Source organism: Heterocephalus glaber, unplaced genomic scaffold (assembly GCF_053883595.1).
Source record: "Heterocephalus glaber isolate CG9 unplaced genomic scaffold, H.glaber_assembly_v1.0 deba00001058, whole genome shotgun sequence".
Taxonomy (NCBI): Eukaryota; Metazoa; Chordata; class Mammalia; order Rodentia; family Bathyergidae; genus Heterocephalus; species Heterocephalus glaber.
In genome coordinates this window covers 1723451-1795539 of record NW_028258184.1, presented here as the reverse complement: position 1 = coordinate 1795539, position 72089 = coordinate 1723451, and the positions used below count along the sequence as shown (strand labels likewise).

The 72089-nt window shown below is 33.7% G+C and overlaps 1 long non-coding RNA gene across 1 annotated transcript; it reads right to left on the bottom strand.

The window, feature by feature from the left end:
- Positions 1–16745: 16745 nt before the first annotated feature.
- LOC101710226 (uncharacterized) lies at positions 16746–43938 on the bottom strand. The gene is made up of 3 exons (XR_206374.3): positions 43820–43938; positions 33268–33382; positions 16746–23486 (listed from the first exon to the last, which is right to left on the bottom strand). It is a non-coding gene; the product is annotated as an uncharacterized LOC101710226 (long non-coding RNA).
- Between the last annotated feature and the right edge of the window lie 28151 nt (positions 43939–72089).

The following is a 72089-nucleotide window of genomic DNA, read 5'->3' as shown; positions in this document are numbered from 1 at the left end:
TATTTTATATAGAAAAATTGAGTCTTTAAGTAAATTTCCCATTTAGTTTACCTTTTCATTGTTCAGCTTAATGTATGACTTTTCATTTTCAGATTGGAAAGTAAAGTAGGAATTATTCAAGAGCTACATGATCATAGGTGATTTATATTAGCAATTGTCATGTCACATTATATACAAAAAGATATAACTCTATACAAGGAAAGGTGTACAAATATATCTCCAGTGAAAATGTAATTTTTTGTCACATTTTGAAGGAATATTGATTATTTAGAACTGTTTTTGCTTTTGATGATTTACTGATAGATACTTCTTACCACCAAATAAATATATATGCATATAATACATAATACTTCATGAATGCTTCTGCTCACAAACAATTTGGTTCTCAAACAAAAACGTTTGAAAAAATGTTTCTTCCATTCACAAACTCCACATGGAGTGAGAAACACTTCCATGGTCATCTTCCTCAAAATCATAAAACAAATTAAGTTTGTGAACTGAGGCACCACTGGATATACTCTGTGTGTGTGTGTGTGTGTGTGTGTGTGTGTGTGTGTGTCTGTGTGTATAACATATATATATATTCCATTCTTTGCCAAATAATGTTGTGTGTGCAAGAACTGTATAAGGGAAAAAGCAAAAATCCTTTCCTTTAAAAAACTTTACATACAAATGGATCAGCGATCAGTGAAGGTAGGTTTTAACAATAAATTTAATTAATAATTTCTACTGTGCTGTAAAATGATAAGAACTATGGAAAATGAAGGGCAGGAAAGAGTTGACATACAGTGAGAGGAGAAATACTGTGGGTAAGGGGTGAGAATGAATTTCAAGTTATAATGTTCTAGAAGGTGTCAGTGAAGATGGGCTTTGAACAACCACTTGAAACAGGTTAGTAGAAATTAGTCAGATAAATTTTTTCAAAATATTTGGCCCGATATAGTTGTAAAAGGTATCTCTAAAGATGTTTAAATACCTTTCTCTAGTTCGTTGATTTTTATATGCAATTCCCCCACCAGTAAAGCTCTCTAAACTACAGGTATGTTTTGCCCCAAATTGTTATGGAACCACTCTAGGTATAAATGGAAAGGCTTTTGAAGCCTGTACTATGAGTAAGTGATTGGCAAGTACTGGCTGTTCTTATCCTCTCACACAGTTTCTACAAATAAAAATTTGCATTTAGCAGGTAGGAATTATGTTCTTCCCAAGAGTATATTCATTGCAACTAAAACATCATTTCATATAATTATCTTTTGCTGCCTTGGGAGATTTCCAGGGAGATTTTTTGTTTCCTTTAACTTTGTTGTGGAATTTTGCATGTTACAATTTATCTTTGGTACTTTTCTTTAAAGTTTTATGTTCATGAACCTTTTCCCAAATTGATTGTTTCTTGAAGAAGTGACTGTGCTATGTCATGTATTAACTTGTAGGAAACAAAGTGTTCACAAAGTATTTATGGAGAAATGTTTTATGACTGACTGAAAAACAAATGACTAGATGAAAATAAACTAAGATGTTAAAGTTACTACACAATAGAATATCTGAGACAAGATACTAACAAAAACTATGCTTTGAACCTTTTTCTATGATGTAGATGCAAGTATATTTTTCTTAAATAATCCAACCCAAATAATACAAAGCAATTAAACAATAAAGAGGTTTTTAATTTTTTGTTTTCTTAAAATGTCTTCTATATTTATGAGTCTAAGTGTATAAGTCACTTTATTAAAGTCAACAGACATTCCATTAAAAATTTCTAGTACCTATCACAATTGGAAGGTTTAAAAAATCTATTCTAAGAAAATATTTCTTTTAGAAAGTGCCTCTCGCATGAACCACTATTTTTACTATGTACCTAACTCTTTTTGGAGAAAGATGCTAAAAGAAATTTTAAAATGCCTTTATCACATTAAAGGAAATAAATCGTTCCTATTGGAAAACTCATATACTTTATATAATAACACAACAATATACTACAAAATTATGTTGCACTCTGACCAGGATTATAATACACTCTAGTATATTCAAATATAATGTAATGTTTATTTATTAATTTCTAATGCAGAATAGTTTCTGGTACAAAAGAATGGTTGTTTTAATTATAGCATATATATATCTTTGGCTAATGGTAAATTTTGCTTTTATTTTTCCAACATTTAGGATAGTAATTTATAAGCCCATGAATAAAAATGTAATGAGAAGAAAGAATCAACAGTAAAGGAACTGTTTGTAATACTTTTTTCAGCTCAATTTTTCCTAAGAAACAATGCTCCCAGTGTGACTTGAGAAATGGACAACTGTGTTAATCAAAATGGCTTGTGTTACCTCTTAAAGTAGTCATGAAGTGAGATTTCTCTGACATCTCATAAAATAGAAGTTGATAGATAAGTGTCAATATTCTACTGATCTGTGTCTCCTTATATTGTTCTCAAATAAATGGATTACTCTTCCCTATCAAAGTGCCATGAATCACATTTTTAAAATAATACAAGTGAAATCCATATAAGCACTCTACCTCAGTTTATAAAAATCTGATTTAAAAGCTAGCTACTTCAAACTGAGATATATCAACTATTTATTTAACTTTCATTTAAGTAGACAGTTTTCCATTCTTTTTTTTCCTTTGTTTTTCCTTTATTAGTACATGCTTGCAGTACATGATTACATTCACTTAGGGGATTGATATATGCACATAACACATTTCAGTTCCCTGCTTTTCCTCCTCTCCATCCAACCCCCTTTTATTTTTCCAGCATCAGATTTATTTATTCATCTTACAAACACTTTTAAAATAAATTATCATAAATACAGATTGAGAACAACCTATTAGTTAAATACAAAACATGTAAGACAATTGTACTAAGTCAAGGTACACTTTAGGCGATTTTCTACTTCAACATCCAAATTAAAGCTCATTTTCTCCACTTTTCCAACCACCTTAGTCATTCTTCATGTAATTATGCAGGAATGTAATGAGTTTTTCAAACAACATAGATTCTAGCATTTAATATAAAACTTATATCACTTCAGAAAAAGAAAAGCTGTTTGTCTGTATTCTGTGAAAAAAAGAAGCCTTATTTACACATGTGTGCCCTATTTATTTCACTTAAGAGTATGGCCTCAATATGCATCCATTTAGCTATAAATGACTCTAGTTTTTTGTTCTTTGGGTTTTTTTGGGGGGTTTTTTGTTTTTTTTGGTTTTTTTTGGTACTGGGGATCGAACTTGGGTCCTTGCGCTTGCGCAGCAGGCAGCAAAACCACTGAGCTAAATCCCCGGGGCCTAGTTTTTCATTCTTTATGGCTGAGTAGCACTCCACTTTATTAAAAAAACCCCACATTTTCTTTATCCAGTTTCCAGTTGATGGGCATTTGGGCTGCTTCGAAGCTTTAGCTATTACAAACTGTGCCACTATGAACATGGGTGCACATATATCACTATGGTATGATTCTTTGAGTTCTTTTGGGAAGATACCCAGTAGGGGAATAGCTGGGTCAAATGGGACCTCTAGTCCTGGTTCTTTGAGGTATCTCCATACTGACTTCCACAGTGGTTGCACCAGTCTGCACTCCCACCAGCAATGGAGAAGGGTTCCTTCCCCCCCGCCCCCCGCCAGCATTTGTTATTGGTTGATTCCTTGATAGCAGCCATCGAGGCCATACTCTTAAGTGAAATAAATTGGAAATGTGTAAATGTCACATGCGTGAATGCCAAATAGTTTCTCTAGTGTGAGAAACTGATAGTGTAAACAAGGGTTAAAATGATTAAAATGAATAATTGATAATTTGAAATAGGAAAAAAGGTCCAAAGATGAAGGAGAAAAGGGAGGGGAAGGGGAAAGGAAAAGAGGGAAAGGAAAAACTATGAGAAAAGAAAAAAAAAGGAAATGAAATCTATGTAAATAGGGAAGGGCGGAGGGGGTGAACAGCGCACAGGTAATGGGGAAAAAATAAGAACCAAGATACATCATGTACAGGTACAAACACTCAATGATAAATGTAAACAAATTGTAAACCTAAAATGTATCAATAAAAGAACTTAAAAAAAAACGAAGTTATTGAAACACTGCTTAAAAAGGTATTAGAGGGACTAAAAAAAAATTTGGAGCACAGGAATTCCAGAGAGAGAATATATTCTGTTGAGAGCCATTCTATTCAATTTTGGAGACAAACCATTTTGTAATTAATTTATGGTTTGAGCTGTCTGAGGCCCAGTCTTCTTGCCCACAAGCAGGCTATGGTATGCAGAAATACAACTCTGTACCTCCGGTCACACGCTGAGGCTTCAAAGGTCCTGTGACATTGTGACGCTCAAGGGCAAGGTTACGTCCGCTGAGGACATCCTGGTTGCGTGAGAACTGAGTAGTAATAAAGAAAGAGAAAGGTTTCACCTGGGGGCAGGCTCACCTACTATTGTAAGTATACTTCGCTCTCTGCTGTCCTCACCACCTTCAGATTACTGCCACCCTCTGAGTCACCTAAGTCATCCGATACTCCCTCCAATTATTGCGTGCACCTAATAAATGATGGCTAGCTTGGAGTGTCTTTGCCTTTGACAACTCTGAGGCACTGACTTCCCAGCACCCCATGTATTTTGAAATTATGTGTCTATTTTTTTAGCCCTTGCCACCCCCTTTCTAGGCAGGTTGGAGGATAGATTGGTCTCTAATGACTCACAGGTAGGGAAAAAAATCAAGATTTCAACACGAATTAATAAGAAAATTGGTAGATGGGGCAGATAAAAGAAATAAACAAATAAGTAGCAACAAAAATATACCAACAAAGATGCTAAGTTATATCAGAGATGCAGACCATCTGGATTAGGAATGATTGTATCCACTTTTTTATAAAGTGCTAATGTAATTTATCTTCCAAATTTTAATATCAATAAAATAATAAGTGAAATATTATGGAAGTACTTTAAAACTCCAGGGGATGTATCATTTTTCAAAGAAAATTATACTAGATATAAATGATGCTGAGCCTCACAGACTTTACTAAATAGCACTAATATGTTTAAGCAATAAAATCCTTAAGGAGAATCTGAAGCAACCAAAGGGATTTTGTGAAAAACTATAGAGAATCATCGGAGGGTTTGATATTGATGTTATTCCAGAGAGAATATTTGGGAGGTGAACATGAATAGTATTGCATTATGTGATAGAAAGATATCAAGAGAATGGTGACTATTCCGTTTCTGTTGGTATTACAGCCCTAATGCAATACAAATCTGAGGAAAAATAATCTCACTGTTATCTATGTAAGGATAGAAGGGATTGGAATTATATACTGAAAAGACCACATCAAGAGAAAGGAATGAGTTCTCTAGCAGTGTAAATGTGATTCGATCCTGTAGTTCTGAATGCAATCTTGGGAACCAAGCATGTTCCACAGTCTACAGTTAAAGGTGTTTTATGTGATCCATAGTTCTCCCAGATCTTAGCACAGAGTCTCTGTATGGGCAAATATTCGGGACCCCTGAAACTTACTGGAAACCTCTGCAGTAGGCTCCAGTCTCCTGCTCAGTGCATGATGCAGGGCTAAGGAAAAAACAAAAAAGTAAAGACAGAACTAAGAGAGCAAAAAGTGAGGCACCAGGATGGCCAATGCTGGTACAACTGACAAAGGTGCTGGCCAGGCCAAGCCACTGATTTTTATTAATAATCAACCAGGATAAAAGTGAGCTATGTGAAATGGCAGGACTACATGCAAGGATGTGCAGTCACGCAGTTTCTATGGAAATTAATGTAAACAAGGCTCATAAAGGACAAGACAAAGCATTCTCAAATTAGGGGCAAAATAGACAAAATATATGGTTGTAATTAGAACATTGTCCTTCTAGTTAACAAGGTTTTAGTTGTGGGAACGGAATTTGGGTGTGAGTTACTCTGACCTAGGCATGTAGGCTTCGGCCAGACTCACTTCTATAAAGAAGCCAACTGTGGGGTTAATTCTTTACAACTTGTACTGCTTACAGCCTGCTTTGGGGCATAATCAATATTGCAGTCTCCCGCAGGCAATATTAAAAGATTTGGGGGTTAAATCCATGTGTTACACTTTTGTGTCAGTTCTGCAAATAATAGATATAGAAAATATGTCAGGTCTGAAGATTTGGCACTGAAAGAATGTTCACTGAAATCTAATGAAACAATACCCTGTGTGTATCCAAACATAAACTAAGGACTTCATGAGCACACATATAAGAAAACACATGTAGGGAAAATTAGAAAGCAAAAGTTAATAGATGTTAATTGATATAAAATGTTTGCACATTGAGAATTTCAGGGTAAGAAAGCCAGTGTGCCTGTATTCTGTAAGTAAAAAGAAGCTTTACTGAAGTACTGACTGCTTTAAAAGGTACTAGAGGAACTATTAAAAATAATCGGAGCACAGGAATTTCCAGAAAGAGAATATATTCAATAACCCATAGGTAGGAAAAATTAAGATTTCAACATGGATTCATAGGAAAATTGGTGGGGCAGATAAAGGAAATGAATACCAAAGAGAGGTCAACCTAGATATATAGTGCAATTATATCAGAAGACACATCTGCATTTCTTTAGTATCTTTTAATTAGCCAACTATGTGTGATTGTTATGAGGATGCTGGTGATAAGTAAATGATGTATTGATGGAATTTGCAATAAATCTGAGATTGAGAATTCGCATGTACTTGAAATCTAAGCCACTATTAATCTGGAAAGTTAGAAAAGCTGAGAGGAGGCCACTGTATTACAAGATCTCTAGTGATAATCATGATTCTTTTCTATTATCTATTTTCTATTAAATCACTTTATTTGCAGCTGCTAATGCAAGTCAGTACTATTTAAATTAGATTTTAAGAATATATTATCTTCATATTTATAAACATTTCTTAATTCTAAACAAAATTGCTACCATGTGATAAACAAAATGTGCAGTTTCTGATGAATAGGAAATCAAAGTACAGTATGTACAAATGAAAATAAGAACTGCAATCTAAGAAGAAAGGCTTTTCACACAAATTGCTATAAGTGAGTGACTAATGAAGTATCTTAAATTTTTTACTGAAGTTCTAAAAAAATTGCATCTGGTTCTAAAATTGCTTTCTAGGGAGCAATTATTTTTATGGAATAAATGAGCTCAATACGAATAAATATTTCCATATATAAAAATAGGACAGTGTCAACTAAATAGCAAAGAAAATAATTTTGTATCAATAAGAAATGCATGGCAAAGTATATTTCTCAGAAGTTAATTTATTTTCTGAATATTTATAACAACAGGTAAGGAAAGAAATTAAAATACTGTTTGGAAGCAATACATTGTTTTTGACTAAAATATACTAACATATTATGTGCCTCAAAAATAAAGTGAGCTTAGTTGTATTGAAATTCTATTCTCAGCCAAACAAGGATATTTTATATTCCTTATAGAGATCCTGTCTGTATGTTTCTTTTTTTACCATAGGCTCTAAAATATGAACAAATATGAGTCACCAAGGTTGTATCTAGAATAGCATGTTAATAGTTTGACTAATTTTCTGCATATAACAGAGATATATCTTTGGGTGCTTTAGAAAGTAGTGTTTTATTTTAAGAAAGAAAGAAAAGGAAAAATTATGAGAAAAGAAAAAAATGGAAATGAAGTCTATGTAAATAGGGAAGGGTGGAGGGGGTGAAGGGCGCACAGGTAATGGGGAAAAAATAAGAACCAAGACACATCATGTACAGGTACAAGCACCCAAAGATAAAAGTAAATGTATTGTATACCTAAAATGTAACAATAAAAGAATTTAAGGGGAAAAAAAAGAAGATAAATGATATTAGGACATCTAGGAAGTGATTCTATTGTCATACTCTGTCTTCAACATTGCTAAGTAATTTAAAGATACCATAGAAACCATGAAAACCTAACTCCAACTTGAGAAATCTTAATATAATCTGAATTATCTCCCTTGTATTTTTCCTAATCACTGTGTTGATTGCTCCTTCCATGTTCTCCTTTCTCTCACACCCAGTCCTCTGTTCTGTATAGCTCTCACCATTTTCACTGTTTGTCCTTTGCAAGAAATTTAAGCTAAAGTACTTCTAGAGAAGCAAAATGCGTTAGTTAGCACTCCAAATAATAGAGTTTTGGATCAGGCAGAATTAAATTTACACCTAGTCAGCTGCGTTTGGAATATCAGCCTCCACTCTAAGCAGTTATGTCCAGGCGTGCATGGCCATAAAGTTCACAGTGTTAGAACTCTGTTGTCTGAGCAGGCATTCAAGCCTCGTGAATTGATCAAATAATAGTCATGAACATTTTTAAAAAGAAAATGAATATGGACTGAGGATTTAGCTCAGTGGCACTGCACCTGCCTTGCAAGTGGAAGGTCCTGAGTTCTATCCCCTGTACAGGAAAAAAAAAAAAAAAGAAGAAGAAAATGAATGTAAATGTCTCTGAGGTCGATGAAGAATAAGCAGCTGCCACTTCCGTTGAGTCCAATCACATTACCTGGTGGTACAGTAACACTATTTTCGTTGCCATTATCCATTAAAAATTAATTTTGCTAGATTAATAAGTGACTGGCTGCCAGCATCATTGGATTTCAACACTTTTACTCAGTGAACCACAGCAAGAACAAACAGAGAGATGAACAGAATAATGTTCAGAAAAGCACATCACGTTAAATAGGAATATCTCTATTGAAAAATATTGTCAACAAATTTTTAAAACTAAATTCTACTAAAATTAGTAAATATGAGTATTTATTAAAAGTATGTACACTTGGATATAGACTTAGAATATCCACTAGTATATCATTTATCAAAGTTCTATATACTGTACTCTGTTGTGGGCCTACTCACTTTTAATTCTGCTGATAATTGGAAACACTTTCAATCATATTCCAATTCATGTCAAAGCTACAATATGACTTCTAATTCTACAGTATGTCCAGCAGATGGACAAATATGCACAAGGGTCCCTTCCCAGTCTGAATGCTCATATATTTATTATGTGATCTTTTGCTTCCAGAGAGGAAATAGAATGTCAAATTTGAGCTTAAATTAACTTCCATCTTCCTTGGGGGGAAAGGCTATCATAAACAATGCCAGTTCTAGGAGTAAAAATATCAAAATATTTATACAAAACCACTGCAGATATAGTTTAAAATAAAATGCTAATTAATCACAGATTCCTTCTTTTGCCATCGTTATCTGGAATGAGATTTGGAAGTAAAAGTAAATTGCTTTTTCATTAAAATTTATGGTGAGGTAATTTTTTCATTATTCACACTAATTAGCAAGTTACAATCTTGAAACACATTTCCAAATATAAACTTTCTTGGATTCCTCTCTGCCAAATATATTCAACTTTCATTGCTGTCTTAATTCAAAAGACTTTTAAAAATTAGTCCTATTTATAAAGATAGCAAAGGTGCTGTTATAAAAATAATATTTAAAATCACAGAATATATGAATGTTGCTGAAATTGCATATTACATTTATTTTTAAAGCTCTGAGAATACCGTTATGTAACATAGCAAACTTGATTTTTCTGATGTGGTCTTCCATATATGTAGATCACTATTTTTGATTTTCATCCCAGGAGTCGGCGATGCTTCTGATTTTTCCTCTAGCAGCACACAGTATATGTTCTTGTCCAACCTGGGATTGGCCTCTGACTGCTCTCTTGGCTGTGTATCAATGACCCCTCTACCTCAGAAAGTCCTCTTGCCTAGGCTCCTTTTAGTTATTCAATGTACATCTAATGATAGCAATTCGGTGCCAGACATTGCTCTGGAAGCCAAGGTTTCACAGTGTGTAATACCTCACATTTTACCTCAGACGTGTAATGAACAAGTAAACCAAGACCTCAAGTAAACATAAGGCCTTGTCGCATAGTGATGACTGCTGTTGAGATGACGCTTACCTTTGTCTTTAATAAGACTATGAGATTTTGGGCTGCAGGTTGAATGTCATGCTGAGGAGCTGCAGTAGGCACGATTTTGTGCCTTTTTGGGTGGTAAATATTTGCTTTAAAACTTGAATATCAAAAAGGAACCAAGAATATGCAGAATAGGAGAGGGAGAGCACTTGTTGGTAAGAGACCACAGTTACAAAGGCCTGATGCAGGAGTGAACTTTGTGGATGTAATATTTTAAAACTGGCTTTGAGTTGGGGAAAAGCTTTAGAAATACTTAGCCAGGGATTTTCTGCTTGATCATATTTTCTGGGATTTTAGCAAGCTTGCTGGTACAATGGTGTTCAGGCAATGAATAGGCAGGTACTCCAGCCTCTTTCTCCTCTGCAGAAGGTCATCACAGGCACACAGATTCTGCTACTCTTCAAGATGTCACTCACTGGGTGGAAGATTTGCCAAGATGCAGCATAACACCAGAGTCTCCTTGATCGGCTCAGTTTCGCACTGTGCATTCTGTGAGGAACAGAGTGACCTCGAGTGGAACCCATTAGTTACATTATGTCCAGTTACAAAACTGACCCCGAAGAGGTGCTGCTCCTTGCTGATTTAGACTTCCACCAAGATGCTGATTGGGGCGGAAAGATGAAGTGCATTTAAAATTGTTGCACATTAAAAAGTAAAACTTCCTAAAGTCGCCATGAAAAGGTTAACCTGGGAAGGAGAGATGAATCATTTGCATAATGCAACATTAAGAATTTATTTTTTGAGTTCAAATAGATTATGCTACTTTTGACCCCAATTAACATTATTAATCAAAAGTGGACTGCCTTTTTATTGACATACTTAGTAAGTGACCATTGGTCATCAGTCACTGCCAATCATATTTCTTTGGCTTTCAACAGGTTTTGTACTTTTTTATATGATGAGCTTCAACTTAGAATTATGCTACTAAACACAGATAGTACTACAGTTGAGGGGGATTAGAGTTAAGAATATTGTTATATCCTGGAAATATGGTTGATTTAGAGACAGAGGGCATGAAACTTTACAAAATGTTATTTAACTTTTGATTTGATTTCCTTGTGAATCTATTTAAATTCAAGAGATTTATCTTGAATGGGAATTAAGTATGTAATTAAATGATACTGTACCATAACCTTTAAGGGAGTTCAATGAAATTAGCTTTAGAAAAGATTAACATATACAAATCAAAACGTTTCTTTGATATTTATATAGGCAAAATTAAAAAGATTTATTACCAAATACATTGTCTGCAGAGAAATCTTTATGGAGAAAACTAAAACTTTACTGAGAACTAAGAATGGGCAGAGACATATATAACGTCGGATATATTGAGTCAGTGGGAAATTCACAGGTTGTGCAATAAGCGATGCTTTTCCCCAGGCCAAGCCATCTTGGGTGGCTGAGGTCCAGGACTTATAGACAATCCTGACAGGCCGCGTGCGCTTCGGGAATTCAGGGGCATCACCGGGCCTGCGCAGTGACACAGTTTCCCCAAAGCCAACTCGGTTTCTTTGCTTTCTATTTTATTGTTGGTCCCCAATAAACAACATTCGGCACAGAAATGTGGCTCAACGTCTGCTTCCCCGAAAACTCAGTCTCCAACCTGCCTGTAAACCAGCCTTGTACTACATTAGCTGTATTTTCTTACTGTGAAGAAACATAAGTTACAAAAGACTCATGCAATTGGGAATGGCATGGCCTGTTAGTGACCCGACATAACTGTCTTTGGTCAGAAGCTAAATAACAAACTCTGGTGAAAAAGACTTAACACTTGAATTTTTTTCTCCTAAAAGTTTATTCTTTTGTTAACTCATTTTTGAAAGTGCCCTTGCTGTGCAAATCTGCTTTGAGAAAATAATTTTTGATTTGTGTATTTTACTCAAATCAAGAGTTTCTGTCAGAATAATTTGGATTAAGTAATATTCTGAATTTTTTTCTTGCCAGAATTAATTTAAAGAGAAAATGGATAAACAACCAAAAAGCCAATGATAGAGTAACTTATAGTATAGATATGATTTCTTGTTTCCTTTTTCCTTTTAGAAGGAAAATTGGTTCTATTGTTTGATCTGGAATAGGATTAAAATATGCTTGTTTATTTACAACCTACTTTTCTAATTTATAATCTTTTCCCATATACTCCTCCTCTATTTTAATAACAAGAAATGAAATTCAAAAGTTATTCAAGGGTACCCAAAATTCTGAAGGGTATTTTATTGGGTGTACTGACAACTCTCAGTAGGGAAATTCGAATAGACTTTTTCCAAATCTGGTTAACCCTATGAGTAAATATCAGGATAACCTGCCCACTCTAAGAATAATTCATGTGGTGAATAATATATGCATCCCATTCAAATTCTACTTTTTAAGAAGATAAGTATTATAAATTTCAAGACATTACTACTTTATAACATCAAGTTTCCCTATGCAACAGTCCTGGATTTGGAATTTGTCAATCAAAATCTGTATACTGACTCTGCTCCTTAGCAGACAGTGTGATCTTGGGTAACTCATAGAATCTATACTTTCTTTATTTAATTCATTCTGGTCTTAAAGAGTTGTTTCAATGGCTTACAAAAATATATACAGTAAAATAAGACAAGCAATACATTTTTAAAACATGCAGAATTTATATTTAAATTACTTTGGAAATTTTCAAGTCTTAAAATGACTCCATCAATACCTGTACTATAAAACTGGGAATTATATATAAAATACATTAAAAGTCTGTATAATAAGTGGTTTTTAGTAAAAGTTAGCTCTCATTAGTGTACATCCATGAGGGAAGGAAGCATGTTTCTTTCAAAGAATGTGCCCTTTTCTATTGTCAGTCCCTTCCAGTTACCTTCCAAGTCAGGGCTGAGACAAAATAAAAATAGAATAATTGAGATAAAAGGTAATTGAATACATTCAGACTAATTTAAGTCATTTCTACTTTGTGAATTAATATGAAAAATCTGTCATATAATCTTTCTGTGGAGTCTATAAAATTACATAGCTGGAGAGGATGATTCTTAAAATTTCTCTCAACACAATTTTGAATTTAAGCTCTCTGTCTAGGATAATGTGATAGAAATGAACAGATTACTAGTCTTAACATTTATAGAGCCAGGCATAGTGGTGCATGCCTGTAATCCCAGCACTCAGGAGGCTGAGACAGGAGGATCACCATGAATACAGGGCCAGTCTGGGCTACATAATGAGCTCAAGGTCAGCTTGAACTCCATAGCAAGACCCTGCCTCAAGAAAGAAACAAAACATACACATTTATAGAGCCAGGACAGGAAAGGTATTACATTTTTTCAATTAAAAATACCTCATTTTTGCCTTTATTATTTTTATTTAAAGTACAAATGAGCAAGCTATTGAAATAAAAGTAAGTGATCCATTTTATTTGCAATTTACTAGAAATCAAATTCCGTCTAGCTTAATAAGAATGAAATACATCACCCTCATAATTAGGAAAAATATGGATGACAACAGCAACAGAAATAACCTTTCACTCACTGGACAACTCACCTGGTCACTCATCTTTGCTTTCCCCTACCTGCTGGCTTCCTCATGGGATCAGAGCCATGAACAAGCTATACTGACATTCTGAGAACTCCCTGGCCAGATAATGAAGGGGCTTTGTTACTATCTGTTGCAGAAAGAAATGCATGACCATGGTCTTGATGCTCAGATGTCTGTTACTGGATGAAAGCTGAGGACCATCAGTCAGTGAAGGGACAGTGAGCAATCTCTGCTCTTAGATGTTCCTGGTGGTGGATCTCAATGCCTTACACAACCAGGGAGTTAGGGAGTAGCATGTTCATGTTCTGTATTATCTAAACCACAGTGCGGCTGAGAAAGATGTCCTTATCTGAGAATGAAATGGTGTGACAGGTATAAAACAGGACTGTGCCAGCTCAGCAGGAGTGGATGAGCACCATGTGTAGGACTGAAAGTGGCAGACATTTGGTGGTCGGGAACTAGAAAACAACAGATTCCACTGAAAGGGACACTAGTCTCAGTGCAGCAATGTGAACTGTTGTTAGATCCAAGTAATCAGCAAAAGCTGGGAACATGGAATTTACTTAAGTTTCTCATTTTCTATCATTACTCATAGACTGCATTTTTTGCTTAAATCTGTGTCATGCTGCCAGGTTTTCATTCAGCTTGTGAGCAAGCAGCTTGCTGCCCCATATTTTAATAAATCAGACAGAATTATTTGTACTCCTTTACTGCCTAAATGACTGGACTATTTAATACCCTGTCCATCTTGACCCTACATAAATTTTGACTTAAACCGTAATGTGAATACAAACCTAATTCACAGTTAGGGAGTCAGCTTGTTGTAATGCAACATAGAGGAAGAGAACATGGCTTCCAGTCAAGTGAGCAGCACATCTGCGTGTATACACTCAAACATGCACAGATACACGTGTGGTTCACCATGAAGGACAACCACTGAATCCTCAGTACAAAGACAGTGTGCACCTAATCTCGCACTCTGAAATCATCCATCTCTGAAGAAATCAAAAGTAGAGATGTTTTGGGACATTTTCATAAGAGTTGGGACCTCAAAATATGCACAGTCTTCTAGGAAATTTATTTTACTTTTGGAATCTCTTATATTGAATGTCCTTGGAAAAAGTATGTTGGTACAATATGGGTCCTGGAACAAACCATTTCACACATCATTGAACTCCCAATTTATCATTCCCAAATAATGTGTCTAACTGACATACTAGAAAATATTTTTGGAAGCAAAAAGCTAAAGACCTGCAGATGGATGACAGAAGGAATTGGAAGGCAGCTACACCATCCACATGCAGTCCATTTCATGAGGCTCACGAATAACTGCCCAGGGCCTGAAGACAAGCCTGAGAGTGAAAGACAGAGTGATGTCACTGAGAATGTGAAAAGAAAATGGGTTGAGCACATGAGGTGTGAAATCAGCTTTTAAGTTATGCCACTCCTATATTTTTTGAAATGTGTCTTTTTTGCATTCTTCAAACAAATGATGTTTGCAAATTACAGAGCTGCTGATAGTCATTTTCACTCATTCATAGCTTCCCTACCACAGGCCTGGCCCACAATGTAAACTTAATGTGGAAATAAGGAGACTACATGCAAATGAATTGAAAATAACTATGTATTTTACCTGCATGACTCACTGTTTTAAGATTGTTTATGAGTATATGTTTTACTAAGAAATAATATTTTTATTTTAAAATACTTTATTTTTTAGCTTTATACTATATTCACATTACATGTAAGTATCTAATACTTGCTCTCTATTCATTTGCTCATGGCCATATGCTCTTTATTTTTGTTAGCTTTTTAAACCTATATCTAATATTTAAATTTTAAATGGCCTTACATTCATGAATTAAAAAAATAGAGTTAAATTATACGTACATTTTTTATAAATTGTGTCTTGCTTAAGAAAGATTGTGGGTAAAACTAAACTGTATAGGCAGTCGAGGTTTTAATTAGTTTTCCTCTAATATTAAAGCAGAAGAAAGATAACATCTGGTGTTCACAGTGATGATGAAGATCTGGAGCCTGCGCTCTGGGCCTCAGGAAGCTTGCAGTTTGTCCTTTAGAAGCAGAAACAGCTGGACACCTAGCATTCAGAGTAATGAAGAACTTGGCCACCAGGCACCTCAGGGACTGCAGGAGAAGAGCGAACCAAGGGCACAAGGGTTCCTCTAATATCCTTGTTGTGATGCGAACTCCAAGAACCTTCTCACCATCATGGCCCTAGGTGATTAAAACCACAGAGGTGGAGATGGAGCGGAATCTAGGGTCAAAATTTGCTATGTAAAGAACGTGACTTCTGCCAAGATTGCATATTAAGCACCATGTCTACTACAATTTAGGTCCCTCAGGCCATCTTCAAAGTTGCTAACTTTTTTGAATATTTCTAACTTAACTTATAATAAAGTATGGATAACTTTTTCTTTCAAGAAGCATATTTCCAAGCAGAAGTATAGGCAATCTAAATGTTCTGAGCTTAAAATATAAATCATAGCTCAAGATGTTCACAAGAAATTTTAAACTTTCTCAGCAATTTTTAAAAATCTGGGTACTTCATATCTTTACTTAAGTTGTCGGTAGCCACTGTTGGGTAGGCCCAGAAACACGTTCCTGTGAAGAGCATTAGAACAGGGATGATCATTTTGGATTCCTCTTAGCATTCTCAAATTGCACTAATATCTTTCCAAAACTGGGTTTGTCCTTGTTCAGGTTCCTGACACACATTGATGTGGTCACATTCCTTCTTTTACATTGTATTTACAAAAATCATGAAAAGCTGAAGTAAGCTTTACTGCTAGACCAACAAATAATATAGAGGAATCCATTACCATTGATTTGAAGAGTCAGCCATATTATAATTAAATACTTAGATGTAATTGGTTTTAAATAATTTAAATGAAGGTTAAGAATGGCTGAATGGGCCAATTTAGGGGTTAATGGGGGAGAAAGAACAGCAAGAAAAAAAAGAGAGTCTGCAAAGTGGGAAAGAATATTTATTGCAAATGCTTACTTGACCTTCAAGAAATATTATCTAATATAGTTTAAGAATGTTCACTATTATCATTACACAGTCTTAGTATCATAAAGCAAGAAAAATATTAAAGATATAAAATATACATGGGACAAAGTACAAAGTTTCATTTTTCTTATTACCAAGTGACATTGAAAATTTATGAAATCAACAAATATAAAGCAAATAGAATAACTGAAATAAAGTTTCAGTATTAAAATTTATTGATATTAATTGTATTCCCATAAGGAATAAATAATTAAAATTAAAAATAATATTTATAATAGAACCAAAATACATATAACACAAGATGCCCAAACATTCCACACTGAAACTAGAAAACATTACTGAAAGACATTTAAATAGGAATTAATGAATTAAGCTATGCTGAGTTCCTGATTTAGAAAATTCAGTATTGTTCACTTGTCCAGTCTCCATGAAATAATAAAATTAATGTGAACTCAGTCAAAACTCCGCAAGGTCTACTTTAGAAATGGACAGAGTGATCCTAAATTTATGTGAAAATGCAAAGATTCTATGTAGAATAGTTAAATCAACCAGGAAAAAAGTAAAATTGAGGAAATAACAACATCCGATTTTAATACTTGTTGTAAGATTATGGTTCTCCAATCAGGGAAGTGTTGAATCTAGGACTGAAAAATACAGTAATGTAGCAAGTAGGGAATCCAAAAGTGGGCTCACCCAATTGTGTCAATTTGCACCTGACAAAGGAACCAAGAAAAGGCAAAGATAAATAATATTGGCATAATTAGATAAAATGTACAGAACAAAAAACTTTTGAAAATTCTACTTCAGTCCATACACAAAAATTATTTTGAGATGCATGATAGATCCAAATGTTAAATATGAACCACTAAAAGCTCTGGAAGAAAATACAGGAGACTATCTTCATGGGTTTCAGAGGAATGGAAACTATCCTAGACAATGGGAAATCTCTCTGAATATCAAAATTTAGGTTTGACACTATCAGATTAAAAGTTGCTCTTCAGAACATAGAATTGGAGAAATGCCTGTGTAGACGTGTATGTGTGTGTGAAAGTGTTTGTATCTAGAATATATAGTGAACTATACAATAAGGAAACAAAGCAATAAAATGAAAAAATGAATAAGCATTTGGCAAATGGCCGATAATACATGAAATTATGTTAAATATTATTAATCAATAGTGAAACACTAATATAAAGCACTTTAAAATGCCACTACTTGACTACCAAAATTTTCACAATTTAAAAACTGATTTTCCAATTACTTTCAGTGATACAAAGCAGAGGAAACAATAATACAAGTGCATGCACGAAGCATTGTAACCAATTCTGAAAGCAGCAAATAGCAGGTTTTTAAAGAAATATTGTGACCACTAAATCCCTCTCCTATATATTTAAGCAAGGGAAATAAAAACATATACCCACATGGATATATGAGAGAGGGTTAGCACAGTTTTAATAATAATTTTAATCATAATAACCAAAATCTAGAAGCATTCAAAATATCCAGTAAGGATGGACATCTTGTAATATACTCGTACAACAAAATACGATTAACAATGAAAAATAATGAAATTCTGATACAAGTAACATCATGAACAATTCTCAAAACATCATTTTGAGTGAAACAAAACACATAGAAGTGTGCACGCTTTTAGTGAAGGTATGAACTGAGATTGGGAAGTGGAGGAAGGAAATGTTTCAGAATTGGAAAGCCCATTTTGAAGATGCATGGATTAAAAAGGTGCATATTAAATCATTATACTGAGTACAAAGATGGCATTATGAAATTTTATTTTAATAACATTAAATAATAATGCATAAAAAGCATGATTCAATATTCATGATAATGGCCAATCAGACATATAGCACTAAGGAAAAATATGTTATTTTGTAGAATTTAATTCCTTAACATAATTTCTATAAAATAGTCTAGATTTGATTTTATAAGCCAAAGGCAAGATTATCAGAAACCTCTGTACATAATATTTCTTATCTGCTGCATCTACAACATCTAGACACCTTTGTGACGTATTCTTCAAAGAAAGAAATGGAAGTAAATATGTAAAACAAAACTTTACAATCATTTTCATAGTTAAAATTAACCATGTTGACATGTGAATAATTAAACATGGCTTAGTTCCTTTTAATTATTCCTTAGAATATCTGGATCTCAAAATATTAAATAAATTGGAGATTTTTAAAAATATATGAATAGAAATATTATTAAGATAGCATCTTATTTTCACAAGATTTCTCTATTACCCTTCTTAACAATACTGCTAAATTTTATTCAGATTTTTTGCTTTGATGGTTTTGCATTGTGTATTTAATATTCTTACATCAATTGCAAGATTATTTTAATTAGAAATTATCTATTAGCATCGTGTATGCAAGGGTTGTAAATGTAGAGACCACAGTCTCCAGGATGAACAGCTTCCTTGTATACTGGCTCCATGCATTTGTGCTGTACTTACCCCTAAAAATAACTATGGAAATAAATTTTAATAATTATACTAAAATATCACTTTCATTTCAAGCAGGATCTCTCTTGAATGAATGAGATATTTATTGAGGATAACAACTGAGCTAATGATTCATTTTTGTATCGATTATTTAAAAATTTTCTTTTCTTATGTATTCATTATTATTTATATTATTAATAGTTTGTATTTTTATTGGTACATGCTTGCAGTACCTAATGATTTTATTTCTTGTGAGATGTTAGCAAGTTCTGCAGGGAAAAAAAAGAAGACGTCTATATTTTACATTATTTGTGAGAATGTAGTATATCCACTATAGAAATCAGGATGGCGATTCCTCAAAAAACTAAAAATAGAAATTCCATTCTACCTAGCTATTCTCCTTCTGTATCTTTTTACATTTTCAAAGATTCATAATATGAAGTACCTATACTATAAATGTATTATGTAATTTCCTTACAAACATACTGTTTTTATTCTAGAGATTATTAGTATATATATTTACAGTTAAAGGATGATCATGCTCTTTATATGTTTCATTTTTATCTATAAACATAATAACAATGACAGGGCACAATGAAATGATGCTAGACTCACCTGGCTGACTGTGTGGGCAAATCTGATGCTCCTAACAGAGTTTTGTGTCAGTCTGTGTTCATTCCCTTCCCATTGCAGTCAATCAAGTCTTTTACTCCAATTTTTCAAATGATCAGCAAAACAATTGAGTTAGATTATGTTTTTTTCATATATGAATTATAAGCTTATGCATGTGCTTTTCAGTTGACATCCTACATTTTATCCCTATTCATTTTAAAAGTGCTTCTCTGAGTGCTTAAATATTTCTACAAAGAAAAACAAATGCTACTTTGTAGTGTCTCTCATGGCTCCTGTCAAGATTATTGTGCCCCATTGATTTTAGGAAACATTAGTGCAAGCAGCCAGACTATATAACTGAATTTGTGCCCGTAAGCATCAAGATGCCACAAAAAGATTAATCAGTGGGGTCTCAGATTGACCGATGAAACTAAGAGAAGTCTAAAGACCAATAGATTTCACTATTATTTCAAAGAGGAAGCATTCAAAAAGGTCAAAAAACATGGTGAAACTTTTATTTTTAACAGATGATTTCTTCCACTATACTCCAGGTCCACTTACTTTGGGAATAATGTGACACAGAGATATACATGTATGTATATACCACAAAAGACACATATATGTATATTTCTCACCTGTCATGTTAGTTATTGTTTCTCCTTCAGAATTTATACTCATCTAGTGAAGTTTTTACTAGTATTTCTCTAGAAAATTATGAAAAGTTAAGAAATACCAAGAGCTCCTTTCCAAAAGAGTTTATACTCATATGGGCATTCCTATTGAAAGTTTGCATCTTCACTAAGTGTGATAAAAAATACAGTGTTTTTCCAAAAAAAGAAAAAAAAATACAGTGTTTGCTACTATAAGTAAACATTATGGTAAAAGACACATTGCCAGTCGTCTCCCTCAAAATATTCCCTGTTGCTTGAACACACTTAGCTCATTGTTCTTACCCTCTTCAGAAGTAGTTCTGAAGTCCTTTTACAAGTGTCTTTAGCTGCCCTAGCATATCTGCTTGGTTCCCCTGAGCTGATTCAAAACATTTTGACTTTAGGGAAGAACTAAGAGTTGCCCAGTACAGATCTGGAGAATAAGGTGATGAGGACACACTGTCATGTTTTTATGAGCCTGCCCTTTTATTGCATGGCACTGGGCAATAGCATTTGCTTTATTTATTTTTTATCATACCTTGTAAAGACATGAAAGGAAGTCTTCTGTAGAACTGCTTCATGTCTTACAGCATGTTTCAATATATGTGTACTTCATGGAATGCCTAAATGAAGCGAATTAACAATCCATTGCCTTACATATTCATGTTTGTGGTAAAAATACCAAAAATTTACCCTCCTAGAAATTTCAATTATATAATACAAATGGGCAGAGCCAAGAGACAGATAACTTATGCAATGGGGGAAAATTTTTATGAAACCTACATTTGATAAGGATTAATATCCAAATACATATGATAGTCAAACAAGTCAATACGAACAAAAAGATCAATTTAAAAATTGGCAAATACAAATTCAGATATATGAACCAGTGTTCATCATCATTAATTGTATCAAGGAAATGCAAAGCAAAACCACAATGTGATATCATATCACATTTGTTAGAATAGTATTTATCAAAAAAGAACAAATGTAATTTTTTTTTCAAAAAATTTTTTCTGACACTCTTGCCATCATGGCCTTGAACTCACTGTGTAGCCCAGGCTGGCCTCAAACTCATGGCAATCCTCCTGCCTCAGCCTCCTGAGTGCTGTGATTACAGGAATGCACCACCAAGCTCAGAGAAATTTAGCAAATGTTCTTGAGGTGTAGAGAAAAAGCAGTATAAGTCATAGCAACTTTCATAGTGTTTTCCATAATGACTGTACTATGTTCCATTTCCACCAACAATTTCAAGAATTGCGTTTTCTCAGTAATGTATATAAGGTTAATGTGAAGAGGTACATAAGAAACATAAAGTTTAATACTCATTTTCATTTGGATTTTCCAATCATAAGTGTGCATGCTAGCATGAGAAAATGAAGTGCACATAGGTTGCTTAAAATCAGTACAGTAGCAGAAAATCTTCACAATGTGGAGAAGTGAGAGCCATGAATCTCCATCAACTGTGAACATGGCCGCAGACAGCTGCTTCGGGTCCCTGAAGAGTCCTCTTTTTCTACTTCAGGAGTTCCATAGACACAGTGAGATGAATGAGGCAGGACTCAGAATTTCCCATGTTTAGTGAGTCATTTTAAAAATTGTCTTTACAACATATTCATAAAGTATGATAAATGTGCTGGCGAGTCACTTTGCAGCAGAATTAGCTGCATTTTATCCGAGGTACACTTCAGGCTACCTTTGAATTCTCTGAGCGTTTGTATTTAAACGGTGAACAGTCATCATTTAGCCCATTCTTCAACTTTAATTAGAATCACATTGAAGTCAGGAAATTGAGAAGAAATCCTATATTCAATATTCAAAGAATAAGAGTCTATTGTTTTGAAAATATATTTCAGTTTACAGTAATCTATAAGCACTCTCACTGGTTTGTTTTTATTTCTGTGGACATCAAGCATTAGTTGTCAAGTATCAAAGGATGTATGTACTAACATATGATTTTCCCTGATGAACAACAGAAAAATACAAAAAACTAAAATCTTTATCCTAAAATGCTTTTGTAGAACATGAAAGCAAATGAAAATGTGATAACAAAAAATGATACATAATATTTTAATTATATAAACCAGAGAACAGTTTCAGTAGAATAGGTTACAAAATACCATCAACAATTTGAAACTGGGTGAGTACTACACAAAAGAGAAATCTGTAAACATGGAATCTGGATGAAGCAAGTGGTACGGGAGAGTAGGGGGAGTGAAACTCCAGGCAGGCTCCAAGCACTGACGAGCTGTCTGTCCTTGAAGATGTTTACATTCATTCATGGTGCACACACTTTTCCACTTGAGAAAACTTGTCACTGCAGTTTGTGAGGAACTGCAATGATATCATATGTACTAGATGGTATCTCAAAGCCTGAGACATCCTAAGATATCAACCAAAGTTACTTCCAGTTTTGTTCCTTTATTTCAATATTTTGCTAGGAACGTACCTAATATTTTGTACTCTAACAAGAGAGAAAAGTGGACTTAGTTACAACAAGAATAAATAATTATAAAACAGATGATCCCTATATTGTTAATTTGCAAGACGGTAGCCCATTTATTTTATGCATAAAAGGAGCTTTCTTTGAAACCTTAGCTGTGACATTGATGAAAAGGTTTTATAGCTCTGTAGAGCAAACCATAAAGAATATAAAAGTATGTATGTTGCAGAGATAATTGAGTGAATCAAATATGTATACACATATATGATGGAGCAAAAGGCTAGAACGTAGTAAGCAGACTGTGATACATTGGAATAGGTGCATTGTTGATTGTGGTAACATTGATGACAGTGTGGTTGATGACAATGATAAAGTCATCTTTCTATGTATTTAACTTTGGATAGAGCATATTACAAACTTATGCATTACCTAATGTATTTACTCTATGAGAGAAGACAAGTATTTGGTCATGTGTACAAACATTTATACTTTTGTTAAGGTATCTTTGTAGTTGTTCACTAGATTCTAGGTTTTTTATTTTAATGTGAATAAATATATCCAAATATATCAATCTTTATAGTTGGATAGTTGGTATAATCTGAATACTTAAACTTAGTGGTAAACTCAAAGTTACAATATTAAACAAAGAATAAAAATTGTGAATATCAGCACTAATTTTATACTGTTTTCAAAACTGCTTGTGTTTAATTTACTATTGGGAGAGAATGCCATTTATGCAATTCCGCTAATAATGAGCCCTCTGTGTTGCCCCTCTGAACGAAATCTGGCACCGCTTGACTTCTCTCCTCCTCTCAGGTACTTTTCATCATATCCGCAACACAGTCTCCATGGAAACACAATCATTTCCCTAAGAAGACAAAAAGTGAATGATTTCTGCTTAATCCTATCATTATTCATTTTATAACAGGTGAAAAAACTGCAACAGCAGCCAGTACTCTGCATTAAGGACAGGGCAGTTTAATCTTTGCACTAAGGCTGAGGCCACAGCAGTTATGAACTATTTTACTAACTTCCTGGAGGCTTTGTGGCTGATACACATGTAAGAGTGCCTCACAGTGCACTAATTTCGGGGTGGGAAGGATAGGGTCCATGACAGGTAGGACAGTTACGTGGGGAGGATATCATGCATTTGGTCTTCTCAGGCCACTCTCAACACAGTGACACTATCACATATTTGTTGACTGTAGGCTAACCATAATAATTCATATTTAATGTTGATTCTGGAAAAGAATAATGAAAATTCTGATAATGATGCGTAGTTTCTTGTTTCTTTGTGCATAAGCTTTGTGTATTGGGGGTTACCATTCTCCTAAAGTATGAGAATCTTTTGCAGATTTCTAATTTCAATGTACTTCAATCATAAATATATGTCTATATATAATGAGCTATATTTTTAATAAAAATGTTAACATGTTCAGAAAGAAAAAATAATTCAAATTAATTGGAAAAATGGTTTTATACCAAATGTAAAATTTAATAAAACCTAAGACAGCAGTTAAATTTTACAATAACTTGATGTTATTGTAAGATAACACATATAGATCTCTTTGAAAGTAATATGTATTAAATATTCAAATTTAAGTACAGTAAATATGAACAATATTTAATATGACTATTCTATAAGTAATCCTATGAAAATATATCTTAAATATGTGTTATATCCATTAGAATATTCTATGTTTTTTGAAAATAATAGTTTTGACATAAAATGGGGAGGTGTTTAAATATTTTATAAATCAATTCATAGCATATATAAAATTTAAAAACTGCTATTGAGGACTACTCAAGAAGCAAAAATTACCCAGAAGAGAATTCTGACTCTTTAAGATATTAGACACTGGGCCGGGTATTTAGCTCAGTGGGTCTGCCGCTTGCCTCACAAGGGCAAGGTCCCAAGTTCGATCCCTGGTACCAAAAAAAAAAGATATTAGACACTGAGAAATCATATCATGATTGCCTCTTACAGTAAGTACTTTAAAAATCTCAACTATTTTTAATAGGTGCTTTATAATTTTTAAACTGAAAGGTCATTTTTTGCAAATTCTTCTCACTGTTGGTACTATGATTTAATTTTTTTTTTTTTTGGCATAGTGCAGGAAAAACCTTACAGCAATTATACACAGATTTGAAATCTAAGGCCCTCTCATTAGTCTTATTTTGATCCATGCCCTTGACAAGAAAGAGCACCTATTCAGGAAAGAATAAAGGCTAGAGGCAATGTTCTGCACGTATTTATTGAATGAGTCATTTTAACGCACGTGTCAAGTCTCAACATTGAATTCAGCTTAATTTTATACAGCTAATTGCTCTCTCTTGAAATGGATTGCTCCCTTTTTACAGGGAAAATGAACAAAATATAGACAGTTATTATTTTGCATTAAATTAGAAATATATTTGGATGTATAGAAATGAAGACTTGTGATTATATTCTTAAATATAGACATAATATGCCTTATGTAAATTTGATCTCATCTATGCCAATCTTGGCAGTTACCTAATCACTTTCTTATTCAAGGTTTTGGGTTCAACAATTATCCTTCCTTTACATGATACATTTTTCTTTCCATATAAATAAAATGTTATTTACTCCACCTTAAAACATCTTAAAATTTTGTTGTGTTTATTAATTTATTGGTGCTCTTTACAGCAGTACTCCTCTGAAGAATTCTCTCCATTTATAGTTTCTGTTTCTGTCTTGTACTTTCTCTTATCAACCAGCCATAAAGGTGTTTACTCCTGCCACCCTGGTTAAACTATTCCAGAATTCTCTCATGACAATGGTTGATTTTCTGTAATTTATTTTGCTGTGTGCCTTATCTTGCAATAATTTCACTTGGGTTCCTGGACAGAAAACATCACTATATTTCCTCCTATTTGACTCACATGTATGTGTGTGTGTGTGTGTGTGTGTGTGTGTGTGCATGTGTGCATGTGTGCTTTCTGATTCTCTCTTCCCTAAGAGCTCACTGTTGGCAGGATCCAAGCTTCACATCACTGGTTCCTTTCTGTGCTCTAATAAAGTGTGTCTTCCGCTCACTTTAGTCCCCTGATAGTGTACATTTCTATGCCAAGTAATCCAACATCTTTAGTCCATACCATTTCTTATAGATCTAGTCTTCCATATTTAAGTGTTTATTTTATAAAAGTTTGGAACACAAGACACCTCGAGCCAAACACTCCAGACATCTCCCTGTGTTAACTCATTTCTACCAATCTTTGCCGACCTCAGGGTTGACAATCCCTTTCTATATATTACTCAGGCTAAAACCATAACCACATACTTGACTTTTTCCTTACACTCCAAGTCCATTTTGTCATGGAATCACATTATCTGCCCTTTAAACATACCTAAAATTCTATTATTTTTAAAAACCATGCCTATGTTACAGCCCCCACCATCCCTGACTTGAATTTGTTCAGTAGCTTCCTAGGTGGCCACTGTGTTTCCCAACCTGCCTCCCCCACCCAAGTCTTCAACCCCGCACTAAAGATCGATTCTGGTAAAAAGCGTACCAGGTGATCTCAGCCTTCTGCGTGAAGTCTCCAACATCTCGCCATGTTGCTTGCTGCAAGTGTCAAAGCTCTGCAAGGCCCTTATGAGCTCCTCTGTTGTCTTATCTCTTACTTCTCCCTCCCTTGTGCACTTTTCTCTAGTCCTGGTGGCCTTTTTCTTCTTTACATGAACCAGGACACCAAGTATCTTACCTTGCTGGACCTACCTCTACCTGGAACTCCTTTCCCAGTGAATCTGTGATTTGTTCTTTCACCATGTTGAAATCATGACTAAGACATCACCTTCTCACTGAGCCTTACCCTGGCCATGCTAGAGAATCATTACTCAGTACCCTTCCTTCTGCACTATTTCTGTCTGTGCTTGGTTTACCTTCTTTTGTTAATAGGCTTCTATGACCATACAGTGTACTTTATTTTGTTTACAGTTTAAAATCATTCAAACCTAGCTATAACATGCTACAGTATTTCCAAAAGAGAGTTGGAATAGATGTCCAATTTCTTCACCCATGAAATCTAAGTACCTAGAACAGCACCTACCACATAGCGAACTTATAATAAATATTTGCTTATATATTTGTAATCATATAACTCAAGATTTAATTTTAGAATGATTTTCTGCTCATATTTATTGAAGTGTGAAAAAATTATAAAACCTTTTAGTATATGTTATATTCCTACATTCTAAAAATATTGGTAAAAATATATGGTAATCACTTTTTATGGATGAAAATTTTGGTTACATTATACAATTGCCAGTTTACTGATTTTATGCCCTTATATCTTATATACATATTATAATTTCTTGTCTTTACATCTTTTCCTACTGTACAAGACTATGTATATGTTTTGTATTTGTTTATATATTTTTAACTTATACAATTTAGAAAACTTATGTATTCATAGTAAATATACCAGACTGTTCATTAATTGACAGGAATAAAACTAACCTAGCTTGATAAAATCATCAAGTGTTTTATCCTTACTTTTATATACTTTAATGAGTATGCTACAAATGAAATATATTAAAAGTAGAAAACTAATCAACTGGAAAAAATATTTTAGCATTATAGGATATTTAAAAAGTCGAAATACAAGAATGATGGAAAGAATGCATATTGTTACCAAATCTATTTGAAATTTAAAGATGGCTGTGGCCAGAAGTATGTTATAATACCTCTCTAAGCCTTGATTGATTTCTTCATGTACAAAATAGGAAAAATAATATTCACCTTTTATGTAATTTTATTTTTTAAAATAATATGTGCAAATTGTGATTTAAAATATATGTAAATAATTTATAGCAATGTACTAAAATATGATTAAAATAACATCTTAATAATGATCTAGCTCTCTATATCCATATTATTGTTTCTGTTTTATGTACAAAAAGAAATATTTTATATGATATATATTATGCATTATATAAATTATGTTATAGATTACATAGGATGTAAAAGTATAAATATAGGGAAGCATAGAGAAGCATACATGTGAAAACACACACCTACTCTTTCATTGCTTTCACGTATTTACACTGTTTGAGCAAAGATAAGTGATCATAAATTCTGAAACATCTCTAAATTATCCAAAATAGAATTTGGTGAATATCTATACCATGAATACTGCTTTGAAAATCAGTTTCATATACGTAAATTTGAACCATCTAACTTACCATAGACATTGAATTCTAAAAATATCTAAATTAATAGATAATGTGGTATCTTCTATTTTAGTTTAAAAGCATTTTCTCATTTGTAATTTTATTTTTAATAAAAAATTCCGTGTACAACATACTATAAGTATTGTTGTATGTAACTGGATAGGTTTAAGTTACAAAACAATTTTAAGCTGATATGTCAAATTTTTATTTGATAAAAACTTTGTATATTCAAGTACAGCATAATATTTTTTTGTGTGCATGTATATTGTGTAATGATTAAATCAAATTAGCATTTCTATAATTTCATATAATTATCATTTTCTTGTGTATGTGGTGAGAATATTTAAAAATATACCCTTTTAACATTTTCAATTAGTTTATTGCTAACTAACTTCACCACGCTACGTAATAGCTCTTCAGAACTTTCCTGTCCTGCATGGTTGAAATTTTGTAACCTTTAACCAACTACTCCAAATTCACTTCCATCTTCTGACCCAGCCTCTCCTCTCTTCCTTTGAGAGTTTGTTTTTGACCATTTTAGAGTCCACTGTAAGAAAGATTATGCGGTATTTTTCTTTCTTTGCCTAGACTTATTTTATTTAGCATAATAACCTCAAGTTTCACCCATATTACTGCAAATGACTGCATTTCTTGCTTTGTTCTCAGACTGTATTGTATTCTATAGTGTAAGTATATCACATTTTATTAACCCATTTATCTTTTGATAGGCACTTTGATTGAGTCCATAAGCAGCTACTGTGAATAGTGCTGCAATAAACACATTGCTTTTTCTTTCCTTTGGAGATATATATATATAGATAGATAGATATAGATATAGATACAGATATATATATATATCATAGGGTAGTTCAGTTGTATTTTGGGAAAAACTCTTGTATGGTTTGCATAATGGCAGTACTAATTTACATTCTCAGAGATACTGAGGGTTTTTCTTTTCTCCAAATATTCATCAGCTCTTGGTATGTTTTATCTGGTAGGAGTCATTCTAAGAATGATGTGATATACTACTTGACACTAAGCTTTTTTCACATACCTACTGATCATTTGTAGGTCTTTTGTTGAGAAACATCTATTCAGGTCTTTTTGCCCATTTTTAAACCAGGTTATTTGTTGTATGCTGTTGACTTCCTTATAGTTTGTAGATATTAATCCTTTATCTGATATAAGGATATTAATCTCATAAGGAATTTTGTTTGGGAATATTGTTTACTCCCATACCATTGACTATTCATTCTGTTGATTCTTCACAATTTCATGCAGAACCCTTTCAGTTCGATGGAATTTCATTTGTCTGTTTTTGTTTTGTTGACTAGGATTTGGGGGTCACATGCAAAAAAATCATTTAAACGCAGTGTAAAGAAATGTTTTCTTTATGTATCATTTAAAACCCACTTAATTTAAGAAATAAAATAAAATATGAAAAATATACCACCAAAAGAATTCCTATTAAAATTATTTTTAATAAATATTGGGTTTTTTAACTACTTTAGATAAAAAAGTTAAAAATCAAACAAAAGATGAGATCAGATCAATAATATAGCATGGATAATTTATTATTGTTTGGTAAATTCATAGTTGTATTTAATCAGATAAAAATAAAGATCATCATTTGGCATTTTATGCCAGAGGTCATTGCAGAAAACATTTGCCGCTGGTTTTACTGGTTGTTTACATATTGTTCTGAGAAAAATGATACAAGGTCCTTGAGAGACCTTTGGCCATTAAGTACATCCCATGGTTTCCAGTGCTGTTTATCCAATAAGACAGAGAACTGAGAGTAATATGTTTTAAAAAGCTTTCCTCTCTGAAATAAATATGCATTTTTAAAAGTTGAAATATTTCATTTGTATCATTTAATGTCCATTTAGCAAGCAAATGGCTAATCAAGATTTTACTGCAAAAGGAAGATTCTGAAATGCCGTAGCCATTTTAGTACCACCACGTCATGTAAATTTTAATATACGTATCAAGTTTATTTTACATTAAATATTATATGTACACTGCATTATATAGCTTTGGAATGAGAATTTATACTGGTCCTGACAATTTAAGTGTGCAAATAAAATTTGAAATACATGGAGTTAAGATAAATAAATGTGTACCTAAGGCAGTGATCTACATCATAGAAGAATATAAAAGGAACACAAGACACTATACCATCTATTATTACTATGTCTTTTTAAAGAAGGTCCTAGAAATTAGAAAAATAAGGGCAAAGTCATTCAAGTGAAAGTACAATGAAGCTATCTCTTGCTCAACATATTCCTAATCATCATTCTAAAAAATTTTTCACTTTTGCATATATTATTTACACCACTTCTATATCCCCTCCAAAAGTAAACTGATTACAATTATAAATGTTAAAAGAGGCAAAATTCAGAAATACGGAGATTTGATTTCTATAAATTTCAAGGAAGTAAAAACTAATGTCAGGATTTCTTTCTCTGATAAATGAAACCTCAAATAATTTATTCAAAATACATATAAAATTATGTTTATGTAACTTGGTTATAATTTACAAATGTTGTTCGCTCAGGAAGCTTACTGAATATAACATATAAAACCATAATAAAAATTACTTTTTTCTCTTTAACATGATCATACATGATTTTTCACTAATGTGAAGGCTATGATTTTAACCTTATAATCAAAGCATTGCAAACAATAATGGAAATAATTGAGGCGATCTTTGCAAATATTATTTGTAAAAAGATATCACAAGGAAATATTTTATGTGTAAACTGTAAGTCTTTATTCTTTTTACTCGTTGGGAGTTTGCTTAACTTTCTTATTTCTTATTCCCTTTAACTCACACTTTCTTCCTCTCCAAAGTCCTGTTAAAGATGCTGTAATCCTGGCTATATAGGAAAGTCTGTAGCTTGATTCTTGGTGCAGAACAGCAACTTTCCCCTCCCTCCCTCCCGTCCTTCCTTCCTTCTGTCCTACTCATGGCTACTTCCTTTGTAATGCTGGAGTAAAATCAGTGATTATAGATTTTGATAGAATTTTGAGATTAAGAAATTTTCTGATGTCAATAACTTATTTTTTGCCCTTTGTAATTTTGCTTCTTTTATTATATTCTTTCATTCACAAACACCGTATGCAAACATAGACAAACCAATTAAAATATTAAAGGTTAGTCTATATGGGTCAATGCTGGTGATATCAGCATTTGATTTACATTGTCAAATGATATATTAGAAAGTGATTTTTTCGAATCAGGGTCTCTGTCTATGTAGTTCAGGCTGGCCTTGAACTTACTTTGTAGCCCAGTTTTTGTAACCTCAAACTCAGGACAGACGGTGCTCCTGTCTCAGCCTCACAAGTGCTGGTTTGCATGCATGAGCCACTGCACCTGGTTAAATGATTTATTTTTTTAACTGATAAATATTGTTCTACTGTAATTAATTGATTTCACTCCATATATCCATACTAATCTGTCCTTTCTTTAAATTTAAAAATTAGGGTTCAAAAATATTCAAAGTGATTTTTTTGCCTTTTCTTATGCATCTAATAAAATGTCAAATTTTAAAAATCGAGTAAGTAAGGAATTATAATCAAATACATGGTTGTTTTAGTACTTTGGGATCAAAGCTCAAGAGAAGTGAAACAAAGGCCTGTTGTTAAGTCATGCAGGATATTAGTAAATAAATGTATTATTAATACATTAATAAATGTACAGCTAGTCCCTGAATTACAATGTTTCAATATGTGATATTTTTACTTTATCATGGTACAGTGTGATCATTGCCTAGTAGAAGCCACACGTATAATCGTGAACTTGTGTCCTCCCGGCTGGGAGAGCATGCACAATGCTCTCTCACAGGGCCCGCAGGGCAGTGGCTGGAATTCCCAGTCACCAGCTCCCCAGGAGGGGGTGCCACAGACGCCCCACGGCCCGTGGTGCTGGCAGGGGTTTGGACTTGTGTGCTGTGTGGCATCTCCGCGTGTCCACAAAACTCCTGTTTTACAGGTATTCTGTTTTACACGTTCAGTACAGTATTCAACAGATGACGGGACATGCAGCACACTTTTATAAAGTAGGCTTTGTGGTAGATGATTGCTCCCAGCTGTGTCTAATGTAAGCCATTCTGAGCATTTTTAAGCGGAGCTGAGCTAAGCCATGCGATTTTGTAGGTTAGGCATATTAAGGACATTTGTGATTTACAACACTCAACTTACACCAGATATTTTAAGACTTAACCCCATCAAAAGTGAAGGAGTATCTACACTTGTTAATTTTATTTTGCTACTGGAAATGTCATATTTAGTTCAATTGGAAGAATTTATTATGCTTCAGGTGGTATGGAAACAAACACTGTGATCAATAAGTAAATAAACAGATATGTTTTGTACAAAATTAAAATTGAGTATTTATACTTTGAGATATAATTTTATCAAATTACTAAACTAACAAACTACAAAGGAAGAAGTATGCAGCAAGTAATCTAAAAACTATCAAAATCATATTAAAAGTTTTTAAAGCGTATTCAATTTTATTTTAAAGTTTGTTAAAGGATTTTTTCTTTCTTCATTGCATGTATCTTTCCAGTTTCATTAAATCTCTATTTTTCCTTCTTAATAGCCACCTATTATTTCACTCCTGTTCATTCTTTTTTAACTTTAACAATCAACTCCACATTCCTTCAAACACTGAATTCTGTTGCTTCTGTACATACCCTTAGTAATAATTTGGATCCAATCGAGATAAAAGAAGTATAGGAAGAAAGCAAGTTTACTATGGAAGATTAAATCCCAGTTGTTGACATGAGCAATTCATGTGCCTCAGTAGAATAGGTATATTTAAGATTTTCAGCAAAACTTTTTTCCTGGTGGTTTCCCAGATGGCTATGTTACATATTATCCAATCACCTCACACTGCTTGCTCTGGAGTAAGTGACTGTGAATAAACTAATGACTGTCTCCCCTGGAATTTTTGAGTTTGTGACTGTAAGGGATTGCAGCCATCTGTCTCTAGTGCCTGAAGGATTTAATCTCAATGGATTTTGGAAGCCATATGTACTAGCAGTTATTTTATCAGAAAGCCAAAATAAGCACTAGTTTTCAGAACAAGCAAAAATAGGAAGTCAGTTGCTCAGAGATAGAGACTAATAAAACAGAAGGTTTCTCAAGGGCTGCACATATTCCTGAGGCCTGGAATCTCTTTTTAAATTTTGTTCAGATTTTCCGTGTTCTTATAATGATTCCTGTTCACATCTATGGATTTGTATTATGATTTGGGCAAATATATCATAAAAAGGAGTGCAAATATATCGTGGGCTGGCATGTCTGCCTGGGTTTGTCAGCTAAAATTTATAAGAAGCGCGTGTAATCAGATCGCCTCAGTCCACGGTGGCTTATTAGAAAGAGAGAGCAGATAACAAGGAAAGTCCTTCTCCATAGTCCTGGCCTCCAGCAAAGGTTCTCTACTCACCCATATTCTGCTTGGGATTGGGGAACTGCTTAGATCCACCGTGGTGATTCTTGATTCCAGACCCATTTCTTCTGCTTCTTCAGCAGCTGCTTCTTCCCATTTCTTTGGCAATGCCCTTTAATATAAAAATTAAAAACTAGCAATGTATCCATAGAATTTCAGTTCCTTGTAAATATAATGTGTGCCCAGCCTCATGTTAGATTAGAAAGAAGCTCCGGTACTGACACAGTTCTGTCGGTACACCAGGCGTTAGAGTATCACTAAAAATGAGTGTGAAATGGCAGGGAGGCAGTATTACATCTGTATGTACTCACAAAACCTGTTTAATGGTCTTCCTTTTTGTTCTTTTTTAACTGCTCTTTATGTGCTCTTGGTTTCTACCCTTGGTATGTGCTATTACTTGCCCTATCTAGATGTTCATAAGCAATCACATGCTTTACATTATCATCTTAGCAATTCTGAAATGGGTATCATCCAATCGGACTTTTGACAGAACTGCAAAATGTTGATGTAAAACTTCTTAGTGAATATTTATGCCCAGATAGTTCAGCATCTCAATTTAACATATTTAATATTGAATGTACTATTTTCAAATGAACCTCTCTCCTCAAACACTCCTACTCATAGAGTTACCCCAGCCTACAATTTGATGACAATACAGAAGTCTCTTTTTCTGTTATTTGCAACTAATTACTAGATCCTGTGAGTTGAATGCTTCTAGATTTCCAGACTCTTCATCCCATTGCTCATGTCATAAGTATTCCCCAAATCCCCCCTCATTTAGATTACTAAGGGCAGAGAATACAACTCAGGATGTTGAGATCTGAGGCCAGAATACAGTTTTCAACTTCTAGCTATCATACTTACTCTACAACTTTAATTTTTCTGTACTGTAATATACTATAATGGAAAACAGAAAAAAAAATCACAGTGCTTACATCACAAGTTCACTGTAAGGATTAAATATGAACCTATGTTTAAGTGCATAGACATAGTTTAGTAGTTGAGTAAAAGCTTCATTGATTTTGGTTTATATTGAACTTCAACACTCCAGTTTCTCCAGTTCTTCAGGGGTTTCCCCCCCGATTATCAATCCAAAACAAAAACTTGACCTCTCCTAAGCGCTCTAATTGACTTTAGTTACTTTCATCATAATATTCTGACTCAGTACGTGTCATGGTTTGATTCATGCCTGCTAATCCTGCATCATCTATCAGGAACTGAGGCTTTGGAACAATGACTTAATCAGGTTTTCCTGCATATACCTAGCTGGGTCTTATCTGAGGCTTTCCTTAACATGTGCTCTGCTTTCTTCCTGCCTCTCTGTTGAGTTTCCTCTTAATCTCTCTAAGAAATCAGACTGATTCATGCACTACTCTCAACTATTCTTTGTTCATTTCTTCCTCTGATTTTGTGATATCTCTTTCATGAATAGCATTCTGAAGAAATCCCGTATTTCAAGACTTCCTGCATTAATTGATTTTTGCATTGGCCCTTGATTTAGGGTTTGATATTAAGAGAGGATCTGCAAAGTAAGCAGTTTTGTGTTTTGCTATAATCACAGGGAAGTTATTGAGAGGTCTGAAGCAACACAGAATCAGCCTGAAATGGCACTTTAAATATATATCCAATTAGGGAGAATGGAATAGATTAAAAGAGGATCTCCAAATGGAAAATGGTTTTAGTTCAAGTCTCTATTTTTTTCATGGTTCTCTGTGGACAAAAACACCGAAGGATTCTGTTTATTAAGTAATTATGTCCAACCAGCGGAACAAAAGCAGTTCATATGGCCTCCAACAAATATCAGCATGTTTCCCTTGAAAATTTAAAACACCCTAAGGGCCAGTCCAGTGAGTTCATGTGGTATCCCAGTGCTCCTTGCTCATATTGCTTAACCATAAGACTGAAAGTACATAAATGGGAAGACTTGAGACAAAAGATCATGTGGAATAGGAGTAAACAAACTATAACCTTTGGCCTCAATCTATAAAACAAGTCTTATTTAAGTACTGCTATGCTCAACACTTTATATACTATCTTGAAGTTAGAATAGCAGAACTGGGTAGCTGGTACAGGGTCTATATGCACCATAAAGTTGAGAATGTTTACCATCTCATCTTTTACAGGAAACACTTTTAGCTTCTGATTTAGAAGGATGATTCAATTCAAAGTGTGATATGATAAGGGCGTGGACAATGACACAGGCCCCGAAATTCAGTGTCATTATATTGAATTAATAGACTTCTGAATATCTCCTATATGTCATGTGTTCTTGGGAAACTATAAGAGATTTGTCATGATGTTCAAATGTTATGGATTAAATTTGAAATCATGGCTGCTTGATGTGTATAATTTTTTCCTAAGATCTCTTATTAAAATGTGTCAGAAAATTTTATTTCTATCAAAGATCAATTCCTTAATCAGACAATAGGTGATGAGGAACAAAGATAATTCTAAAATGTGTCCTTTCAGACATTGAAACCCATGGAAAAGTTGATTGTTGATATCATCAGAGAGAAGATTGCAAGCAAGGTTTTAAGAAAGGTCAATTACCATTGTGATTTTAGGTAATGGATATGGAAATCCACCTTAAAATCATATTCTACTGGACTTGCAAGCTGGTCATGATATGCTAACTAAGGAGAAATTGCTTTCTCTTTTCCATTAAGAAGAAGGCTTGGTATGCTTTTCCATTAGAAAGCATCATATTTATGGATAATTGAAATCATTCCTTTCCTATTTAAGGATAATTACAGATAACAGAATTAGTCCCCAGAACTATCTGTCCTTCCTTCCCCCCCCAATCTGTAACCTTGATCAGTCATGATCCACTCAGCATAACTTCAGAATATCAAAGTATTCTGCAGGTAATCACTCCAGATTCATACACATAATCGTGAAGGTGGTTTCTGCAATATTTTTGTAGGATTAAGATGATACCCGAGTTAGAGATAAATATAAATTAGTAGACACAATAGATAAAATTCAGATGTGAGCTACTCTATAACCTACAGAAAAAGCCTATATTTTATATGCATGAAACATGTGTGTCTCTTGGGCCGCAGATGTAGGTCAGTGTTAGAGCATTCGCCTAGCATGTGCAAGGCTCTGGGTTTGACACCTAGCATGGCGCAAAGAAAAAAAGTGTATGTGTGAGTGAGAGAGAGAGAGAGAGAGAGAGAGAGATTATAAACACATAGAAGTTCTCTATCTGTATTTTGCTACGAAAGAAAAATAGAAAAAAAAATTATTTTTGCTGTAAAAATTAAAATTTCATCTTTTTCTAGATTAAATAACTTAATCTATATTAATAAACCAATAAAATTTCCCTATTGCACTTTCAGCAAATTATTCGAAACTCTTATAGAGAATTATTTGCTTGAGGTATTTCTTCTGGCTATTTCTTTTATTTCTTCTAGATGTTGCTGCTGGAGTATTTCTCAAACAAACAAAAAAAAAGAAGCTCAAATCCTTTCATTTTTCCACAGACAAAAGAGTTTTCTTGCATCTCAGACTTATTAATGAGTATTGTGATGTTCCCAATCCGACTGCAGGTCCAGTGGCAGACTTCTTGCTTGAAATTCCAATGCTTATGTGAAAATGACGGATGGAGGATTTCTAGGTTCTGGTCGTCTTGCACAGCCAAAAGCTGGGGGGTGGGGGGGGCAGCTTCCTGTCCCCGCACTACTGCTCCGCCTCCTGCACCTCTGCATTGCTTCTTCCCAACCTCTTCCCTTAGAGTCAGCTACACTCTCTGCACAGCTATCCTTCATGCCATTTTCTGTTCACATCCATCTCTCCAAACACTGAGGCATTCTGAACAAATTGTGTCTTAGAATACTATTTATCTCTCAGACACCATTGCTTTTTGACCCACTGGAAGCATCTTGTCGCCGTTGATGTCTTTTCTGAGTTTCCGAAGCTTTCCAGCATGTCACTGCCACCCCACAGATACAGGGACTTCAGCTATTTCCCCGTTTACTCTTCCCCCATGGTCACAACTTTTTACTATTACGGCAGAGGCTAGTTGCTCCTGGCTTTGCACAAGATACCTTGGTTTCAGACATTGTCTACAATTTATAAATACTTTTTAACCCAGAGAATATTTTGAGAAGAATTTTATAGTCCTTGCAGTTCAAGAATCAGTAATTACTTTCCAACTGTTTACATGCCAGGCCATTTTAAAGTATTGCCTGAGAACAAACAATTTTTCATTAGTGACTTGTTTACTAAAAAATTGTAATGTGTTTTGCAATAAATTTTTCCATTGCTGTAGACAGAATATATTACTCAGGTTTTTTTGTTTGCTTGTTTGTTTGTTTGTTTTTTGGTACTGGGGATTGAGCTCAGGACCTTGCATTTGCAAAGTAGGTGGCAGAACTACTGAGCTAAATCCCGGGCCCTATTACTCAGTTTTAAAATAAAACTTAATGCTTAAAAATCTTATTTAAAGAATATAGTATATTTGCAATAAATTATCCTGAATTGGAGATATCATGGGTACGAATTTTACATGTAAATATGAGAGACATAGTTTCAATTAGATTTCATGACTATGAATCAGAAAATTGTACTCATATTATCATAGTCCCTATAATATATGCAAATTGCAAACATCATTGAACTGAAATTTGTTTATTTTGAAAAATTAAGTCATCTTGCTAATATTGAATCTTGTGTTTCTTTTTTATATGACATATTTATTGTCCCATTAATGTAAACTTAAATTAAAACATGGATAAAAGAAAAATGTATTAAAAGTATTTTTCCACAAGACAAAATTTTCACTTTCTGTGAAATGGAAAACATTGGAATTCAAATTTTCAGTTCAATTCTAAAACAAATATGTAAAGCTGGCTAGCTTTTTGGCAGTAAGTATATTCATGGCAGCAGATTCATGGCAAAATTTTCTAACCATGGCTGAATAAAATTAATAACTATCCTTTCTCCTTTGATATTTCTTCTAATTTTGTATTTGGATAAAAGAATAAGGAGTGCTTTCAATCAATTTTTTTTCAATTATGAAAACTTCATACCCAAATTTTGTTTTCATGATAAATCCTTTGAGTTTTTTCCTCCTCTTGTTTCACTTTCTCTGCTACTAATCCCGACATTAGTGCTAACTGCATTTTTGCCAAAGTAATTTGTTTAGTACATGTGCATATATATGTTCATTACTTTTCAGCGTAATGGGGTGGGAAGAGGAAGATATCTTTACAATCAGGGAAATGGCCATGATCTTAATTTTAAAAAGTGGTATTATTTAAAAAGTGGTATTATTTACAATGGAAAGAGCAGACATCTCTAACATAAATCAGTCAAGACTAATTCATCTTCATTAAATATTTTCTAGATACTTTAGAAAAAATAGTTTCTCAGCCTTGACCTATCTATCCAATGAATTGAGAAAGGTTTTTATGGACAGTTTAACTATAGGAAGCTAGAACAATGATCTAAGTAAAGAAATTTTTAATGTTGTTGTCAGGATGTATAAATCTACATGTTGTGTCACAAATGGCTTTTCAGTGCCTGTTCTCAGCTTCAGTGCAGAAATCCTGTGCTGAGCCTCGATTAGCTGAACAAAATAAGTGGCAGGGAAAGATATGGAGGTCATGCTTATTTGAACTCCAAATTTTATTAATTACCATCTGTTAACCTCCTAGAAGATGAATGTACTTCTTTTATAAAAGGTATCTTTCTATTTGGAAGATAGTTACTGTTATTTTGCTGGATGTGAGAACTAACACTGTAGTGAATAAATATTAGCCGGATATTTATTTACTTTGCATGTTCAATCATCACCAGCTATATATCATATAGAAATAAATATTTTTATACTTTATACTTTTTTATTTTTATACTTTTTACTTATATTATCGTTGTCATTGAGGACTTTTATTGAGCCCATTTCCTTACAGATTTATGTCACATCTTTCTTCTGAGCATTTCAGAATCCAAACTATGGCCTCAAGTTTGAACTCCTGACTTCAGATGTTTTCTCCTCAAAGACAAACTTCCCCCTGCACTACTTTTGTTCACAAACTTATAAAAATTCCCATGCACCCAAATTTGATTAACTATCCCATTTCTTATGTTCCTACTTATTCTGGCTCTTGAATTGTTTATTTAAATCTTACTTTTTTGTCACAACCCAAATCATCCTCCTGAGGTCCCATTAATGGACTTAATCCAGTTCCTACAGTGATGAAAACACATCAGCTACAGGAAAGGAAATGTAAGTTTTAGGAAAACTCTTTGGGTAAAGTAGGCTACAGTAAGAAAAAGTAAAGGTGATACCAGAGCATGGATCCGACAAGCCTCTGGTTCGAAAAGTTCAAAAACAGTTCCAGTTACTGGTGCTAAACCTAGGTGAGGGTACGTATTGATATTTTAAAAAGTTATCTGAGAGGGGTTTTTTTTTTTTTTTGTACTGGGGATCGAACTCGGGACCTTGCGCTTGCGAGGCAGGCGGCGGAAGCACTGAGCTAAATCCCCGGCCCTCTGAGAGGGTTTTTAAATTTTTAATATTTGTCAATTTAAAAATTGCAACTTAAAAAAAAACATTATTTTGACATTTTAACACACAAAGGAAGACTTTCTCTCCTGTACCTTTAACAATCACTATGTTGGATTTTCTCTCACCCCTTTAAGACAAAACAGAGGTTTGCCACCAGCTTCTCTCCTGGACAAAGCCTGATGCTGAGGCCAATCAAGAGGCTCACTGTGATTTGCTATACTCTGCAGTCTACCGCCGCTTTGCACTGTCCATCCGCCGCAGACGGCGAGCAAAGCACTGTAAAAACCCGACCTTAATGTAACCTGAGTATTTAACTAGAATAAGATTCTTTATAAGCCCCCATAAATAGCACTTGTAATTTGGTTCAATTAAAGTTTTAGTGGCCATAAACTAGGAAGACTGATTAAACCCAGCCATGATTAAATTCAAATCAGGTATTTAGCAAGTCTCTTATCCTTTCTAAGTACCAGTTTCCACAAGGATGATGTGGTATCGATACTGCCATCTCAGAGGTGGTTCTGAGGACTTTGTATGCTATTGTTTGAGACACGTTCAACACATTAAGTACTGATCAGGAGATGCGAACCATAATGTCAGGAATGGTCAAATTCAACATTGTGTGGGGGAAAAAAGAAGAGCAAAATCAGTCTCCTACATTACAAATCCTTCAACCTCACCTCTTTGGCAAGTTGCATTTTGTCCATAAACACAGGCAAAAATAATTTTATATACAATTAAAATGAAAGGAAGAGAAAGAACACATATCCCCAAGAAGAATAAAATAGATAATTGGATTCTAATATATGTTGAAATACTATTTTAATATTTGTATAAAATACTTGCTGTTTAAAGAGAATGTTGCAATAAAGGAATAAAAGAACTTAGAATATCTTCTCATGAACTTGAATGCAAATTACTTTTCCTAATGGATTTTTAAGTTTCTGCTGCATTTTAAGAACACTGCTTTTACCTTCCTGACTCGCTCTTTTATAAACAGAAGTGAGAATACAGTTGATTCTCTTCCTTTCTCTACTTGTTCTGTCCTTTTGATTACCAGATAAAAGCTTTACATCTAGAAGTACAATTCCATTGTTTGTAAACTATTTTTTTTCAGACTTGACTTTGGCAGAGCATTCGAGAGATTCTTTATAAAGGTGCTGACATTTTTGAATCACCAGCAGTTTAATCTGGGGGAAGGTAGCTGAATTAGACCTATTAACTTCAATTGGAATTGAACAATCATCCTGGGAAAGCTTGTCCAAGTGGAAATGAGTATAGTCAAATTTCAGGCAAGGGATATGAGAACATCTGAACGATGCGATCCAGAGTGCTAGAATCTCATCTATTAGGCACGCCCAGAAGCTTGTTTCAAGCCCATATAAACAATGAAAATAGCTGAAAGACAAAATAAAAAGAGGTTTGGGATGTCCCTGGGTATTTCATTTAGAGGAGAAATGATTTAAAGTAGCCATAAACTACCCTTAACAAAATCAGATAATGTTAGGATGGGTTATATTTAGTATAGAAGTCACAACTCAATATTTTCTCAAAATGTGGCTGAATTAGTCCTTAGGGGTTTATAGATTTACCATGCTATAGACAAAGGGACATTTTTAAAAAATGAACAAATACTCTCCTATTGTTAAATATCTGAGGGAAATTGACATTTAAAAGGCCTAGTTTTTCCAATACTTTTGCAAACACATAATTGATTTAGCACATAACTTCTGTAAATCCAAAATACTATGTGTGAATTTTATTTTATTTTCTATCTTTAGGAGAAGCGTACATCTATGTTGTATAGCTATCCACTTCCATAGGCAGGTATGCACGTATCCTTGTATCAATTAATTTAGTAATCTATAGGTTTGGGGACTAATTTTTTAACACAGGATAGTGAAATGGTAATACTTTTGTGCCTAGAAACTCTCCATTTCTGCCATGTGAGGATTCAGGTCACTCCTTGTTCCAACACGAAGTTCAGGATTCTCTTAGCACTGGTAAACAGTAATACCTTGAGTTACAAGTAACTTGTTCTGTGAATGTTCTGCAAGATGAGCAAATAGTTCTAATAAATTTGAACTTGGTAAACAATCAGTGTCTTGAAATATGAGCAGTACATGACATCGAACATCACATCTGAGCCAATGATTCATTTCCTCTCTCTCTCTCTCTCCCCATCTCTCTGTCTCTCACTATGGGATTGTGGGTGATCATCTCCCAAAAGCAAGAGGTTATGGAGGAGATCTCGTCTGCAAAGGAGGAGAAGGAACAGGAACTTCTCACCTCAAATGAGGTTAAGGAGATGTGTAAAATATTGAAAACAGTGCAAAATCTTGTAGGAAAGCACCACCCAAATAATAAGGCTGTAGCAGTGTGGGTGATGGATCTGTTTATCAACAATGCAATGTCACTTTTCCGTGAAATCCTCAAAAGGAGGCAGGTTCTTTGTTAAAGTGCCATGAAAAGAAAAAGATACCATTGGGCCCAGTGATTCCCTTAGTGATAGTGAAAGTCATCCTACACAGTAACTGTTCTCCCTTGTCTGCCTCACACCAGCCATGAAGATTTTCCAAAGCAACTACAAGTTAATTTGTTTATCTTTATATTTTGTATTTTCTATATTATTTTGTATTACATGACAATATTGTAATCATTTTTGTATGAATATTTTTCAGTTGTGGAATGAATCATCCGAGTTTCCACTATTTCTTATGGGGAAATTCACTTTGATATTCAAGTACTTTAGATTACAGTCATGTTTCGAGCATATAAATTATGCTCGTAAACCAAGGTTTAACTGTACTTCCTAATTTCTACTAAACACATGCCCCCCTCAAGTGAATAGAAGAAGTAAGTGGAATCTTTCAGAGGTATGAAGTTAAACTATAGAGTATGTGGTATAAAACAGGGGAGTAGAACAAGTCATGGAACTAGTGGATCTAGCTTGCTTCCACACCTCTACTTAATGTATGAAGCTCTTGTGTGATTGTGGAGCAACAAATAACAAGCAAACACTACCATTTCATGAAGGTGATACTTTAGCAAAAGCTGGAAGAGGTCATGTGATGATAAGCTAAGGATGCCAAACTTCGAAATTTGATAGAAATGTAATAAATTAGCATCTCACTTCTAAGAATGCAGGATTTATGAAGTCTCTAAGCAATGTAACCACAAAAGTCAAAGGTATATCTGAGGGTCAAATGTTCACTTTGAAGAATTGAATAATTCAAAAAGAGATGTGTGTATTACAAGAAAGGAGATAATGTCTTCACCAGCGATTGTACCTGTGATGTGAAATGCATTTCATAAAATGGCACCAGTTGTATTATATCATTAAATTCACTTCCTAAAGACAAGAATATGTTATTGTAGCATTTGCCATAGTTATCAAAGACATACAGAAAAGAAACACTCTAATTAAGCTTATTTTCCCCCCACTGGGCAGTAAATTATTGACCAAACTTAATTGATCTGGTCACATAGATAAACAGTTATATAATCCATTCCCAGTGAATTATTAACCTGCTTGAAGATTGTGGTAAACTGAAAGAATATATAAATACATAATACATATTAGTTTATGATTTAAAATTTGCTAATAACTCAGAAAATTTTATATAAAATGTCCAAACAGAAAAAGTAGAAAAATACATTTATCTCAAAGTTGCTTTTACTTTTAAAGAAAAGAGTAAAAGAAACACAATTCTTCTAGGAAATTGTATATATTTTATGATAAGCCTGCTCATATACTACCATAGAATATTATAGAATAAAATAGAATATAGAATCTTCAAGCAAAACCCCCTTTTAAAAAACAAAAAATCAACTCCACATATTGATTGTAAAACTGAATCTGTGCCAAAATTACTTGCTCATTTTAAGAACAATTTTTAAAATGTTAATATTATAAAATTAGTAATTGCAAATATTTTAAAACCCAAATTGATCTATGTGACTAATAATTTTAAAAATTCTTCTTTTATCATTCATATTGTCTTCTCCCCTCCCCTGAGACAAATTTCTGAATAATACCTGTTGGGGACTGGGCTATGTCACTCAGATCTCACAGTCTGGAGGTCAGTGTTATCTTGCCTTGGGAACAGGAAAGTATGCAGAAGGTCGCATGCCTCCTGGCCATTGGCAGAATGCCGATAACCCAGCGCTCCTGAGGCAAGACAGCATCTGTGGAGGACAGCTGTCCATATACAGGCATTTGGGTGAAGAGAAAATCCGGTTTCTCTTTAATCTAATCCTTACCCCCCCATTCTCTATAGTTGCTGTTCCATGAAGGATGTGCTACCCCTCCTCTGAGCTTCTCACTGCCTAGTAAAAGAAGGCCAACCCTGGAGTTTCTGCCTTGGAGCACACTAACCATAGACTAACCTCTGAAATTGTGTCAAGACAAATCTCTCACTCTTTAAATGGTGAATGTTGGCTATTTCGTCCCATCGATGTAAATGCAATGCAAAAGATGATAAAGAATACAGTTTGTGTTTAATCAAAGAAATTATTACAGTGAAAGAAACATTATTATTAATCCCCTTAAAATACTTCCCTTCACTTATAACACTTTTATCTCATTGTTTGCTACTCTGTGAACTAGCTCTGAGTGTCCTCTTTCCTGTCTTTGTAGGATGTAAAAAGAATACAGTGAATGCTGCTTCCAAAAACCATCTAACAGAAAGGCAGGCTCATAAAAACATTATGTTTTCCCATCCAAGCACTAACCAGGCCTGACACTGCTTAGCTTCCTGAGAACAGATGAGATAGGGAGCATGAAAGGTGGTATGGCCATAGACAGAAAAACATTATGATATGTCTTTGTCTAATTTATTCACTGGATCTGACATTGTGCAACTCCTGCTTCTACAATGTCAAAATGATCATGAACGACACAAGTTTTCAATCAATTCAGGACATCAAGACAGCCACAACAGGGCAACTCAGGAAAGAGAATTTATAGAACTACTTCAAAAAGTGCCAAGAATAGTGGAGGAAGTGTATTTGAAGCAAGGATATTGACAATATGTCTTTTACTGTAATATTTTTTTAAGTTGAAATCACCATATTTTTCAGCACACCTCAGAAGTGGACTTTTGGAAGGTCATTCAATCATGGGTTTGATATATTCATCAGTGGAATACTCCATTGATTAGTTCCTAGTTTAGAGTTCTATTAGGAGGTAGGAATTGATTAAAAGAGGTACATCATTTGCAGTGTGCCTTTGGATGGTGCATCTCCCTCCCCAGCTCCTTCTCTGTGCTTCCTGCTACTATGATATCAGAAACTTCACTCTATCCGCCTCCTCCACTATGCAGTTTCTGTTGTAGAGCTATTACCATGAATCCACTGAGACCTCTGAACAGTGAACCAAAATAAAACTGTTCTCTTTTAAATAAAAGGTGTCAAATATTTTGTTTTAGCAACAAGAAATCTGACTAATACAGAAAATGGTACCAGAGAAGTGAGATCATTGCTGGGACTGTATATGACCATGTGGTTTAGGAGCATTTGGAAATGGTTTGCCATAGGAGTTTGCAAAGCTTTGGCAATGTGAGTTAGAGAAGCACTAGAATGCTGTAAGCAGAGCCTGACATATGCTTCTGTCAGAGCTCCTAAGATCAGAATGCTGATAGAAATGAAAAAAGTAAAGGCCAGGCTCAGGAGGTTTCAGTTGAGAACAGTCTCCACTGGGAATCCAGCTAGAAACGATGTGTGTTACACTGTAGCAGAAAAGGTGCCTACATTTCGCATGTCCTGAGAATTTGCAGAAGACTGATATTAAAGCTGGTGGACTGATTAATCTGGCAGAGGAAATTTCAAGAGAGCCCAATATTCAGACTGTGGGACAGGTTCTCTTGGTTACTTTTAGCCAGATTTATAGGGAAAATTGAAGGCAAAATATTGGGCAGAAAAGTTTGGGCTGAAAGGAGCCACATGCAAATTTGGATCAAAAATGTGTTGCTGTAAAGATTAATACTGCTAAGAAGCCAAGTGCTATAATTTGCATTTGGAAATTGGAAACAATACATCTCAGGAAATGGCCTAACCACAACTGTGGTAAACTATGAAAGACTGCTTTGGGAAGAGAGCCCCCCAAGGCACACTGCTTATTCAGGCCCACCATGGGAGTGTTTCCCAAATTAAGCCATCCAGCCATTCAGAGTCTACTACAGCCATGTTCTGGGGGTGCTGGTTACTGCTCCTGCTGACAGCAGATTTTGGTGGTGTCTACATGATGCTGGTTTTATTGGCATGCACAATGCAAAAGCTGTGGGGTCAAGGAGGCTTCCTTCTAGATTTCAAAGAAGGCCAGGGGGACTAAGCAAGGTGCTCCTGAAAGGGCAATGCATAAAGCTATGGGAATGGAACCAAAAGTGTGATGGAGACTATAAGAAGTTGGAGATACCAGGAAAGGGGATCATCTGCTGAGGAAAGCTGCAGGCAGTGCATTGAGACAGCCCAAGAAAAAAGCCACTTGAGCTGCAGCCAGCAATGCCACAGGTATCAGGGAGCCCCAATGAAGCCTAGGGTCTTAATGAAGACAAAGATAAATAGTAAATTCAATGAGGCTTGCATCAGAGGCCTGAAGTCAAAGCTTTTAGTGAGCAGAGACTCTGAACCTCTGGATGTGGCAGTATTTATTGAGAACAAAGCAGCAGGGGACATATGATCAGGTATGTAAGTGATGATCGGACATGCTGACGTGAGTGAGGCCTAGCAAGAACAGAACAAAGCCTTCTTGCAAGAAGTGAATTTTAGGTTAATAGGAACTTACTCTTTCCCTAGATTAATATTAACTTTTTATAGAGGATGAGCAAGAATCATGGAGTCCAGCTGCAGATGCTATCAGCTAATACAGGCACCACGGTGTCATTGACCAAGATTGGTCTCAGCAGTGGCCAGTGGCATGTGGAGTTCTCTTTCTTCATGCCAGCTGCAGCCATTAAGCTGTGCACCTAAGCCTCAGACCAGCTCTGAATTATAAGTATAAGCCAGTTGTAATAAGCCAATTGAATATAATCAAAGCCTGCTCAACACCATCTTATGGTAGTCTCCTTCAATAGTGACAGTGCTTAGGAATTCACATCTGCCCACAACCTGCCCTGGCTGCTGAACATGGACCTACAGTATTTACCATTAGTTTTTCTGGGTTTGGGCCTTTTTATTTTTTGGTCCTATTCCTTTTTTATCCCATTGTTCCACCCCTTTGGGATAGAAATGATTACCCTGTGTCCTTATATGTTAGTTAGAAGTATTCAAACTTTATTTTACAGGGGATCCCAACTAGGAGTTTGCCTTGAGTATTTGCAGTTGGACTTTCCAGCACTACTGACACTATTAAGATGTTGCAACTCCTAGAGGCAAACTAAAGATATTTTATATAATTAGATGGACATGAACTTTTTGAGGTTCAGGAGCACAATGTTTGTTATACTTTAGATCTAGAAAGTCCTCCAAAATATCATGTGTTCAGAGGTGGGCTTTTTGAAGGTGACTGGATTCTGGGGTCACTATGCTCATCAGTGGATTGATCTCTGCATGAGTTCAGAGCTAAATGTGTTGTTGGAGTGTGCCCTACTTGGAAGTGTTGTGTCACTAGGGGACATGACTTTGGAAGCTATATCTCCTTCTCTGCCTTGTCCCTCCTCTCTCTGCATCCTGGTTGCCTTAAAATGAAGAAATTTCTTCTGCCCTGCTGTGCCACTTCTTCATTGGAATCACCGACTCTGTATGTACTGAGACGTGTGAACTGAGAACCAAAATAAACTTCTTTGTTTTCAAGTGATATCTAGAATTTTGTCCCAGTCTCAGGAAAGTGACTAATCCACAGCTTCAGAATTGTAAAGTGCAGACATCCCCAGAGGAATACCTGACTCATGTCACAAAGCTGGTAAACAAGGTAGGGCAAGAGTCCTATGTGCCAGAAGCAGAAAACACACAAGATGAAAGACATCTCATCTTACCCCTGATGCCTGCAGCTGTGTTGACCAGAGATGGTATCATACTCAGGACATGGGTCAGACAAGAACTAAAAGACTTCCAGTCCAAGTGAGATTTTCATTTCTCTTTTATTCTAATCTGATTAATGCAGTGAACTGATTAATGCAGTTAAGAATGCAGTTAAATATTTTTACAGTAATACTTTTTACGGTATTACTTTGCACAGTAATACATTTTAACATTTTACTTCCATATTTTTTACCTTATGCTATATGTTGGAGTTTCATTTTCACTTTTTTATTGTTTTTTTTTTAAATTCAAAATCATTCTTAGGGATGAGAGAGTTAAAGTAGCTGATCTGTCATCCCATTCTCTCCAAATATTGAGCAAGATAAAGATATACTGAAACACAGCAAAGTGATTCCATCTAAAATGCTTATGACCATGCCTACATCTTAGAATGCCTTCTTTGAAGTTTTATTTTTGCTTTTATTAGTACATGTTTAAGGTACATGACAATTACATTCATTGTGGAGAGTCGGTACATGGACACAACACATCTTTCCCTTCTCTTCTTCCTCTCCATCCCTTGGTTCTCTTCCTGTTTGCAAAAGATCTCTCTCCCCATTTCCAATTATCTATCTTTTATTTTGTTCTTTGAATTATTTATACTTTGAGTTTCTCATATAAGAGAAACCATGCAATTTTTAAGCTTCTGTGTCTAATTCTTTCACTTCACATTATCGATATTACAGAGTGTTTCTGGTAGACTACTGTGGTAAAAAAAATTTTTAGAATCTATGTTTATGGGACATGACTTTCTTTAAAATGACTTATGCCATACATTTATTTGTGGTATGCAATAAAGTATTTCATAGCCTAAACTGTCTGTATCTTTATTAGGGATCATACTAATCCCTCGGGCCAAAGAGTATGTGGCTGATGTAATGAATGAATCTTCAGTGGCCTATTCATATTCCTGGTTTGCTTATGTCTCTTAATCTTTATGTTCTTGCAATTATTAGTAAATGCTACGTATTGGGAAAGGTCTTGGATCAATTTGAATCTTTGTTGATAATTCAATCCTTTGTGTTGGTTCAATTTAAAATATCATTTAACTAAAAAAAAAATGCCTTGAAACAACCCAATGTTTAGGGGAATGTTTTTCTAGCAATTTCAGGCTTGTAATAGAAAAAGATACTATAGGAAAAATTATATTTTCTTCTTATTCATATGAAAGCTGTTAAGCAATATATAACTAAACTATTAAAAATGAATGAATTTCTTTTTAGAGATTAATCCAATCCCAGAATTTTATAATTACATTTTAAAATATCTCTTAAGATTTATTATTAATAGCCTTCCTTCAATTCAGTAAAACACATATTAGAGTGAGTCCAAAGTTGGAGCAATTATTTTTTCATGAAATATTTATTAGCATCTTAACTTTTTTGTTTTCTGAAAATTTAAAAGATTGGGGACTGTATAGTCTTATGTTAACATAAAACTTCCTACTTAAGCATACATGATCTTTTAAAGTGTACATGTCACAAAGTCATTCATCTCTTTTTAAATTACTAAGCCTCCACTGACTAGCCAACAGTTTAGGACAGACATCAAGGTGTTGGGTTTATTTGTGTGTCTATTTTTGCTTCATTTACTAAGGCATATCTATGGGAATCAATAGAGCTGTTAGCAAAAGAGAAATGAAAATGCAGAAGAGACATGATGGGCCCATGACGTCATGTAACAAATTAGTCATGGTGTCAAAGTGGCTGATCAGCTCTTGATGAAGCAGAAATTCTTCCAGAGACTGCAGAGTATAGAGGGATGAATTGTGGAAAGTGCTAGGGCAAGGAGGTAAGGTGTTTGAGTTGTATCTGTTTTATCAGTGAAACATGAGGGGCATCACAGTTTGAGGTACGTACTGTAGGCTTTGGTACTGGAGTCTAGGGAGAAAAATGAATTACTATCTTTTTTAAAGGTTTGTTAAGTAAAGCATGTCTAAGTATTCTTATTATAAACTTCAATGCATAAATCTTTAAAAAATGTGTTGGGTAGAAGTGAGAGTACCAGAGCGGTGAGCTGGGAACCAATGAACATAAATCGTAGCCGCATTATCTTCACCTTGCTTCACCTTGCTTTAGTCAAACCCAATTGTTAAAGAATCGAAACCTTATTTTTTGCTAGCCTGATGACTATTTGACATAATAGTATAGAGTTTGAAGTAAAAATCTAGAAAACAATTCCTTACTTGCAAACATCTTTAGATAGGTGCGGTGGACAAACCCTGCACTCAAAGGGGAGTGGGATCAGCAATTCTCTTAGTCTCCCCAAAGTGTGTCTTTGAAATCATAAATCAAGAGCATACCAGATACAGCAAAGACAGAAATAATAGCAAGATTTATTTTTTGGCTGTCTGTCTTTGCAAGAGTATTTCAAAAAGTATTAATGTGGGGGGAGATCAGATTTATATATAGGACCAAATAAATATTAATGTCCTCTTCTACAGTTCACTTTTTGGTTTGAGTCAGATTACTAAGAAGTGGCATCCAATGGTCTATTATGGATGGATAGGTCTTCTTTAAGGAGATAGAATTGTTTGTGATAAAGACAATCAATCATCTTCATCAATCTTTTGAAGTACTAGTAAAACACACACACAAATCTCAAGCCTTATAGAAAGCAATGTTCACCCAGGAATAATAGTAACAATTATCTGGGTTGGCAATTTAAATACTACAAGACCTGCTAATAATAAAGTAAAGTTTATTCCTTATTTCCATCTATAATAAAATGTTATGGTATAGAGACAGACCTGAATATATTATCTTGAAATCACCATAAATATTATTTCCCTTTCTACACACATTAAAATTAAATATTTTATGTCACTAAATAATACAAAATTATGCAAATAGGCTCTTTCACACAGGTATAATTTTTAGCACAATTTATATTTCATATATTTAATAAGTGAAAAAGAACAGTTATTCTTTACTTTTAGAGCTCTTATGCTTAGAACTTGCAAGCAATGTAACTTGAGAAACATGTATAATGATCATGCACCCGTTAGCTTTGATAACAACATACCATACACAGATTTGTATATATGTAGAAGCTATAGTAGTGTATTTTAAATGATTATTCTAAGGGGAAGCTGATTATTTCCAGAAGAAAATGTCCAAACAAGGAATAAAATCTTTTTAGAAAACTGTATCTGGGAAACAAAGCAGCCGGCTGGGAAAACTTTCTTCAGAAGAGCAGATATGAATTTTTCTTTTCAAATGATGTGAAAAAGTAGATACATTTTGAATACATATGCAAAAAAAGGATCAGAAGCTTTAGGAATATTTAAAATATACATGTTCTACATGAGTATGCACATATATTATAATTTGAGAAGAAGAAAAAAACAACACAGGACCTTGTGAAAATCATTTCTTCTATATATCGTTTTGTATATAAATTTACCCCAAAATAGATATTCTAGAATATCTCCAACACAGATCTCTCAATTTGACTTCAAATATAAATAAATATGATGAATATTTTTAGAGATAGTAACTTTACATGTCTTTAGGCATCACATACCCCTCATATTTGTTTCTCTCATCAAGAATCAGACATAAATATGAAAATTGCATTACTCTTAGCCGGTGAATAATTCCACCACAGTTAGGTCTTTTTTTCCCCTTACTTAAAACAGGAAATAATAATGTTTTATTTCTATGCCACAAGTTCAGCTGCGCTGTAATAGTTATTTTCCTCCAGGATATGAAGATACATAAGTAGTAAAGTAGAAAACACACTAACTTTTTGACTGATCTCAACTTTTTAGTACAAAAAAGAGCTTTCATCACAGTGCAATAATGAAATGCTCAGGTTTTAGTTATTATGTAATCAACTTTGATGTACTTTCATATAACTGACACCTATTTACCCACAGAACTTTTATCTACTCACAAGACTCTTACATATCTTAATTAATAGCCCAACCAGTGTAGTTACTGAAATAATGTCAAAGTTAAACAAGGACACTGCTCAATGCATACTTTCATATTATAACTTCGCTAATATTGATTTACAAGATTAACCAAGTAACTACTCCTTTAACATAATTATAATACAGTAACATTACGCTCACTTAGGAGACAAAGCACAGCACTGTGATGTGTGTGAACCAAGTGAAATACCTTAGTCTACCCCTTCATTTACTACTTTATAGAGATAAATTGCTCCTGTTATTTGGTAGCACTGATGTGGTTGAGACAAGGTTATCTGGACAAAGCCTTGTTTTTGTTTTTCTTTTGTCTTGGGGTGTCTTTTTTCTACTGAATGCATAAGGGTATTATGCAGGGAGGAGACACATGAAGGCCAGTTTTCAAATCCAGTGCTGGTAGATTAACACCTAGAGGTCCATTAAGCTGTGAACAATTTAGGAAAATGTTAGTAGTCCAACTTTTCACCTGTACCTCCATAGCGCCTTCTGAGGGCACTCTCTGTCTTGATCATTTGTGAAGAAAGCTACTTTATCCTGGAGTCAATGAATGGTTCTCTCTCTTGGTAGGCATGGGTTTTCCTATATCAAATTTTCAATCTCCTGGAAGAATTTTCACTGTGTATATGTAAAGTCACGCATTACAGGTAACTCTTGTACTTTCCTTAGCAAATAACAAAAAAAATTGACTTAGGAGAACAGTGGATATTTTATAATATTTTTGACAAGACAAAATTTAATAAATTAATATATTTAAGAAAAGCTCAAGACCAACAGGAAAGAAAGGGACAAGTGTTCAAAAGTAAACTTGCATAGTTTGCATGATGAGGCCTCAAACAGAATTCTAACTTAAAAATGGTCTTTCTCAAAATTGTAAACTCTCCTGGGAACTCTGCATCTGTCTACACAGCTTTGTCTGCACAAACTACTTAAAGTACTTCTGTTCCATGAATCCTTTCCCCTGACCTCAGAAATATGTTACCCTTTTTTGATTTCGCAGGCAAAGCACTATTACCTTGCAAACAGTTTGATCAGAAAACAAATCTATAGAAGCTGAACACTTAACTTGGTTTAAAGTACAATTAAAGATGAACTGAGAACATTTCTTCTTTTTTAACAATTGTAGATAGAATTGTAGGCAGACATTTGCAAGAGAACTATGGATTTTGCTTATCCTTATTTTCAATGATAACTAGATAGTCAATAACTAAATTATTTAACTTTTAATTTGCTTGAGTAAGAAAAATGGTTAAAAGCAGTAGGATAAGAAAGAGAAGTTTGGTTTGAATAACAACTCTTTAAAACTTAATTTTTCTGGAGAAATAAAGAAAAGTAGAAAATAAACTGCCTGTCTTATTTTCAAATTCTGTCTTCTAAGAGTAGAAGAAGAAATGGAACGAAAGTTATAACATAAGGATAAATCAGTAGGTGAGTTTCAGATTTGACTTTGAGGAATTTTCAGACATTATTTTTGGAGGAATATCAGAATTTAAAATATAAATACCCTGGTCAACCTTATTTAAAGGTAAACTAGAATTCGGATATCTGGGTAGAAAAAAAAATTGAACAGTGAAATTGCTGCAATAAAACATAGGCATGTGATACCCTAGCTTTTCTTATTTTAGTTTAATATCATTGTGGTCTGAAAATGTATTTTGTTTGATTTCTATTCTTTTAAATGTGTTAAAATCCAAAATATGGATGGTTTTTTGGGATCAGCTCAAACTGACTTCTTCACATACCTCAGCTCAAACAGGAAGTCAACTTGATCACAGTGTTATTATAAAGAACCACATCCCACACATAATAAAGTAATACTTATTTTTGAACATTTGTTAAATTGATCATACTGAATAGCTAAAAATGTCCCCAAATGTTGAAAACTTCAAAATTCAATTATAAATAAAAGAAGTCTCAAGTAAAATCAAAATATTCAAACTAAGTAAAAATACAGACAATTTCTGAAAATTTGTGGGATGTACCCTAAGTAGTGCTTAGATGATTATAATGCTATAACAGGAAGTTCATATATTTTTAAAAAACCAAATGCATAAAATGATAACCTATTGCTCTTTAGGGAACTACACAAAGCAGAACAGTTTAATCCTAAAAAGACAGAATAAAAGAAATGATAAAGAACAACAATCAATAACACTGAAAGCAAGAAAACTATAGGGAGAAATAATAAAGCCAAAAGCTATTTCTACAAAACGATTAATAAAACTGATTAAACTGTAGCTGTATTAACCAAGGGAAAAATATCAGATGAACATATTAATGTCAAATGAATGAAAGGAAATTATTACTTCTGATGCCACCGCAATTCAAATGATAATTAAAGAATGCATTGAACAACTTTATACTCACAAATACAATAACAAGTGAGATGAGTCAATTGCTTGAAATACAGAAAGCTGCCATTTGCAAAGGGTGACATAGATAGATCATCTTTGTAAGTCCACATGTCTTTCTAAACTGAATTGGTAATTAAAACTGACACGACCTCCCCAGCACCCGGGAGTGTGTGTGTGTGTGTGTGTGTGTGTGTGTGTGTATGTACGTGAACGCGGTACGTGTGCTTGTGTACATGTGTGCATTTTGGTGTTGCTCCTGGTTGGTGTTCTCTGGGATTTCTGGACTGACACTGGTGTCTGTCATTAATCTGAAAAGTTTTCAGCCATTATTATTCCAACTATCTCGTGCTCCATTCTTCTATTTTTGATATTCCAATCATGGTTATAATACATATTTTATTATTTTCCAAAAGTTACTGGTTGTGTTGTTTTGTTTTGTTTTTTTTCAGTTTGAGAAGAGTCTATTGATCTGCCTTCTAAGCTCAGAGATTTTTCTTCTTGGCAGTTTTGATTCTATTACTGATCCCATCACAGGCGTTCTTCATTCTTGCTGTAATGATTTTTTTTTTTGGTACCAGGGATCGAACTCAAGACTTTGCACTTGCAAGGCAGGCATGGTTCCACTGAGCTGAATCTCCAGCCCTTTGCTACAATGATTTTATTTTCTACCCCTTCTTTTGGAGTATTTCTTGGAGTCCCCACATCTCTCTGTTATGTTGTCAGTTTTTCCTTATAATTCTTAATGTACTAGCTATACTTATTTTAAATCTTATCTGATAATTCAACATCAGCATTATACCAAAGTCTAGTTCTGATAATTCTTTGTCTCTTCAGCCTGGTTTATATGGACTTTATTATGCCTTGCAATTTTTAAAATTCAAAGCCAGATATGTTAGATTATCAGGTTGAGATAAATAAACCTGAAGCATGAAGATTTGGGCTAATTTGTTTGACAGTTGAGCTCTGCTTAAATATTCTTCTGTTGATAAATACTGCAAACCTCAAATTCCTATAGTGTCCTTCTCTTTGTCTCTGCTAACTTTGGGCTTCAGTAAATATTTCTTCTCAGAAAATGTCTGTGTCTTGAAGTTCTCTCATCCTTAATCTACTGCAATTGGAGTCTACCTGATGTGACATGGTGTTTTATTAGCAAGAAGGAGTGTGATAAACTCAGTCATTCAATGGTCTGGGGACAGCACAGAGGTACTGTGCCTGTCTATCATGTGCTTAGCATTTCAGTCCTCAGCAATACAAAGTAATTAATTAATTAGTTCTTTGCATGGCCTATGCGTTGGGCATGTGTCATCTGTAATTTTTCTCAAATAAAAGCAGTTTCTTCCCCCTGAGATTCTCCTCTTCTCTCCCCATCAAAATAGGTACTTAAGTGTCTGCCAGTTTCTCTTTACAGCACTTTCTGCTCCAACTCAGCAAGTTTTGTCAGTGCCACTCAATTTAACTACCTCTCCAAATTGCAGGTGAGCACTTCACCCTGCAACTTGAGTTTTTCTGGGGCATCCAAGAAAGGTCATTGATTTTCACTTTTTTCAGCTATTTTTATAAATGAGCAAGTGACAACCTCCAAGTTCTACATTTTGGGGTAGAAATAAAAAAGTAATCTCGTATATTTTTGAAATTTTTATTGTGCTTTTTGGTATTAAATATTGTCCTATTGCTCTTTGTGGCTTCTTAGTCTTGCTTCATATTGTTGATATCCTTTTTTGTTTATATTTATTACCCTGACTAGAACTCCTTCATCTTTCCATTTACCCTTAACAGCAATATACATATTTATCATCAGCAATATAAAACATGTGTGTAATATTTTTGTCCAGGTGCTTTTCTCACGTGTTTCTGCTACTGAAGGTGAGGCTGAGTACGCTTATCAAGCATGAATACTGAAACCTGGATTTGTTACCTTGACTTCAGCTAGACTCACTACAGTAAATCAGTTATATTCAAACAGACTTTAAACACAATCTTATACAGTCAAAGACTGATACAGGAACTGTACCATTATCTAACACGGTTTCAATGGTTAAAAAAATATTGTAATTCAAGAAATGATATGTAGTAAGGAAAAAAAGAATAATAACTGTTTATCATAAATTGTTTGAACTGTTTTATAGAGGTTAATTTTCACATTGACATAAACTATTTCTAGCCAACAAAAAAGTTCACAAAATTCCACAAACAAAACATTTCCTTTAGCAATGGAATTAAATTAAGTACTACTTTGTTGTGGTTATGATTTAATAATTAAAATTTTACTAATAATTTAATAATCATTGCCTATGATCTTCATTCATTCCTTTTCTTCTCCACAAACAGGTATTTATTGAGCTTTTACCATACTCAAATGCCTCCTTGAAGCCTGCTACAAGTTAACAAGAAACAGTTTCCTTCCCAAGTTCAGGCTGTAACACTCAGATGTCATAATTACCCTCTTTATTAGAGTGATTTCTGTTGTCATTGATGTCCCCAGCCTGCTCTGATGCTCCTCAATGGTGATTATGGAGATACTCACCACTGAACTGTCCTTGCCTTGTGATTTTAATAGATGATCTCTGCAAGCCGTCCCCCCTCCTCAGGAACATGTATTGGCGGGACAACCGGCAGAAAATAATTCTCCTCCTACATCTCATCCAGTTGTCCCACGGTAATCTACCTGCAGGGTAATCTACCTCCTTCTGGCAAGTTAACAAACGTAGTTTTCTCCTTCTGATGCTTTTCATCAGCTAGCCTTCACCAACAGGAAAATAAAATGTTCATAAATGTTTAATTTTCTTTTTAGCTATTAAACAGTATAATTTTTGTTATTTTTTTATTGTAGAGAACATATAGTAAGGGTGAAAAATGTTTTATTTTAAACTATTTGCTACAAGGTCAAAAAACATATTCAGAAAGAAAACTTTCGGGATTACTATAAAATATCTATGACAGACTAAGGCAAATAAAATGTGAATTAGGAAATCAACATTTTCATGGAGGCTTATTATAATTTAAATGCAGAAAAACTCACAATATAAATAACAAATTAGATGTCAAATATAAAGTTTTGACACATAAGTGAAAAGAGTTAACCGTAAAGAAATTTTCACTTGCTGGTAATAATATCTATGTAATATTCTGTTTACTCAAAGTTAGCTAAATACTTAATTTCAGATACATTTTTTTCTTACATATTTGAAAAAATTATATTGCGTATATACAAAATATTAGATTTGTAAATGATTAGCATATTGTTTTCTCATTAAAAATTTCCATCACTTTCAGTCTTTATGCTCATTATCATTCTTTTTTGCTAATGCTTTCAGCCCAGATTATAGGACAATTTCAATGATAGATACTAAAAACACCAATGTGGATTACATAGACACTGTCACAGTTCAAAGGGAAGGAAATAGAAATATCACAGTACCATAGGCTGACCATGATACTATATTATAAAAGACTATGTAGCCACAGGTCATTAGGAAGCAAAGTTTTTGGGGCAGGCTGTGAAAAAAGGCTTTCCTGCTAGGAAATATCTGAAACAACTATAGTTATACGGCCTAAGACTAATAGTGATAACTTCCGTGCTAGTAATGGTCATTTAGCACATGCTTACTCTGTGTTACATAATGAGAGTTTGTATGAATCACTTCACTTAATCCGCATAAGGTTCTGCAATTATGACTTCTTTTAAAATGAAGATAAGTTTTGTGTAGATGTTCTGTTTTATATTTTCAGAGAGAAGAGAGAGTCAGGACCTTAAATTAGCCATCCTCCTGCTGGAGACAGGGTGCTGTTTCAACATTAGTCTCAAATATTATATCACCTAGTGACCTCATTAATTGCTGATTTATGAACACATAAATATGTTGAAGAATAAAAAAGTACATAATTCTAATTGTTTTTTTAATCAAGGAAAGATTTCTAAGTCACTTGCAATTTGTTAGGAAATGTAACTTTTAAAAACTGTGCTTGAGCTTTGTGCCTTTCTCTAATTTGCAATTTTGGTAATAAATGTTTACTATGAAAGCAAGAGATATATGAATCTGTTTTGGAATAAATAAGGAGTCCATCAGTAAAGGTAGTGTATTCTCTTTTGAGAAGGGCAGTAGGCTGGCTCCAACAAAAACTTATACATGTACTCAATTTCTAACCCTACATAATACTGTATACTTTTATAATAAAATATGACAAGTATTATGAAAGTATTTCTAAAGTATTTCTTAATTTTTAAAAATTCTTATTGATGCAGATTTGGGATTTCAGTGCAGGCCTTCATTTTGTAGTTAACTCATGAGAAAAGTTAACATGAGAATTTCTGTTAGGAGATACTAAGGAAAATGTTACTTGATTCTAACTACAGCTCACAAATGAAGCAATAATTCCATGCCTCAAAGTAAAATCAGTGAGAAAAGAAAGACATCTAAAAGAATTATTTTTAATAGTTCAAATTCAAATTTAGATGAACTTTATGTACACCTTTGTTCCCCCAGCTGATAAAAAGGTATCATAAAATTAAGGTAGACACCTAGTAATTTTTCAAATGAGTGATCAGATACCTTAAATATGTTTTCATTTCTTCTTGCATTTCCCTTTGGCAAGCTAGCAGCAGTTTTCTTTTTAACTCTGAAGTGAGGTGTCAGAATCTCCCATGCCAAATACTTATTCAGATGCTGATGTAAACTGCATGAAACCATAGAGCAGAAGCATAATTTCCTCCAAACGTCAGACAGCGGGCACAGATAGAGAACTTCGAAGCACGACTTTAGCTTTACCTTCATAGACGAAATTCAGTGAGGAGTTATGTGTGCATATATTTGCATATACATATATAATACTCATGCATGTGCATACTGGATATTTATGTGTACACAAGTGTGTCTATATGCATAGTCCTGGTGGTGTGCATATATTCATGCATATATACTAAGCTAAAGTAAGATCAAAATATGTTTTTTAAATAGCACTGACACAGATTCAGATACAGCATATTCCTTACCTGAAATCGTGGAAGTCAGAGGTAACAGGACATTTTAAGTGGTGAAAGAAAAGGACAACTAAGCTAGCATCCATATCCAGGGTTAATAAGAAGGCTCTTACACGCACACATGAGATAAATGATGATTCCAGAAGTCAGCGGTTTTATTTATTTCTATATATTTTTTGCTTATATTCTGTTGTGTGGTTTGTTGTTGTTGTTATTGTTATTGTTTGGTACCGGGGGTCAAACTCGGGACCTTGCACTTGCGAGGCAGGCGGCAGAACCACTGAGCTAAATCCCCGGCACACTTTTTGCTTATATTCTGAATCAAATTATATGTACTGATTAGATGTTAGAATCTACTTAGAAATAAACATGACTTTATATTTTTTGTTAATGTTTTCACCTTCAGCATATAATTAAGGGAAAACAGAGTAGAAATAATGACCAAAATAGATGATGTATTTTTAAATGAAAAATAAAATTTTAGAGTAATAGAGTTTTCTTAAAAACCTAAATAATAGGACTCAAAATATTCACTCCAGATTATCAAACAAAGATGGGGGTAATCACATCAGTATTAGAGATGACAGGGAAACACTGTACTTAGGAAAGCCACCAGTAGACTTTAGATTTTTCCTAAACAAATAAAAAAATTTTGAATTGGCAACCATTCTATAATTTTATCTATTGAGATAAGGCTATTAATATTTGATGTTCCCATTAAAAAGTAATTAAATATTGAAATTATAAATCAACTTTTGTTCTGCAAATTTCTAAATCTAGGCTCCATATGGATGCAGCTGTCAGAAATTGTATATAGTTGTATCAGAATTGCATATAGTTTATTTTCAAAGATTAAACTGGAATCACTTGAAGAGATTATTCTTAAATGAGCAGGGCTAATTTGTACTATATATAAGTAACTTAATTCACAGACCATCCTTTCTTTAGTTTAAACTCTTAGTTAACTCCTGGCTTTCAATTTTGTAAGAAAATATACTTGTAACCAGTTTTTAGTAGAGGATTTGAATGTGTAGGAGAGGAATTATATGAATTATATGTATAGATGATAAAATCATAGCACCCTGAAAAGTAGGACTGGAGCTGCCTTTGGGACTAAGTCCTCACAAAAAGATAAGACAAAAAAGATGGAAAAAGAAGTCCATTTCCTTAGACACTAAGGAGTGCAACTTTTCCAAGCATGTTTTTAATGTAAATGCTTTGAAAACCCACTATTAGCCTAATTCATAAATATAATAATTAAATTTTAATAAATATTTGAATTTAACTTGTTAACAACAAAGTATAGATCATAATTTCCTTTAATATGAAATTGTTTCCTAATGTTTATGTTTCTTAAAGCTTATCATGTTAAATTATAGAGAACTGTGATAGAATTCATGCAGATTAAAATGTTTCTAAAATAATTGAACTATATTATAAGGAGCAGAAATAATCAGTGATACAGAAGATATTGAAAATTATCTCTTTAACTAGACACTTTGCCATCTTTAATCAAATGAAAGAAGTTTTAAATATTATCAGGTTTCTAATGGCACAGTAATTCATTGGACTGGACTCATATGGTTATTTCCTCAGGAATTCAATTTTCTGTTTTCCTGGACCTTAAAAATGTGAAATGGGACTTCCACATTGATTTATGAGCTAGGAATTATCTCTGGTTGGAAGTCTTGAGTCCACTGACAAATATAGTATGTAATGAGCTGAACACTGAAGAAGAGCAATCATTTTCAGGCCTTCAATTTACTTTTTTGTTTTGCTGTAAAACATGAAGTTTATATTCATATGAAATCCTTTTAAAGGCTGTTTTGCATTTATGCATTTGAAATTTATAGAAATTAAAGTTATTATAATGTTTTGGAAGTAATCCTGGAAATACTTACTTATATGTGCACTTCATTAGACAGCCTCAGAATCCAGGGAAGCCCTGCATTAATGTAGTTTGTGATGATCCAATTTGCTGTCACAGAATTATCTTTAATTCTTTGGGCTTTATCAGTCCAATGTTCAAATGGAGTTGGGTTAGAATTTTCAACACTACTAGCATTGGTGGTGTTGGGGAGTAGAATTAAGAAATTACCGTTTCCTGATAGTTGGCTAATATTTGTTCAGTGTATGAGTATTTCTCTCTCTCCTGGATTCTTGTAACAATAGTCAGTAAAAAAATACTGTTTTTCATTATTATGTGAATTTGTGTTTCATGCAACTTACTGTGTTTCTGTACAATGCTGTATAATGGTTGGTTTAATGTTTTCATATAGTTCTCTATTCTCTCTGATAAAAGATAAATATTTTATAAACTATCTCTTGTGGGTTATCTCATAAGAAAATGAGTCTCAGTCGTAGTGTATGAAGAACAAAGCAATTTTAGTCTAGATACATTTGATAAAATTTCCACTAAAATTACTTCATTTAATTATATTTGCTATATGTGGAAAAAAAGAAAATGTTGATAAGGTCTTGTTATATTTGTCTTTGAATTCCATTGGAAAAAGTGTCAGACTAAAGGATGAAATTAATTACTCATCGACATGTTTGTTTTATAAGAATTTAAGTGCTTATTCCTTGTACTAATTCTGTTCTGTGAATTAATGATGATATTGGCACTGACATTGTCCTGAATTCTAGATTTTTGTTTTATTTTTGGAAATCTTGAATGATTTCTAAAACTCATGATTTTACCAACATGAATATTCAAGTACCTGAAAAACTATCTTTATCTCTCTTTACCTCAAAGAAATAAAAGGAAAGAAATAATGTTTACCTTTTTAGTGATTTTAAATACCAGGTCAACTCACTTTATAACATTTTTAAGGCCTCAAGCACATATAACAGTCTTAATGTTTCAGTATCAGGCATTAAAAGTTTGTCATATTATTTTGTACTAAAACACAAAAAGTACAGTCAGTGTTTCTACCAAACATTTTTCCAGGTTGCAGAAAGTCAAACATAAGAGTAAAAAGTATTAAATTTATTATCAGAAATCAGAACACATCTACTTTGGTTCTCGCCTACCTAAGCTAACAGCCTTATGTAGTGGTGATCTATGCAACCTGTGCTAAAGGCACTTGTGTATTAGTAGTTTCCAACATTAATCCATTTTCCTTTTTCTTCTAAACTTTTTTATGGTGAGAGAATGATTCATAGTTCTAAATCACACACTCTTGAATGAAATGGTAAACTTTAGTTATAATCACTGACTTCGAAGTGTAGATACCTTAAATGATTTCAAGCACTAAGAAATCAGTTTGCTGCCTATTTTCCACAAGGGAACAATAAAATGAGAATTAAAACCCCATTTCATTTAGTAATTACTTAAATATAGGCCATTGTTATACACAAACATGATGCAAAAATTATGTGTAAAATAAGTACTCAATATCCTACTCTAAATTGAATATTTTGAAACTTTTATTAGTGTAAGTGAAAGCAGAACATCAATAAAAGAGTAAGGAAATATTAGAAAATGGCCAGAGAAACAGAAAACACTTTTGTTGCATCATTAATTACAACATAGAAAAATTAAATTATCATTTGCAATTTTAAAAATCCTTCTTAATAAGAAATATTTGTGTGAACTATTAATAGACTAAATTACCATAAACATAATTGATCACTTTCAGTGTGGATCTACTCATCCTTATTTAAAATCTGAATGCAATCTAACAATCTAACTAGTGAGACCAAAGAATTAAAATTTTTTATTTTATAGAATTGAATAATGTTTTATTGCTTAAACTTTCGGGTTTGCAGAATTGTACTCTGATACACAGGTCTCTAACTTCAAATACAGTATCTGTTTCCTATTGCTTCTGTAATAAATTGGCAAAGATGTATCATCTCCCACAATGTACAGTAAATGTATTATCATACAGGTAGATCAGAGGCTCCGAAGCCTAATCCAGTCTTCCTGGGCTAAAATCAAAGACTGACACAACTGTCTCCCTTTTGTGAAGAATATAAAAGAAATACAGAGCTTTTATTCTCACAAATGTCAATAGAATAAACTATCACAAAAAAGGTAAATACCATCATAGTATCATTAAATAATAGTATTTCATGGAGAAATGGGGTTTCTTTGCATGAATTTTTACATCACAAATTTTCCTGCCACATAATTTCCCCTTACATCTAATCTCAGAAATGAATTAGATGTGGTGGAATTATACCCATGTTGACTTTTGTCGCTGTAATAAAAAACCTGAGAAAATCAACTTTAAGCAAGGCACATTTATTTTGGCTCATGGTTTCAGAGGTTTCAGTCCTTGGCAACTTACACTGCTGTAAGGCAGAGCGTCATGGTCACGACAGAAGAAAGCTGCTCACTTTCGGGCAGCCAGGAAGAAGCTGGAGAGGAAGGGGCAGTGACTGGATGTAGTCCTTCAGATTATGCCTCTACCTGCTCCCTTCAACTAGGTCCCATTTCCTGTTTCTAGCATCTCCAAATAAAGCCATTAAATTAGGATTTCAGAGGAGCATCGATCAAGTAGGAGCTTCAGGATCCAGTCACTTCCCAAAGCCCATTGGCAAGCAATCCTTCAATACAGCGGATATTGGGGGAGGGAGCAGTTTCTTTCCCAACGACAATGCGACTTCAGAAGTTTTACCTCATTATGTTTTAAAAATGAAAATTGGTGTCTGTGGGCATACCACATTGTTAAAATATCTGCCTAGCATAAGTGAGACCCTGGATTTGACCTTCAAGGCTGCTAAAAAAAAAAAAATTCGGAAAATTTAATTGATGTTTAGGACGATTTATATTTTTGTTCTAATAGTCACCTTGTATTAATATCTTCATACATTTAATGTTCTCGGGGTTGGTTTATTTTTTTTTCTTTTAAGAGAATGTCCATGTGTATTTTATAAACAATATTGAAATTTGCTAGTGACTTTTTCTTCCACTTTCCTCCTCCTCCCCCAAAATCTAGCCTAAATATTATCTTGCCATGAGTTAACATGTACAAGCCCCTTTCTAGTAATCTTCCCTATTATTTCATTTTTGATAGTTTCATTATAACCTATGTGTCTTGTCAGAATTTATAAAAGGCAAAATATATTGTCATTCTAATAGCTATAGCTTTTTCATTACTTATACGGAGAAATACGTTTAATCCTCAGCATTCATTATGCTGTAAGTTCTCTCTCAATGTGTCTGGGCTGTTTGAAGCTGTCTGAATGGATTGATTAGAAAAATATTCACTGATTTATTGAATCTTGATATCCAGAACATTTTTATTTTCCTAAGGTGTAAAGTTTAGTCTGAGTATGTAGAAAATCTTGTCATGGTGTCAGAACATTTGTTCTGTTGGCTTCTAACATAATCTGAAACTGTTGAAAATAATAATGTAGTTAATATTTTCTTTATTTTTAGGTGATTTGGTCTTTTATCAGATGTAGGAATAGAGGCCATTTTTCTTTCTTTTAAAAGGTCCATAATTTCAACAAATTGCATTAAATTTGGTTTACTGTCTAGAAAAATTTCTAATTAAATTTTTTTTTAAAAGATCTAAGTTTAATTAGATGTGAGGGGGAGTATTTTCTGTCCAGTGTTAGTGAGTTCTTTTTCAAACTTTCAGGAATTTCAAGTTTATTTGCGTTGATCTTTGTTTTCATCTATATCTATTGTTTTTCTTTTAATTTTTTTTCCCTTATTTTCTCCTTGTTTTTCTCTTATTTTCCTATTTCATTAGTTTATTTTCCTTATTGGAAGGTTGAGATTTCTGCTTACTTTTTTATTCCTTCTCCACTTTTCATACATTTCTAAGTTTTCTCTAAGCTGTGTTAACTCCTTTTTGGATTCTTGTTTGCCTAACGATCCTATTTTTCTGTGGTATTTGTATTTTTAAGTTGCCATTCTTTCATAGCTTTTATTATGTAAAAATTGTGTTTGTTTTTAAGTAGCTCCTATATTCTTTGTCTATATCTTGTAGCCATTGCTGGTACTAATATTACATTTTTCATTTTTTAGATTATACTTTTTTACCATTTAAAAATTAAATTTCAAAGCAACCTTTTTCTTTTGCTAATATTTAATTGAGGGGTTTTTTTTTACTGCATATGTTTGATTTCCTCACAGTAAGTAGAATTGGCAAGACATTTATTTTCATGGTTTTAATATTTTATTTTCTCTTATAATAAATTAGTATTGGAAGTATGGCTTCTCTCTGTAATTCCTTCACTGAACATTGTGTTACTTGCATCCTCTAGTTCCCTCTCTCATTGCTACTGGAAACCCTTTCCTGCTGTATTCCACAGGAACTGTTGTGCTGTTTGCATCCTCTTATTACTAGATTTTCCTTAGCGCTATGTTCTGGAGCACTGAAAAATGCTCCTCATGGTGAATTTCACTGGGTAAATATGAAAACCTAGTGTTTTGTGCCACTCACATGCTCTGATCTTCTTGCTATGTTTTTCCCCTCGATGCCAAATTGAAACGTGAAATATATTTTTTGGTTTTTCTCGTTTTCCTCAAGGTATAATTGTCATATTTCATTGGGAATAAATTCTTATCGGATACTTATAGGTTCTTTAGCTTACAAAACTTTCAATATTCTTTTATCTGCAATATCTTTTGTCTTTTAGATCCTGATCTAAGTAAGATGGGTCTTCTGATACAAGTGATATAGTGCTACCTATTCATTTCTGTACATTCATGGAGATATCTTATTGTTTAGCTAAATCACAGCTTGTGTGTATGTGTGTGTGTGTGTGTTGTTTTGCTATTATAGCTTCTTTACTATTTTGCAAATATTCAAAAACTATTTCACCACTGTCATTTTGCCACAAGCAAGATGAAGCCACTTCCTCTTTTTTTTTGATAATTAAAAGATATTTGTAAGAATAAAACCAAAAACAAATAACTTTAATAACATGGACTTTTAAACCAAATTAGAAAGTATACCAAATAAGCATGTCTACATACTTCAAATATTGGTTGAGAAATAATGTATCTCATGGTCAATTCATATTCAGAGGTAACTTTTGGCAAGTAGATGAATATAATTTTTAATTAATTTGGGGGGATTAGCACCCTTTCTCAATGTGCCAGTTCACTAAGGCTGGTTGCTGACTATGTTCTAGAACCTATTTAAAGAGTTTCTGCAAGCTAAAATCATTTAAAAGGATACAAAGGAAATTAAATGAGTAACAACACAGTAACATTTTCTATTGAAACATTATTTTAAAGTAATTAAATAGTTATGAGTATGGATAATTTAGAATTTATTTTCCTTCCTTAAGAGTTACATTCTGAAATCGGGTGCCTGAGGTAGGAGCCTGGACACAAGGCTACTGACCATAGCAGATAAGCTAATGAGGAGAAATGTGACTCAGTCTACTCTCTTGGTTAAGATCAATGACATCTTTGTCAAATAGTAAAGAGACTGAGGGATGGAGGAAGGAGAGAGGAGAGGAGAAAGATATGAAAAAGACACAAGATGTTAACTTTATGTACATGTACCAGCTTGCCACAAGGAATGTGATCATTACGTACTACGAACATGTACTAATTGAAAAATTAAACTAAAAAAAGATCAATGACATGTTATGGCTATATTGAAGGAGAAATACAGCCAGATTGATTTGGGGGGGATTAAAATTTTGCCTGGTTTTGTCCGGGACTGTCACTTTGGTATAAGTAATGTGCTATAATTCCACCCTGGTACAGCTAAGATAAGAAATATAATGCCCCTTTCATGTAATAGAATCGGGCTATGAAATGAAGATAAGCAGATATTTAAAGTAGTTATGGAAAACACTGAAGTTAAATTGAAAGTTGACTCCCACATAGTCTCTCCAAAACTTTAATTTTTCTGAGATTACAATGAGACTCTCCATAATTACATTTCTTTAAAGTTCCTTGCAGTTGAAATAAGGTTTGAAGTATGTTAGTCACTTTGGAAACAATAAATTCTAAAGATGATAACTAGGATTAAAGCAATAGAAATGTTTTTTCCTTATAACTTCTGAGCTTCGTGAGTTGGGTATAGGTGTTTAAGCATCAAATAGCATTGCTCTGTCCCTCCTCTTAATAAGCTGCTGTCCTTGATTTTGTTTCTCAAGTGATTACGCTGATTTTATTGTAGGTGACAAAAAGGCAGAAAGAAAAATGAAGAAAATTTGATGGATGGCAGAAGGAAATTAAAGGCTGCCAGAATTGAATGAACTATAAAAGGAAATAATCTCATGGAGTTAATGTTCTCTTTAATATTCCCTTTCATTTATTCATCTCAAAATAACTTTGTTTATCACATTGTATAACAGAATAATTTAACCTCAACTTAAAAGTTATAAAACTAGTGCATGTAGAATACATTAATGAATTTTACAAATATTTAAGTTGAGCTTTAATTGGAAAAATAACTTTTAAAAAATGAAAATAATAAATATCAATACAGTAGAAATTCCTGTGATTTGACTTCAAGTTAAAGCCAAAAGACTCGATATGAAAAGATGCTTAGAAGTGTTGGTTAAAACCATTTCTATACTATATTTTACTGAGTATTTAACATTATAAAAATGTGCTGTAATGTGGGCAGCTTAAAAAAAGTTGTATGTTGTCATAATATTTATATAGGAAGTAGGAGGTAATCAGGTTAAAATATAAAATAAAGGCAAATGAGGAAGGCTTATTACTTGTACTCAGCAAATGATCTGTTTCTGACAATATAAACACTGGAAAATTTTTAAGTAGTCTACTAAACTTTAGAATACAGTAAATGCTGGGTGGTATTATTTAGCCACTAAATTGTTTTATTATATATAATGATCAGGCTCATATATAAATGACAACTGGTAGAAAGTTGCTGGAAAACATCATACATCAAGGACCTCACAGGATATATAGAAGAATTTTAATTAAGATACCGGATACCATTTTTTCCCAGTTAAAATAGGTAATCTGATAAATGCTGATGTTTCTTTGCTGACAATTTTATCTCTGAAAAGTGAGCAAAAGTTAAAAAAGAACTGTTCCTGTGAACAATTCTCATACACACAAAAAAGCCCCAAAGTTCTGGAGAGTGAAATGGAAGTGATGGAAACACTTAGAGATACTAATCATATCATTAAATTGTCTGAAACAGCCATGAAAGGTAGCATACATCATTGCTAGGCTTGCACAGTGATGGTTAGAAAAGGGCATCGCAAAAGTTTAAGAGTAATTTTCAACTTATCTCATCATAGAAAAATTATGTTTCTAAAAAAATATTTCATTAAGGTTGGCCTTAACATTTGTCAGGTTTTCCATCGCTTAGAAGATAAAGTCTGAAGTTTTTAGCCAGCCACTTCAGATAACTAACAGCATGTTTTTGTCTTTTATTTTACCCATATATCTCAGTTATTGTAATAACTCATTCATTTTCTGGAAAATCACATACAGACCACCACCAACTCCATACACACAGGCATGAATGCAGGCACTTTGTCCCTGAGCTTTCTAAACATGTCTTGCTCTGTGATAACTCTTTACCTCTAGAAATTTCCTCTACCTGCAATATCTTTCCATTTCAAATTATCTGTTTTGGAAATCTTATTGTTCCTTTAAAGCTTCAAATATTTCTGTCTTTATAAAGTCCTTTTTATCCTCCTCTGAAATCCAATTATCCATTGCAGCTTCCTTGTTTCCATTACAGTTTTGGCTCTGAGTACATACCTAAGAATTCCAAACACTCTTTGTGCACACCCCTATCTGCACTGTCACAACACTGATGGAGTGATTGATTGCTCTTCTGGTGATGAGCCCAGGGCCTCCTGCGTACTGGATTACATATTTTCTTACTGAGGTCTCCTCTCAGTCCACTTCTCATCCTGTCTTTCCCAACGTTAGGGACTTTGACCTCCTCCTAATGATGCTCACATTGTATGAGTCTGACTTCATAAATGATTTCTGATTGTTAGAATGAAAGTTTTCATGTGACCTTACAGTAATTAAAGCATAAATCTTATAGAGACAAAGAACAGCATTTGACACTTGACCAGTTGATGAGTAGAAATTATTTCAATACATATTTGTTGAACTTTCACAAATGTTGTCAGAGAGGGAGAAGAAATGTGATCATCAATGTAGACCAGGAAATATCTGCATGAATGTTCTGGGGATCTTTGATTATTTTTTTCTTATTGTTTCTTTATCTGATGAGCATAAGATAAAGGAGGACAGCTGTCATAAAAGCTAAGGCTGGGCTTTGAAACATCTCAATTTTTAACTGGATTAAGGTCAGGAACAAAAGTAAATCCCACACAGAAAATACTTTAAAATGATTATCCAAAATAGCTCTAAATTTCTGACATATAATACTATTAAATAAAAAATAAGAAAATATGGAAAGAATGAAATAAAAACCAAGAGGGAAGGATAACAGAGAAGAAAATGAAAACCAGATACAGAGATTGTAGTTATCAGACACAGAATGCAAACTAACTCTAAGTAGAATTTTACAAATGAAATAGAAATTTCCAAAGCCATGAAGACATCAAGCAAAGATATGAACATCAACAAGTCTAAGTCTAACTACGAATACATCTAGATTCTTGAATATACTTAGAAACTGCATATTAAAAGACTAAAATTTGATATGTAACATTCAAAGAAAGAACATTAATACTTTCAAATGATTTCTCAAAAGAAAGCAGTGCAAACCAGGATAGAATGCTAGCATCAAATGCAGAAAGAAAATATCTTCCAAAGTAAACTACTCTATATAGCACACGTTGTTGTTCGAAAATGAAGAAAAAATAGAAACTGCTTCAGGCAAAGAAAATTGAAAGAATTTTCTTACCAGTGAACACATGTAGAGGAAATATCAAAGTGTAGTGCAGAAACAATACTTTCAAATGAAAACATGAGTATCAAGAGATAAAGAGATTGGGAAAAAGTAAAAGTAAGTAAATTCAAATAGCATAGCATCTTACTTTAGGCAAATTAAAGAGTTACCATATAACATAAATTTTGAGAAAGTATTCAGTGTAATTGAAGAGTTTTAATATTGCACTGACCATGATGTGAAGAAAATACTCATATCTCTTAGACCTGACAAATCAAAGTTGCATTTGAAGGTAAATATAGTTTTGAAAGAAAGATATAACAATATAACACATATATGTTAAAAAAGATGGGATAGGGAAGAATACATTGGGAAAATAGAAAACATGTAGTAAGGATAGAGATATACTTAGTTATTGTAATAAGCCATACTTGATTAATATCTAAATAAATGTAAGTAGACTAAAACTTTGCAATTAAAAGATAAAAATACACAGAAAAAATTTGAACTAAATATCTGCTGATTATAAGAAAGCAACCACAGATGAGTTGCAAATGAAAGCATAAAAAAGATAAATTATGCAAAGTCTAATCCAGAGAATGCTGTCCAAATGTGGCTTTAAAGTAAACCGTAGCAATGGTGCGAAAGCAGAACATTCACTGATTAGGGGCGGACTCATTAGAAAGGAATATGATCTCATCTTCTTTCAGTGAAAACAATGGATGAAAAGTTTTAAGATTTTAAAAATAAAATTCTAAAGTAATAAAAGGAAACACACTGCTGCATGTGCATATCCATTTATCATATTGTATAGCTTGAAACTATTCGATCTTTATATCAATGAAACATTTTAAAATAAACAGAAAACATTTTGAAAACAAGTTTATAAAAGATAACATAATGCCAGAAGTAATGTTAACATAACACATAAAATACATGTAATAAAAGTCAATATAGAGTATTTATGAAAAGAGTTGATAAAGAGCATCGGCTTAAATGTGTTTGACAACCAAAATAAAACTGAAAGCCTGAAAAAAACTGACAGATGTACAGAGTTCATGAGTTGAAAAAATACTATGGCTCGAAGTAATACAAATGTACAGGGCATGAGATCACTGAGTAAATTTTTATTCATCCCCCAAAAGAGAAAAACGTAGAATGAATTTAACATCATCTTCATCAGTAACTGTAGGATATAGGAAAGTGTTTCCAAAAACTCATGGTTCAATTAATTAAAAATCAGAAATATCCACATGGAAGATGAAAAGAGGGTAAGTAAAATCCTATGCTAATTTTTTTAAAAAACCAGCTTCTCTAGTTTATCTGGAGAGAGGTTTAGATATATCATAGGAAAGAATTAAACATAAAGTTCTCTGAACTCAGCCTTTCTCCACCATCACCATCAAGGTCACCTCCCCTAGCAAGTACTCAGGACGCAGCTATGAGGAGCTGCCAGTTCATGCTAGGCCAGGTGCCTCAGCAGTGAGAGAAGCAGAAGGTAAGATTAGCATCTCCTGAAAAATATGCAGAACCTAACAAGGACAGCTGCCTGGCCAGAAGGCCAGGACATATTCACACAGAGGTGGACTGAGACAACTCTTGACAAAAAGTAAAAACATCTCATCAAAAGTAAGTTGCAGGGCTCTTCCAGCATGGCTTTGTGTGTATCTTTATCTCCAAAGTGTTATGAGAGATAGGATGTGTAGAAATCTAATCTGAATTATCTCAATAAATGAAAATATCCATTATTACCTCTTTCTTCCCCTTTTCTAGGACCACCACACTACCAACAAACTCTAATAAATAGTCACAGTATTAACCCACCCTGCTAAGAGATAATACACCCAGTAAGTATCCATTTATTATCCCCAATAGTTCAATAGTCACGGTAATGATAGTAGTCACCAGATGGTAAAGACTTATGTGCCAGATACAGTGTTAAGATTTGTATGTAATTATCAAGTTTAATAAACCTCAAACACTAAGATTTGTACTGATAGTATCACCTGTGTCCTATACAAGAGGAAAATTAAGATGTAGAATGGATAATCAAAAACAAATTTCAATCATTAAATTTGAAACCAAATCCATATGATTAAGTCTGCACTCTCATTATTCAAATCAGAAGTATTGATGTCATCTTTCAGTTGCTGAGAAAATTGAAGTCTAAAAAGATGATATAACTAGGCTAAAGTTACATTCATTAAAAAATGCAAAATAAAATTATATTAAGTTCCTTCTGATT